The 72,089-nt window shown below is 39.7% G+C and overlaps 4 protein-coding genes, 2 long non-coding RNA genes and 1 other non-coding gene across 9 annotated transcripts in view; 5 read left to right on the top strand and 2 right to left on the bottom strand.

The window, feature by feature from the left end:
* LOC136668663 (globoside alpha-1,3-N-acetylgalactosaminyltransferase 1-like) overlaps positions 1-5,262 on the top strand; it is a 6,713-nt gene extending 1,451 nt beyond the window's left edge. The window contains exons 2-3 of one of the 2 annotated variants that reach the window (XM_066646324.1): positions 2,890-2,955; positions 3,196-5,262. In XM_066646324.1, the coding sequence (XP_066502421.1) occupies positions 2,890-2,955; positions 3,196-4,124 (995 nt within the window). In that variant the 3' untranslated portion in view covers positions 4,125-5,262. The remainder of the gene's footprint in view (positions 1-2,889; positions 2,956-3,195) is intronic. The other variant, XM_066646325.1, reaches the window with a different exon arrangement.
* Positions 5,263-10,725: 5,463 nt separating this feature from the next.
* On the top strand, positions 10,726-24,731 carry ell2 (elongation factor for RNA polymerase II 2). 2 transcript variants are annotated; one of them, XM_066645643.1, is made up of 12 exons: positions 10,726-10,891; positions 16,149-16,196; positions 16,817-16,938; positions 17,050-17,213; positions 19,073-19,332; positions 21,498-21,622; positions 21,762-21,828; positions 22,346-22,946; positions 23,125-23,185; positions 23,392-23,563; positions 23,716-23,760; positions 23,904-24,731. In XM_066645643.1, exons 1-12 carry the CDS (start codon positions 10,763-10,765, stop codon positions 24,018-24,020), a joined length of 1,911 nt encoding a protein of 636 aa, XP_066501740.1. In that variant the 5' UTR covers positions 10,726-10,762; the 3' UTR covers positions 24,021-24,731. The 2 variants fall into 2 exon arrangements, with proteins under 2 accessions (XP_066501740.1, XP_066501739.1); XM_066645642.1 differs by having other exon boundaries at positions 17,047-17,213.
* Positions 24,732-30,242: 5,511 nt separating this feature from the next.
* On the top strand, positions 30,243-30,438 carry LOC136668999 (small nucleolar RNA SNORA73 family). Its single transcript, XR_010795573.1, has one exon. It is a non-coding gene; the product is annotated as a small nucleolar RNA SNORA73 family (small nucleolar RNA).
* Positions 30,439-30,569: 131 nt separating this feature from the next.
* On the top strand, positions 30,570-33,677 carry glrx (glutaredoxin (thioltransferase)). The gene is made up of 3 exons (XM_066646382.1): positions 30,570-31,332; positions 32,084-32,208; positions 33,517-33,677. Exons 1-2 carry the CDS (start codon positions 31,126-31,128, stop codon positions 32,195-32,197), a joined length of 321 nt encoding a protein of 106 aa, XP_066502479.1. The 5' UTR covers positions 30,570-31,125; the 3' UTR covers positions 32,198-32,208; positions 33,517-33,677.
* Positions 32,758-60,050, bottom strand: rhobtb3 (Rho related BTB domain containing 3). The gene is made up of 13 exons (XM_066646381.1): positions 59,711-60,050; positions 59,267-59,403; positions 58,073-58,313; positions 55,435-55,627; positions 48,653-48,810; positions 47,503-47,611; positions 44,217-44,603; positions 40,470-40,579; positions 38,217-38,323; positions 37,630-37,799; positions 36,577-36,743; positions 34,586-34,682; positions 32,758-33,654 (listed from the first exon to the last, which is right to left on the bottom strand). Coding segments are annotated over exons 2-13 (1,860 nt in total). The 5' UTR covers positions 59,269-59,403; positions 59,711-60,050; the 3' UTR covers positions 32,758-33,535.
* A 2,816-nt stretch (positions 60,051-62,866) lies between these two features.
* LOC136668903 (uncharacterized) lies at positions 62,867-66,372 on the bottom strand. Its single transcript, XR_010795546.1, has 3 exons — positions 65,189-66,372; positions 64,214-64,558; positions 62,867-63,020 (listed from the first exon to the last, which is right to left on the bottom strand). It is a non-coding gene; the product is annotated as an uncharacterized lncRNA (long non-coding RNA).
* A 2,418-nt stretch (positions 66,373-68,790) lies between these two features.
* LOC136668902 (uncharacterized) lies at positions 68,791-71,505 on the top strand. The gene is made up of 4 exons (XR_010795545.1): positions 68,791-69,211; positions 69,357-69,577; positions 70,249-70,408; positions 71,238-71,505. It is a non-coding gene; the product is annotated as an uncharacterized lncRNA (long non-coding RNA).
* Positions 71,506-72,089: the final 584 nt, after the last annotated feature.

The raw sequence follows: 72,089 nt of genomic DNA, 5'->3' as shown, positions 1-72,089 counted from the left end.
CCAATCAGTAAGTAGATTGTCAGTTAAGCCAATCTATTTTCTGGACAAAAATCCATGCTCTCACATCGGACCTGAACATTAATTAGTTTGGGCATGCGCAGCTACATACATACATACATACATACATACTAGCACTGGAAAATGGCAGAGAAACAGACAACGGCATGCACTGATGAACAATTGTTTTATTAAATGCTATAATACAACAATATACAATATAATTTGGGACATATAACCTACGTAAAACCAATACACATTCAGATATAAATCATAAGAACACAAAGTACAACAGAGAGAAAAAAGAAAAAATACACTTATTCTGGGGGACTAACAAACATATACAAATTAATCGGAAGGAGCAATATGTACTTCAATTAAATATCTAAGAATTGTGACATTTTTAATTAACTTATAAATTATTTGGGCCCCCTCCAGGGTGTATTCCCCGCCTTGCGCCCAATGATTCCAGGTAGGCTCTGGACCCACCAATTGGATAAGGATAAGCGGTTACAGAGAATGAATGAATTAATCAATTAATTATTTGGGTTTGTTTTTTAAAAAGTTTTAATGAATTATAATAACCAACAAAGTAATTCTTAAAGTAGGTAGATAACACTGGTTATATCTAAAGCAGAGCTGTACTTCACAGTGTTTCAGCTCTGACCTGCTGCTCTCAGAGCTGCTGCAAAACAAACCGCTGTAGAAGGGATTGTGATTCCATTGGCTACACACTGAATGATGGACAGATAACTCTGGCTGCTGATTGGCTAAATAAAGGAAATATGTGTTCATTGTTCATTGTCATTATTCGCTCTGGCTGAGAGAGAACTTCGTGTTTCAGTGTCAAGCATAAAAGTATGACCTCAAAAATACATAACAAAATGCATCCCTTATCGGTTCAAACAAAAAACATCTTTTAGTGTCCGAATACGAGACGATTCCGTATTTTACAGATAAATCTCTAGAATATTTCCATATGTATATGTCTCTAGAAAAATCTCTGCATGCAAGAGACAAGCTCCAAAACCAGTAGTGGCTGGCTGTGGTCTTTGGGCTGTAAGAAGCGCTACATTAGAAAGACACATTTCTGCAGAGGAAATCACTGCAGGGGCTCAGAAACCCTCCCAAAAATAACTATGAATATAGTTCACAGTGTATTCCTGTAAAGAAGAAACAAGATAAACAGGATCCAGAAAGGCTGCTGCCTTCTCTGGGCCCAGGCTCATGTCAGAAGGGGAAAACAGTTCACTGTCAAAACTACAGCAACTGGTCTCCTCAATTCCCAAACATTTACAGAGTGTTTTAAAAAGTAGAGGTGAAGCAACACAGTGTTAAAAGTGATGCTGTCCAAACAGTTTTTGAACATGTTTGCATAAAATTAAAATGTGCAAATATTTTTTCAAAATACAGTGAACTTTCCTAGTGTCAAAACTTAAAAAGTTGTCTTTGTAATGTTCTGAACTAAATAGGGGGTTTAAACCGTTTGCACATCAATGCATTGTCTTTATTTACATTTTGCACAGTGTCAAACATTTTTGTAAATGGTGTTTGTAGGCAGTATTGCGAACAATCTCTTGTGGAGTAAAAATTTAAAAAAAGAAATTTATATATATATATATATATATATATATATATATATATATATATATATATATATATATATATATATATGTACTAAAACTGTCTGAGGTGCCTATTGATTCAACTTATACATATATGTTTTAAAATGTGAATTCCTCTTTAATAGAACTGCTTATGAACATTACTATATAAGTTATCGTAAGTGGTCATAAGCTGAAAAGGTACAGTACCATAAGCTAAGAAATGAATGTAGTAGTTCAGAAAAATCCAATTTACTGGACATACAAGGCCCTGACACATTATACTCACCAGTTATCATTATGCAAACGACCTCAGTTATTACAAACTTGCTTCAATTGTTAAGCAATATCTTGATTTTTTTATGTGGTTCCTGATACACAATGACATTTAACTTAAAAACTCAACATGGTTTAAGGCAAATGTGTGAGGATTTGGATGATAAGTCAGCACAGTGTTCATTTGTGGCTATGTTTCTATTAGCCTTGTAGCAAACATGCCCATGCCAATCTGGGCATTAAACATCTTTGTATATAAAAATATATAAGAATGTATATAAGAATAAAAATATCCAAACTATTAAAGGAACACTATGTAATTTTAACCACCAACAAATGCAAATAATAATTATAAAAATGATTATTTATTATTATTTCAAATATACAAGCTCACATGAGATAAGAATTAAACAACTTTGTGAGTCACAAACAGATAGTATCTACTGCATAGAGACACATCTGACAGACAGACCCTCTGACACATCCACACTTGTCAGGTGTCAGAATATTTACAGAGTTTTATATTTAATTTAGCATGTTATGTAATAATCTGTAGTGCATCATTTGTATTCCTCTGCCTTGTATTGAAGTCACCATATTGTATCCATTATATTGTTGTGCTGGTGACAAGCAGTGTTTTCTCACTACAGTACCCAGCATGCACTGCACCATCTTAGCTTGCTACCTCTTGCATTAGTCAGCTAGAATGTGGAATAAAACATTTCAATCTATAAATATCCACCCAAAGGAGTTTGTATTTTTCTTGTATGTTCCTTGTCTTACATCAGTAAACAGCTGTTTTCATAGACTTTTAACCAGAAAATCCATCTCTAGAGACTACAGTAACACTATGGAAAACAAGTAGCCATTGTTAAAACAGACGAAGCAATGGATAAATATTTAATTTTGGTACTGCATACAATTTTAACATGCAGAGTATTACAATGAAGCACACATGCATTGTAAAAGCTTTTCCGGCATCTACATTTTAATGCTATTTGACATTCCACAGGTGTTCACTGTGCAAATCGGAGGTGGCTGCTTATGCTTTGTGCTTGTGTTCTCACTGGATTGATCTGTAAGTGCATAATCTTGTTCATGTTTCAGCTTGCCTTTAACTCAAAGCCCTAAGTCACTACACAAGTTGTACTGCTGAGTACAGATGAGCTGAATCATTCCTAGGGCAACATTTTCACCTTTACATGAACTATGATAAGATCACAGTTACACATTAATTTTTCAGATGTTTTGAAGCCTACAATGCTTGTTAAAAGCTTTTGTTTTCTTCATTGTAATATGATCATTATTTTGCTCCTAGACTTTATGAAAGGAAAGAGATTGTCTGCAATTTCCATCCCTTCCATGTCCCTGTCTGAAGTAGAGAAAAGAGGACCAGCTGTGAGTGTCAAAGGACTCCCTATTAAGACCCCATGGGGTGCTCCTCTGGTGTGGGGGGACAGCGAGTCCTCAGCACGGCGCAGAGAGGAATTTGGCAATCACAATGTCCACATTGGTTTGGCCATCCTTGCAGTGGGTAAATATAACCACTTTCTTCATCGGCTCATATATACTGCGGAACTCCACTTCCTTCTCAACTTCTATGTCACCTACTACATCCTGACTGACCGTCCAAGAGAACTGGACCCTTCTCCGATGTTGGGGCCCACTAGAGAACTGAAGGTTGTCCCTGTGGCTGAAATGCCGGGCTGGGACAAGCTGGGTCTGCGGCGCATGGCACTGCTAGCGGCCATCATTGGGGATAGGATCCATTCAGAAATGGACTATGTCTTCTGCATTGATGCTGACCAGGAGTTCAGTAATGCAGTGGGTGCAGAAATACTGGGGAAACTGACGGCAACACTACATCCAGAATTTTATGGAAAGCCTCGCTATAATTATCCCTATGAGGAGGACCCAGATTCAATGGCTTTTGTAGCAGATGGGGAAGGAGATTATTATTACACTTCAGAGTTTTATGGGGGCTTGTGCTCCGAGGTGTTAGCCCTGACCCGAGCCTGCTCTCTGCTCATCCTACAGGACCAAGAGAGAAGTGTTATACCTGAGCTGCTAGAGGAGAGCTACCTGAATCGTTACCTGGTCAACTGCAGGCCCTCCACCGTCCTTTCACCAGAATACAGCTGGTGGGACTCACCCGAAACCCCTGAAGTACCCACACCAAGGATCCACTCTATAGGCAGGCAATGCTTATCAACAGGCAATGTGAAAGGAGACATATATGCTTGCTAAAAGAAGAGAAGAGAAGAGAAGAAAAGAGCAAACACATTTTACAGAATACTGGCAAACATTAGATTCAAAATGTGATCACGTTTCATTTTTGATGTACAAATCGTATGCAAACTGTTATTATGTAGAAGCACTGATTATAGCACAGTAATGATAATTGTTTATTTGCTAAACCAAAGAAAAACCAATGCTGCACACAGAGATGCAAACTATTGTTCAATTTCGATTTTTGTTTTATTTATACCACTCAAACTACAGAGGGCTCCTGTAAAGTCAGTGGAGCTGAAAGAATGAATAGTATGTGTAGAAGCAAAGTGGTGGTCATAATGTTTTGGCTGATTAGTGTATATACACAGATCCGTCCATTCTTTCAGCTTTGATCTTACAAGAGCCATCTGTAGTTCCAAATAAAAACCTTAGTGCATCTGTTGCTTTGCATACTTTGTTTACCCTCTTTCAGCTTGTTTTTCAATGACCAGGACCCTGCACACTTTGTGAAAGTCGTCTTCTAGTCCTTCATCAGTGGACACAGGACCCTGTCAGCTGGTTATTTTGGTTGGTGGATTATTCTCAGTCCAGCGATGAAATGGAGGGATTTAAAATATCTAGCAGCACTGCTTTGTCTGATCCACTTGTACCAGCGCAACACACACTAACACGTCACCACCACATCACCACCACATCAGTTTCATTGCAGCGTTATGATCCATTACCCAAATCATATATGCTCTGTGGTGGTCCTGTGGGGGTCCTCACCACTAAAATCCCTGCTCAGTTTTACACCATTTGTGATATAAAAGAATGTGCATAAGAACTTTTCCCACATGAGTAAAGGGATTGTTGCCAGCATTCTCTAAAGACTGCTTGATATTTATGCTATAAATGTGAATTATAGATCTATACATTAAAGTATGGAAAATGAATATTTTTCTGCATATTTGTCCAAATACAAAGTTTTAAAAAATTGATTCATTCCAAAATATCTGCTCAATGTCACTGCAGACACCATAACATGGATAGGTGTAATTAGTAGCATTGCTGCCCTTCACACAGCAGGCCAAGGCTCAGCTCCCAGCTTGGGCAGAAGCAGCACACAATGCCACAATGAGTTCTTGAGCAAGAATCCTAAATCTGCATTCGCCTTCCACTGTAAAGTGATTAAAAATTTAAGTCACTTTGGATAAGGGTGCCTGCCATTTGTAATAATTTACAATAAAGCAAGTGTTCTAAAATGGTTTGACTTGTAATTCAATAATTTTCCATTCAGGTGTTATCTGAATTAAATCCAGCCATGATCGTAGGGGTATCTCACTCTTTAAACATGAAAGAAATGACCTGACTCTCTCCCACTGGTTAAACAAGTGACCAGCTGCACCATCTGTGGCTGCTAAAGAGATATGGCTCAAACATTTGTGTTTTTGTGTGATAAGGGCTCAGTGCAGTTAGTACCTACTCTGTCTGGCTCTAGAGGTCAAACATTAACCAGGCTTGTTGTTTCAAGGCCCTTAAATCTGAGGAAAGGGCAGAGGAAGGACACAGAGAATCGCTGCACCACACGTGTGTCTGTTTAACCTAACTGTGTCCAGCTCATCTAGACTCAATTGAGAATCAGTCTAACATACAGCTCTGTGTGATGTGTTTCAAGTTGTTGTGCTCTCTATAAACAGCATTCAGAGTGTATTGACCATGTGGTGAATTAAAGTGGCAGGTTCATCTGCCTTCCATCCAAGAGATTTTATGCATGGCCACTATCACAGCACCAAAGGGCAGCAAGACAATGGTGTCATTTGTTTCACCGTCGTGTGTCACTTTTGCTATCTTGATTGAAAATTTTAATATTTTCCCTACTTCTCCTCCATCTGCTCTATCATTTTTCATACCAGGTGTTCCTTCTCACCTTCTTTAGCCCTCAGGGCCAAACAAACAACACATGTTTCTGTCCCAGACCTTACTAAAATTAACCAGTTTAGGCCTCACAGTGGTCCAGTGGTTTTTAAACAGGAATAGTTTCAAATGCATCATAGTAGCATGGCTCTAACACATGTACTCACCATTCTGCAAAACTATTCAGTCATTTAATTAGAAAGAACAGAATATTAACATTACATAGATAAATGTGGGTATTGTATTAAGTCAGTATAATATCTCCTAAAAAAGGTGACATTTTATTGTATTGTGTTATTGCAGGTAGTGTTGCAGTCACACAGCTCCAGGGACCTGGAGGTTGTGGGTTCGATTCCCGCTCCGGGTGACTGTCTGTGAGGAGTGTGGTGTGTTCTCCCTGTGTCTGCGTGGGTTTCCTCCGGGTGACTGTCTGTGAGGAGTGTGGTGTGTTCTCTCTGTGTCTGCGTGGGTTTCCTCCGGGTGACTGTCTGTAAGGAGTGTGGTGTGTTCTCCCTGTGTCTGCGTGGGTTTCCTCCGGGTGACTGTCTGTGAGGAGTGTGGTGTGTTCTCCCTGTGTCTGCGTGGGTTTCCTCCGGGTGACTGTCTGTGAGGAGTGTGGTGTGTTCTCCCTGTGTCTGCGTGGGTTTCCTCAGGGTGACTGTCTGTGAGGAGTGTGGTGTGTTACATATGTAATGGCAAAACAAATGATATGTTGTTTAATTGATCTTTTACAAGCTTCTATCTTAAATTTATTACAAAAATAAATTATTACAAAAATAAATATTCAATTATTTAAATGTTTTGAACAATATTTTTCCCAATTTATTATAAGACAAAACAGGTGTCTTAACTTTTAAATACTTATAGGTCCACTTTGGTTTACGAATAAATCACAAATTTAGCCTAAATACATTTTAACCAATGCTTTCTAGTCTGAAACTCTCACAGTTTTATATAAAAGCAATCTAATCTCTGAATGACTGCATTTCAGTTAGTTGTTCAAAATCCCTTTAAATCTTTCTAACAAAATGTTGTCTACTAAGCTTACTGGGCCATTGAAGCTCTTTTCAAACAATAGGCACTAAATGAATTGATGAGATCCCATCCATTCTGTATTGTGTTCCCAGCAGGCAGGCTTTGGGATGGGCAGAACAGCCGCACGAGTTTGCAGCACTCCTCTCCTCTATCCAACCACCACAATAAGCACTTGTGTCAACAAAGAGGAGGAGCTGAGGAGAGGAAATGTAATCAAATGTAATGGCTCAAACGTGTTTGGATCATTTCAGTCTTCAGTCATTGTTCTACAGGCAGGTATTTAAGGTGGATCTGCCATTAACATAAAAGGATTGACAAGAACCAATCAAGGTGGTTTCATACTTAGTTCACCAAAATGTAAGGGGCTAAATCTAATCCACAGACATTTTCAGGTTTTGCTACTGCAACAACAAAGGCCTAAGCAAAGCTAGCAACAGCTATTCTGCTGTGTTAGTCTTTGGTATTTCTGAAAAGGCTGAATTAAATAGCTCAGTTTTAGATATTTCTATTTAAAAACTTTCTTTTTGTTCACAAGCCAACTGTGGTAATAATACATTCATGCTTATAGGTTTGTAAGAAAAACTGCAAGTACCACCATCACTTTTTCAAAATGCTTTACGCTGCAGCAATGCTGTTGGCTGTGGGGCTCTTTTTGATCTATACTTTTAACTTTCTGATTAACCTAATCCTCTCATTCCTTCACTGTTTTGTCTCAGACAGTATATGTGCTTGCATTTGTTTTTGTATATCACCTTACATGTGTATTCACAGTATCATTAAACACTGAGTTTTAAGTTAAAGGTGTGGCATGTTTTTTTTAAGGCAGGGCCTAATCTAATGGATTCACACTGGCTTCCCCACACCCAGGATTTGACCATTTACTACACCGCACCAAAAACACTGCATAATCACACTGTCGCCAGGATTCAGTGTGTGAGATAGTGCAGGTGTGCATGAGTGCACAAAATGCCCCAAGGATCTTACAAATATTTCCATAGGCCAACAACCTGTAAAACAGCCCAACCTTCACTGTCCGAACAGCATGCTTCTGCATGTTGTGCCTGACTAGTAAAGTGGGTAAAAAATGTTGGAAATGATGCGTTATGTTTGCTTTAGATAATGACTCAGTGGGACGACTCACACATGGGTGTTTAATTTACTGATGTATATTACAAATAGCCTATTTCAGATCACCTCCCAGACATTCCCACACTTTAGGCTCTAATTGTGAAGTGCCACACAAACAAATGCAACATAAACTTCTCACAATCAGCATAAATTTCTTTAAAGTGCCCCTTATCATTTTTGGGACACAGTGATCATTTTTGGCCTTTATTCATCTGTTTTATTTGTACCCAAACAATCTTAATACTGTTACAATGCACACCTTTCAGTTGTAGTAAAGAGATTTATATTTGCTTTTCTTTAGTCTTACCATGCAGAAATTACAGCATTAGGCATCCCAATGGTGGAGTAAACAGGCCAAAATATAAAATATATTTTCAACTCAAAAGCCTTTTTGTTCAATGTATGCTACATCACAAAGGTTAAAGAATATTGAGTTTTAGACCCACGTACACCAGTGTATATCCAGTATGGATATGTACAAATGTTGCTGAATCGTGAGTTCCCATTGTTTCATATTGTCCATTGTTTTTGTTACAATTCATATGAGCTGGACTACGTAGGGAATAGAAAACCATTTAAGATTTAGCCATTGTCCCTGACATTATGGATGCCACTGTAAGGTCATGTTTAACTTGTATTTATCAGTAGTCATCATGACTAGGTTAACCATGTACTGCTAAATATGTAGTAACAACTAAGGTTGGAGCGGATAAAATTAAACATTTTTACACATGTATAATTTATTAATGAGGTTGTCAACTGATTATAAGTAATATGAAATTAAATTATGATGACCAAACTAATAATTATTGTCATACCAGCAAAACAGAGGTCTGAACATAATAATAACAATGGAATTTTTCCTCATTAGCAGCACATTTAAACACAAGCACATGTCTGTGAACTTTTTGATTAGCCAAAGAACTAGAAAAGCTGCTGTTGAACATAAGCAAGGAGCAGACAACCAGAACACACATGCCTAACATACTATCAGTGTTTACTCAAACAAAACAAAGATATTTAGTCCCAGACAGAAATAACATTCAGTCACTGTGTTGACTTTTATGCAAATAAGCAACACACTATGCGCACTCATAACTTGTCAACTATGACTAAAATCAGTGTCTGTTTGTGCACAGAAATAAACCATTTAATTGTTATTATCCCCATTATTAACTGTGAGCAAATGATGTAAGAATTATTAGGAAAATTAACAGCTGTTAAGTAGAACCATTATTAAACCACTGAACTCTAATTACAGGTAGCATCAGTGTTAACTGGCTATGTCTTTAAAACTGTGTAAAATTATGCAGACAAAATTCATACTGAAAATAAAGTTACAGTTATATAAGTATACAAAGGTTTCATGTGCCTATGCAAATTTTGTAAATGGGCAAAATGCATGTCATTTTAATAAATTTGAAGCTATTAACACATTAAAATATGATGACAACTTTTTTATTATTATTATTCAGTACAAATGGGGAGAGTTTAATCATTCATATAATGAGTTCATTGGAAGTGATGGGAAATTCAAATTGAATAGGGAGTAGCCAGTAACTATTTATCACTACACAGGAAGTTGACAGTGAAGGCTACCCATCAGTCATTACTACTTTAGAAAGCAATGAGCAGTCAGATTGCAGCACAACAGCTTTATAAGCTTCCAATGAATTCCTTATGCTGCATTCAAATCATGTCAGAAATATCCTATCTACAAGATGAGCACACATAAATGCCACTACAATGTTGTATTTATAAATGGAAAACGGATTTTTCTGAGGCCCAAGTTGTAGAGCGTGTCAAGAAAACGTCATGGCAGCAATAGCACTCCTACAGTAGACAGTAAACATTTTGAGCACATTAGTGGTAGTTCTGGATATTAACTATACATTTTAAGCTTGTTTACATTCTGTGTACAACTTGCACTTATGTTGATGACAACTAGAAACATATCAGCATGAAAATACCATGCTAATTGATGATTCAATTATTATTAGGTGATAAAAGCATTACTAAAATAATGGGTCTCATTCCCTTTTGTTTTCTTTTAGTAAGACTAAATAAACTTTCTGCATCTGATGTTACACAAAAGAAAAAAAACAATGGAATTTTCGCATGGCGTCCATTTCCCCAGATATCACATAATTAATGTGTAGGAAATATAAAGGGCACTGCTTAGGACCCTGTATCTGGATGTTGTTGACGTCAGTGAGCAGAACTGCAGGATTTATGAATTCCTTTGGGACAGACCAACACATATAAAATAATTTTGAGGTTTTGATATAATACATATCACTTGTATTTATTTATTTATTTATTTATTTGAATAATTATGTACATATATGGTGAAAATGTTTGAACTTTCTTGGCGTCATAAATTTGTCACAGTGACGTGGTCTATGACTTAATATTTTGATTAAAAACTTTAATTCATGATCACGTAAATCATTTGTATGACAACGATGATAAAGTAAAAAGTAAGCTAACTTTTGACTCTGAGGAAGGAGAAGAAACTCCTCCCTCAAAGAGAGAGAGAGAGAGAGAGACACTATATGCTCCCATAGAGGTAATATGTTGGCTGGCTGGTAAAGATGGCCGCGCTCTCTATAGAAGGGAGTTATGGACTGAATTGTGGCCGAAATAGAGACAGAATCACCGTTTTATCCGTAAAACTGACAGAGACGGCCATCCGAGCGATAGAGAACTACCAGAACTGTAAGGTAAGTGGAATGTGCTCCGAAAACCAAAATCTGCCAATGAGTAAACTTTGTTTTCCACACCTGAGAGCTATTCGGCGGTGCCACGCACTAAAACAGTGAAACCAGTGAAGTTTAATTGATAAGTAATGTTTGACTTAATGATCCTTCACATAGAAACAGGCTTCACTAGTTGTCATCGTAGCTTTTAAACGAAAATTACTGATGCCTGGATTTAAATGCGAAGGCAACAGTGAATTGCCAACTCTGCAATCCTAGCACAAAATCAACCAGCGGTTTTCCTAGGTTAATAACATTACTAGAACTCACAATTCATATTTGTCAAGCTAAATTTTCATTATGCTTGTATATCAGGCAGGTAACTTTGTTAGCTGTTTGTAACCAACTTGGTTTGCCAGCTATGCCCACAACCATAAAGATAGGGCCATGTCCCCACTGCCTACATGGCGCACTACACAGACTAAAACCTAACAGCTCCTGTCCATAAGCAGTGTGTCTAAAGTAGCCAGCGACATTTTATCTTACAAAACGTATCCCTATCTGGACCTATGGTGCACAGTGTTTTGTGGGAAAAAAAAGCCCAAATTTCACAACTCATTGTGCACTACCTAGGGCACAGTGAGCCATTAAGGACGCACCCATCTCTGCTTACACAGTCTGCTAAGGCTGAGCCACATACTATCTGCTAGCTAAAGTATAAGGCATTAAATTACATAATCTAAAGCCCCAGATGAGTGGAAGCAAGAGAGGGTGTCTTTTAAAGAGACATATTAATTCTAGTGTTATCTGTATGTGACGTTCTCACTCACCCACCCACCCCGAAATAAAATAAGGAAAGAACCCCCTGTGTTTTCTGATTTTTGTTTGTTTGTTTGTTTGTTTTACCTGATGGATTATTAATGGTGTCCAATAGGCGATATAGCAATTTCTGTCCTTTTAAAGGTTTATATCACAACGTAACCTAAGGATCCAAAAAGATTTAACAAATGACTTTAGATTGGTTATGGACGTATCTGATGGTTTCCTAAAGTGGCTTAAATGCCCTACACAAAACTAGAGGTCTAAAAACATGACGATTAGGGCAAAATCCTTCATGTTTTAATGGTGTTTTTTGTTAAGCGGTGAGGTGATGACCAGCTCGCCTTGGGGAAGAAAAGCGAATTAGCTAATGTTAGCTGGCTGTTTCTCCCGAACATGAGGCATTTAATCCAGTAATATAACCGTCAATAAACCACAGGTTTTATGGATTGTCTTTTGTCGATGGTTTGTACAGAGATGGCAGCGGTTCTAAATATAAAGGCGAAGCTGGAACTTGGCTTCTTTCCAACTTTATTTTCCCCAACCCTGCAGTTCATAGCTTAGCCACGTTAGCTTGCTTACCTCCTGGATTAAATACATTTTAACGTTCATGGAAATCGTGGTAGCATTTTACTGTAAATGGCTTTACCAGAGATATATTTCCATACACGATGTGAACTTATTCTGATGATTTCTGCCCTATAGTAAAACTTGAGGAAACTTTCTAGCTGTCATTTACTTAACTGTTATATGACAATTAAACTAAAACGGTTATATCAAAACATAATAACCAAACACGTAAAATACCCGACTTTAACGTGTTGTTAACAGTGGCGTTGTGACAGCGGTGTCCGTTATAACTGAGGTCGCTTGGGTAATCGTTAGCTGGCTGTTTAACTTTATTCGAAATTTCCGTTCCACCTTAAAAGGTAAAGCAGTAACCCTAGTCCTAGTGCCTGCACCATTTAAGGTGGAAAGGAAATTCAAAAAGGAAGCGCTTCAGGTTGGGGAGTTTTAAGCCCTGTCAAAGCCACGGAGTACTTTATTAATTTTAATGGGTGAACAAATGTCGAACATAAAGCATACGATAAAACAAAACGACTGTAAAAAATCTGAGAAAAAGACTTTATTTTCGGGAGAATAAGGGGGTAGCAGGTCTTAGCTTGGGAACATTACACTCAGACATGGGGAAAACGAAGTTTACACAAATCCTTTCTCGACATTTCTGTCCGTTCAATAGCGAACACAATGCGGGGACGTTAGTTTAAACCGGGGGAGAAATTAGGAGGCCTCAATGAAGAGTTGCATTGTCTGAATTTTAAAGCGCTACACTGGTCAAAGTGCTTACGAGGCACTGTTTGACTTAAAGCTGCAGCAGGCCTATTCTAAAACTGCACTGGAGTTGGGGAGAAATGTCATTCGAGCCTAAAACACCACAGCCCATCATTTCTATAGATCCAGTGGTGCGCACACGTTTTCTTCTAGGGGCCAAAGTGCAGTAATTGTTGTGGACCTGTGGCCTAAAATAAAGATACAGCAGTACAGAAGTAGGGGTTTGAGGGAATTGATGTTTCTTACTGCTTCAAAATAATATTTTAATAGGAAGGTAAGAAATAAAGATCTATGGTATAAAACTGTTCATTCACTGATTGGGCTGGGTTGAATTGGAGGAACTTTGTGGCATGCCAAATCCAGTGCTCAGACTGGCAACGCTTTGCGCAGCCCAGTTACCCAGTTTAGTCTGCCAAGTATATACAAGCTAAAAAAAACGATGACCTCTTGAATTACAATTTTTGTTTTGTTCTTAAACAGTAGTCACGCAAAGTAAAGTCCAGACCTTTTATCTCGGTTTGCATGCTCAAATATTAGTATTGTTAAATATTCAATAACCAATTTGGAAAACATGATGAACTTGAATAGATGGCAGCCTCATTATATCTAAAATAAATCTGCATTAGTTAATAACATCTTACTACCTTTCTTGCCATGAACATTGCCCTATGAGCAGATATAAAGCTAAATTTTAACTAACTAACTATAATCAACTTGGCCCAAGTACTTTGACTGTTGTTTCTTATATTTTTAGAAATTCTTTTCTCAAAAAAAAAAAAATATGTTGGCCCATCTATGCAATGCCAGTTGAACCAAGGCTTGGTTGTCTAAACACTCATCCCTCAGTTGGCTGCAGTTTGCTTACCTTTAAACCCTTTTGGAAGCAAGTTGGGTTTAAACACTAAATATGAGAGAGTTCACAAAAGGTTAAACATCTACTAAAGATACATTGGGTCTGTTGAAAATGATCTTGTGCTTGTGGTATAATTTCCAAGCCAACGTATACATATTCTGAGGTTTAAAGTTGGTGGCTGATCTCCAGCTGAATGTGTAGGTTTGCTCTGTCCTGTCTTATGGCATGGAAACAGTAGGTGTTTGATATGAATTTGGCAGGGTCATGTATTGAGTTGGCAGTCAGCTTAGTTTGTTGTGAATGTGCATTGGAATGTGTGGATTCCTTTGGGAAGGGAAATGTGGCACATACTCCCCAGACGCCTATGTTTAACTCATGACTAGATCTTGCAGTATGATATTTAGCAATGCATGCGTTTGCTGATTTTGTATTCGTGTTGGAAAATGGCTCTAAAAATGAAATTAGAAATAGGTTTTGAATTTGGATGGTATTTAGATTTGTCCACTAATTCACTTCAGTACTTGATAAAGTACTTAGTCTAAAACCTTCAGCTCTTCTAAAGTTGAATATGTGCCTCCTATTGATTTTGCTGCATTTAAAACCAATAAGTATTTTCTTTCTTTAGATTTTAAAGCTTCTAAATTTGTGCATCTTTCATAATATTGTAGTTTTCCTGATTGGAACTACGACACTACGATTCTTGGGATTATCTGTTGTTTTCTTGCTTCCTTCCAGTGTAGAGCATTTGTTAATCATTATTAATCTCTGTGTTAAGACAACCATGACTGCAGTGACAGCTTAAGCATACAACTGCTGAGTCAACCTTTCATATTTACATGAATACGTGGTGGACCAATATTATGGTTTGTTCCAAACATATGAGAGAGTGAGTGGAATATATTTTCGATACACACTAGGCTGCCTAGGTCCTTTTAGACCCGAGCTAGCCATCTATGTCATCTGTCTCTCAAATCGTCTTGGCTCTTATGTGGTGATTTAGCAGTCATGAGAGATCTGTCTGGGCCTGGTTCTCCCTGCAATGTAATGTGATCAGTGCTGTGTGGATGTGTGTGGAGTAAGAGAGTGTTTGGGGGTTGGGGAATGTGAAACTGATCGGTTGTACAAGCCTCTACAGAGAAAAAGACTCCATACTGTCATTTGAATATAACTGAAAACGCGTTTGAGTGCACTAATAAAGTGGGGCCAGGTGAAATAAATATTTGAAGTCTATGACACGCCTGTTTTGAGGCCTTTTATGCATTTCCCAAATTCCTTATCTTTTTAGTCAAAAATAATTACTAGTCTAGAGATGTGTGTTTTGTAGGTGTTTAAGCTTTGGCAGGTGAAAGCATTTAAATGCTCTTCTGGTGTTCCAATGCTGCAATCAAGTTAAAAATAGCCTCTGTTTATTTTGTTCCAGAGCAATGGAAATTTCACAGTTCAGTTTTGAGACTTTGCTCCAAACTTCAGCTTTTAGTTAAAAGTTCAAGTTGGGAATAAAAACTAAAGGCGGTTCAGTCGCTCATTCAGTCGAACAATTTGATCCCGGTTGTGGCTCGTTGCAGTTAGTTAATCAGACATGGCAGTGGTTGTTTCATCTAGACCTAGGGTTGGTGTTTTGCAACGATTGTCTTTGTACATGTAGATTGTTGAAAATGCAACCCCAAGTTCTAGGTCCTGTAATGAGCTGGTGGGAGTTTTTCAGAAGTCATTGTGTACACAACTCACATTTGTTTTTAACTAGGTGTATTTTGTGCATGTTTCTGTTGTTAGAATAAACAGGCTTGTGTTTTTTAAAAAGAAAATGTAAGTGACAATTCAATTAATCATTTTTGGTAAGGGGAGATTACAGTCTGCAGTGTGCAAATTAGCCATCTGTCAAGGTTTGGGTTTCAGGTGTTTTCTTGAATTCCTTTTTCCTTTTATGTTTTTTGGGGCAAAAATATGTCACTAAATATGTCAAAGTTTCAGGTCTGCTGTTTGAGTGCATTCTTTGTTAGTATAGTTTGGCCTCAATGACATACCTAATGAAAATCATTTTTCAGTTTCAGTGTGACATCATTCAGACATCTTCTTTCCTTTTTTAATAATAATAATAATAATTGTCTTTTATTTTGTTCAACTGCACATGTCTCCATTTGATCCAAAATGCCACTTATGCCCCTTTGGTTCTGAGCCCTCAATATGTAAAATCAGGTCTCTCTTTATTTGCTTAACTGTTCATTCATTATGTTTACTTTAACTTCTTCTTTTTTTTTTTTTTTCCTTTTCTTACAGAATGTACCGTCCTCGCGGCCAACAATACATTTCCAAGGACTTCAAGGGGTACGTTCATAATTCATGATGAAAAATGTGCCCCATACCAAGGAAAAAATTGAAAGTAGGGTTGAATAAGCAGTCCAATATGACCCAGTTTATTGCGAGGGCAAAACTGTACTTGTGTGTCATAGTGCTCTGGTGTTGAGTAGGATGCTGCTGACTTAAATAACTATTCTGAAGCTTGACGGCTCTCGCTGTTCGTCTGTAAAGATGGCCTTTGACCTAGTACACCGTGCAGGAGTTCAGCTCTTGTCAGCCTATTAATACTGCCCTGGGGTTATGTAGCTAAGCTCAGACTGATTCTTGCCCACAAAGTCTGAAAAGACCCACTTGCACTGAGCTACTGTGTCATAGTCTGCCTGTAATTGCCAGTGATGTAACTATCATTAACAAAGAGTGGGCATTGAGTTTGAACTCAGGCATTGCAGAATTTTGTTTTGTTTTGTTTTTTTGAGTAGAGTTTTACTAGTTAACCATGTCAATGTGCTCAGTTAGTGTTCATCCCCACTCCTGTCAGTGACCAGTTTTGTATACATGCGTTCGGTTTTTCAGTATTTCAAGGTTCTTGTTGGTTTTGTGAACACTGTCAGTCGGGTTTATCCTCTCCTCCTGTTGTGGCCCTACAGCTTATTAAAATTCCAAAGATGGATGTCTCTGATGGATCTCATACCTTTGATTTTTACCTTTCCAATATCGGCAAGGACAATCCTCAGGGAAGCTTTGAGTGCATCCAGCAGTATGTGTCTAGGTACAATGCAATATTTTACCTCTTTTGTCCAAATAGAATCGTATACTTTTATTAAACTGAAAAGCAGTGTGAGAATTCTGTCTCTCACACCACTCTCTTTCCTTACAGTAGTTCTGGGGTCTCCCACTTGTCATTTCTGGGGACCGTTGAAGAAAAAATCACAGTACGTGCAACCAATGACTCCTACCAGGTGACCAGAGACCGGATGACCCAGGTTGAAGAGGACACGCGCAAGAGGAGCACTAAAGTCATTAAACCTGGAGTGCCGTTCAGAGGCAGGTGGCTCTCTCTTGACCTAACACCCTGCGAGTCTGATTATCTCCACAGTGCATGCATAACCACAGATAAAAAACAACTGCCAATTAGCAATAATGTGGATTAGGGTCAGGGAAGGAAGAAAATAAGTTAATCTGAATAATCCAAACTAGCTTAGCCTGACACTGTTATGTTTTACGAATCGCCATTGGCTGATGTTTGCTAACACAGAAAGTGAAGTATTCAAATTTGTCTTTTTTTAATGTCAATTTAAGACTTATATAAGTCTTGCTTGGAATAAGCTGTCATCCAGACACCTGTTTTAAAAGCAGTTACAAGTGAAACCTGCAATTTTGCATTATATATTTTTCTGTTTTGTTTTCTGGTTTCTTTTTCCCTGTGCTCACTGTTGCAAAGCTACACAGCTTTTTTCTCATTGAAGTTTACAGAGTGTGGTACAGCAATAGATGCAAAATGCTGAATATGCTGAATAGTCTGCCTTTTCTATCTCTCTATTCCTTTCCTAATACTGAAGCAGTTTGCTTCTACCAGATTTTGTGACTGCCAAGTCCATGGTACAAGTTTTGTGTACAAATCAGAAGGGTCACTGAACTAATGTTTTCCAAGTGTCGCCTCAGAAGGAGCCCCTGCCCCCAAGGTGGGCTTCACTCTTCTCATCACAGCAGGGTACTGCTTTGTAAACTGGAAAAGTCTGTTTCACTGCCACTGTGCTTCCTGAAGTAGCCGAAGGAAGCATTTGAATGAAGTGGCAAAATAAGATGAAAGGATTGAGAAAAACATGTAGCAGCTGATCTGAGGCATCACTCTCAACCTGTTCTTCTAAAATAAAAAATAATAATATTTTAGTTTTTTAATTTTGTGCAATCTTTTAACGCTAACTCATGGATTAGATCTAAACCTATTTTTAAGATTGTGACACGGATGTGGCTAGATAACGTGTACTAACCTCAAATTTCAGGTGAAAATTGCATGGAGTATTTCAACCATTTCTGTTGAACCATCTGTGCTCTTGCAATATGGGTGTGGTCATAAAACAAGGGAGGGGTTTATGGGTTTTTTTGTGATTGTGTTGTTTTTTATTTTTTTCCTTTTAATGTGCACAATTAACATCTACATTCACATCTACCAGTTTCTAGATATCTAAAAGGGGTTAGAGTATATATTCATGCAAAGAAATGTGCCTTAGACCAAGAAAATAAAGCTATCTAATGTACATTTGCTCAATTAACTATGTTTATGGTAAACCTGCCTATTATTAAAATATGATTCTTTTGTTTTAAGGTAAATGAAATATTAAGTAATTAATAACTCTGTATTGATCAAATAGTTTCAGTTGTTTATCAAATGGGCTGTTGTCTGTTCACACCCCAAGTTATTATTGGATGTCTTTGTGGAACTGAGGGCTTTTTTAAAACTTTTTATTTGCTAATATAAGGAAATCCAGTGATTGACAGGCACTGAGACAAGAGATTTGCATGTGCATGTTTATGCATCTCTTTCAGGACTGCTCAGGCAGAAGGTAGATGGGGAAATGAAAGAGATACAGTTACAGTGAGATGGAGGACATGAGATGCTATTTATAATCTTTTAAAGAGCTTTTTGAGAATGTTGGGATCTCCTGAGGAAACGTTTTGGTGTCTTCTGTATTCGCACTTACCTGGCCCAGGGGACAGATTGTCTTAATGACTCTACATCATAACCCCCTCTGAATCGTATTCACACCACATTAACTTCAAAGGAAAGATGCGTGGCGTTCTCAGCATCCCTAATTATGATTACCCTACTCATGCAAAGCCGCTACTGGTTGTCTGCAGACGCTGTTCTCAGCCATTTCCCTGTTTGAACATCGTTTGTGCAGGTAAAATTGCCCAGATCCGAAAGCCAGCTCCTTCTGCCCCTGACCCAGTTCCAGAGAGGAAACGGTCCACCCCCATGAACCCAGCCAACACTATCCGCAAGTGCCTTACCAACAACCCTGTGTCCCAGCGGCCGTACCGTGATCGCATCATCCACTTGCTGGCATTGCGGTCTTACAAGAAGCTGGAGGTCCTGGCCAGGTTACAGCGAGATGGGGTTAACCAGAAGGATCGCAAGTCATTGGGAAGCACCTTACAACAGGTAAGAAAAGGACGGATGTGAGACTATAAGGCTTTGATGAGGGGGCCCAGTTGTTACAGATCTATAGACTAGTCTTTTATTAAATTGTCGTTTATTAAGAGTAATTGTCAATGCACCAATTTCAACAACCGCTCAGTCTTGTAGTAAAAGCGTTTTAGCTTTAGGAATATAGCCTGGTTTATATTAAAATATCTTCGTTTTAACCACCTCATCAACACCTCATCTGTGGAAGATGTCGTGGAGAATATTGGAAGTATATTAAAGTGGCGAGTGTATATGAAAGGTGGCAGCAGTAGGGCATTGAGGCAGTAAAGGGGATGGGTGTTGGAAATGTACAGAGAGTGGGGGCTTAGGCTATACTGTGGTGAGAGAGCAGGACCTTGTAGAAGGTGAGAACTGGAGAGATGTGACTGACTCTCAAACCGACTTCACTCTTTCTGAGAATGCTCCAGCTTTATTAAGGCAGGGTTGATGTTTGTCCAGCTTGGTGAGGTAAGGGCAAGTGGCTGGGGAGTCCTTGCCATGTGCACAGAACAGCTCTTAGATAAAATACCAGACCCCACACATTGCACATTGCTGCACGACAGACAAACTGTTGGCACATACACCTTTGTGCCTAGAAATGGCAATCATATTCAAAATATGTAGAACCTGGACCCAATTTATAACAGTTCAGTTGTACATGGCCAAACTATTGTATGCTTGACCACTGCTTATAAGTGAGGTTTAGGCAATAAAGCACATGCAGTATGCATTTTTTTTTCAAATTGGACTTTTTAATAATTTTATAGATTAGCTGGAATTTTCATGACAGATTATCTATTTCTTTCATTCATTTTCTGTAAGCGTTTTATCCAGTTTAGGTTTGCAATGGGTCCAGAGCCTGCTCTGTATCGCTGGGTACAAGGCACAATGGTTATCTCTGTACATGCAAATATAAAATAATTTTGGATAGAGTCAGGGGAAGCCCCAGTAAATATCTCTGATTTTCTTCCACTGGTTTCAGTAAAGAACTGTCAAGACTGACCCTCTGGGGAAATTTGTGCTATTTGCAAGTGACCAATATGTGATTTCTAAGGAAAGACAAATTGGGAAATTCTTACTTGTTTTGACAGAAGAGAGAAAGGGAATTTGAAACCGTCTTCCTCATGATTGGAAGGAAGATGCAGCTTTTGTTTTATTTGAATTACTCGTTCTGGGTTTCCCTGTTTGTTTTATGTGTTTGCTTTCTCAATCACAGACAGTCTCTTGACACCTTTTATTCAATATAGATTTTCTTAATTTTCCTTCACGTTGAGAGGCTTGAAAATGAACGGAAAAATGTGAGTGTTTATCGTGAAATAGGAAATCCCAAGGTCAGCAGTTTTATTTTTATAAAGGGAACAGTTTCTTTTTACAAAATGGTGAAACTACAGATATGTATTATGGGTTGTGTCTAACAGATTTAACAGAATTTGGATTTATACTGAAAACAAAACATTGTCAGCTGTTTATCCAATTGCCTGGGTTCCTTTGAACACAGATTTGTTTACTGTTATTAGTCTGTTTTCTTGTGTGCTTATGGCAAGTTAAAATGATAATATGCATTCATTGAGCTCTAGTTATGTTGTTGAATACATTGTTTTTCATAAGCCATGTTTGTTTAAAAGTCACAGTTACAATTATTCAGGTTGAATTGGCTTTGGACTGCCAGCTCTGAAATCGCTGAGCGGTAAAATAAATGTGCATGGCTTTTAAAATGCGGTTTAGAACAATTCTCAGACAATTGGCCAATTTAATTCATTTTATAAAACCAGTGGGCAATCCAACATTCGCTGTTCCAACGTTAAAAACCTTATCCAGGCTGGTTTTATGCCATTATTTCTGCCTGTTCTGCCTCATGTAACAAACCTAGTTACAAACATGGCTGATGGTTACAGAAGCACTGACCAGGGACTGAAAGCTAGCTGGTTCACTCCAATGACAGGGTTGTACAATGACAGAGAAATGTGTTCATCACTCTTAGTGAAAAACACCTACTGGATGGATGGATATATATATATATATATATAGGTCTGTTTGAAGGGAAGCTCCCAGTCAGATTCTGATAAGGTCAGCAAACAGCATTAAAAAGGGTAGTCAATGAAAATATTGTCATTGCACTGTCTTCTGCTACCTTCCCTCAGGTTGCAAATCTCGTCCCGAAGGATAACTCGTACACGCTAAAGGACTTCCTCTACCGTGAGGTCCAGAGGGACTGGCCAGGATACTCAGAGGATGAGCGGATTCAGGTGGACAGGATCTTGGCTCGGTAAGCACTTTTACAATGGCAGCATGCAGAGAAATGAAAACGACCCTTCAGAAGCAAATGAATGTAGAATTAGAGTGCCAGCTTGATGATCCAATGGCAGAATTCAGGCTGAATTTGATCCTCTTGTGTCTCTCTGCAGTAAACTTGGCCGGACAGCAGATTCACTCCCTTCCAGCAGTTCTCCTAAAGATCCCTCTTCACCACAGGTCAGAAAACACACTCAACAGCTTTTACACACATCTGAAGGCTTTAATAATTAAAAAAAATATATCTGTGCATTTATAGTTATATAGTTTATTGGTGTCAATGTAGTTCGGCTTAATAAATAAAATAGTTAATTATTTGTTCTGTTTTGGACAATTAACCGCTAAAGGCTGCCAGTGACTTGGACATTTTTGTACACACTGTAATGCACCTCTATGTCAAACACAATGAAATGGATATATTTTTGGATGACATTAATCCGATTCATATCTCCATCCGTACTGGAACACAACTGCTGTATTAATAAAGTAATGTTTCTGGTGAATGACTGCCTCCCTATTAATGACACATCTGTGGTAACTGGGTGACGCATGTTTTGTAGAAAGTGACAGTCTGGCAGAAGTAGGTTTGTTTCGTCTTGTTGTCAGGCATTACAACCTGTTCCTCATTATTCTGGTTTGAAATTCAATTTTGTATCTTCCTGTTCATCAATGTAGTACTTTTTCTGTCTTTGTTTAGAAGCACCAGCCTGAGGGTGACTTCATCGACCCTCTAATGCTCAAAAAGCCACGCATCTCCCACTTCAGTAACCGAGGATCTCCCAGTTCTTCAGAGTGCCGCACCCCTTCAGACGTGAAGAGAGCTGCGCCACGTGTCAATGCAGCCTGCCCAGGACCCTCGTCTCAGCCCCCTGTCTCTCATCCGCCCTCTGGCTCCAACACCAACTCCCCAAGCACGCCAGAGGGCCGTGGGACACAGGACCTTCCCGTGGACCAGAGCTCCACGTGTGGGGAGGAGTCCGAACACTATGCCCCTCACACACTCACTCCAAGTCCCCCCCGCCAGACCAACCCCACCTGCTCTTCTACATCAGTCTCCAGCTCCTCTGTCCTCCCAGCCTCTTCCATGTCCCCAGCAGCCAGCAGTAGCAAAAAACAAAAGAAGTCCATGAAGCACAAAGATAAAGAGAGGAAGAAGGAAAAGGATAGAGGGAGGCACAGAGAGCGCCAGGTGGAGGAGACGAAACGGCCCCGAAAGAGAATCCGCACTGAGGCAGAGGAGAGATATGTCCCAGCCACCGTCCACAGCCCTGCTTCAGACTCGGAGTCACACGGCAAACGTGGGTGTTTACTTTTTTTCAGTCCATCAAAAATAGGGCAGTACTCGTTAACACAAAGCTTCAGATTTGTGATGATTTGAGTGTTTTCTGTTCAGGAAAATATATTTTAATGCATTGCTTTTCATAACTTTTAATTTAATTTTTTTTTGTATTATTATTTTTTTTCTTCCCTCTACAGACAGAACAAGTCAATCTGACTTCACTGATATTTCCACACCAGTGATTCCTGATTACATTGCGTGAGTTTGCTTGCTTCCAGTCAAACAACCTATATCCTTCTCAGCAGATATTCTCTTATAATATTATTTAAGTAAAAAAATTTTGGACATTTGAAACCAGTTAACAGGTGCAAGTGTGTGTGTATGTGTGTTTATATATATATATATATATATATATATATATATATATATATATATAATTTTTTTATTTTTTAACTGTTCTACAGTAAGTACACTGCAGTGGTGTCTATGGATCAGAGACAGAGCTATAAAGATGATTTTAACTCTGAGTATGATGAGTATCTGGTGCTTCACGCTCATGTGGAGGGTATAATGCGACGATTCACTCAGCTGGACATGCAGTGCAAACGCCTCGTACCTGGAACCAAAGAATACCAGGTCAGAATCTTACCAGCTCTGATTAAAGTCAAACTGCACTGACAGCAGATGTTCACTTGTTTTCACTTAGAAAATCAACACTTTATTTGACCAGGGTTGAATTAAACACTTTGCATACAACTGGCTATAATTAATGATGTTTCCTTATGAAGGAGGTGCATGAAGAGGTGCTGCAGGAATACAAGAAAATGAAGCGGGTATGATATCAATAGTTACCTCCTGATTGAATATATAAACAAATGTGTTCGTTACATACAATATTATACAATACATCTATTAATACAATATTAATAGAATTTGATTGTGCTTTTTCCCATACGCTCTGTGCATCTTTCTACAGCACAACCCAAAGTACCATGAGGAAAAGCAACGCTGTGAATATCTGCACAACAAGCTAGCCCACATCAAGCGGCTCATTGCTGACTTTGACCAACGGAGGGCGCAGTCCTGGCTTTAGATATTGAGCCAAGCCAAAAAAAAAGAAAGAAAAAAAAAGTAAAAAGGCAACAAAAAATAAAAACAAACAAGAGAAATGAACATTTTTCAGAGCAAGGAAAATATTATATCTATAACTACCTGTATTTAAAAGAGAAAAAAGGAAGATCTATTTATTTTGAATGGAAGGAAGATATGAAAGATTGAGTCCACAGATATAAAGTTTAGATTTTTTTTTTTTAAACTGGATGCAATGCAATACCAGGGGCCTTACAATACAATATGTATTTGACTTCCTGAAGCCTTTTGCACAAGGGCAGCACTTGAGCCAGTACGTGTGAGGAGAGGAGAACCATGGCCATAGGGAAGCGAGCAGATCCTCGAGCCATGATCCTCACTTTGTTCCAGGACTCTGCTTTCAGCAGTATTTCTGCTCACTGTGCAAATGGTGCCTTAATGTGTTCGTTTACACATGCAGCAATGTGGAGCCCGGCAGGTTCCCAGGGGCCCGGGACAGTGGGAGAAAAAAAAAAACTGCAACTGGTGACTGCTCATGCGCACATCTGTGGAAGGTGTTGCTGTGTGTGGGCAGATATATGTGCATACATACTTATGTGAGATGAGAGAAAGCAATAGATTGAGGGGTTGTCAGTGTTTGTCTTTGAGATAAGAAGTGCGTGTGCAAGAGAGAGGGTCCTCTTGTGTGTTTGTGTGTGTGCACGTGTGTGAGAGTCTGTCCTGTTGGGTGGGTGGGTGGGGTCTTGTGGGAAGGATATGGATAGAAGAACCTAAATGAGGAAAACGAAGAAAAAAAAATGAAAATTGGGGTGAAAAAAACAAACAAAAAAAAGCTGCTATAGTCTTTGAACAGCCAGAGCGCTCATGATCAACCTGGCTAGTGTTACATGTTCTTAATTTAAAAGAGCAGAAGGATCGGAGGACAGCTAATGTGCTTTCTCTCCACAGAACCATACAAACTAAGGTACTGTTGGACACAATCACCAGACAGAGACCTATTATGATTTTCATGTGTCCTCTGTAATTATTCATTGAGTTTCAAGGCAGAGTTTTTTTTTTTTTTTTTATGACTTCTGAATACCAATATGTTTGTGGTTATTTTTCAAAATTTAAAGAGGAAGAAAAAACTCTGATTTACGTTTGAAATAAGTGGATGGAAAATATGGAAGTGATCAATTATACAAGTCTTTATTTTCACGATCTCAATATTAGAGATGCTAAATGTTTAAGGGAAACATTATGTTTACAAAATCCTGTGTGAATCTGTTAATCTTTTGCCAAGAGGAAATCAAGTCTGTGTTGATTATTTGAAATAAACTGCAGACCATTTCGTTTAACCTGTTTCTGTCAGACAGTTTTAGCCTTCCTCAATACTTGATCACTTTGTCCATTCTTATTGTTATCTGAAAACAAAACGATCCAGACTTGTGATTTATAGATGGCATTCTGCAGGTGCATGCACTGTTTTGGCTCCCTGTGCTGCAGCCAAGTCTCAGATCACTACAGCCATGTGCAAAGTCTTACTTGACGTGAGAGAGAATGTTTGCTGTCATTGGTTGCTCCTGTTCTCCTGTATTGTTTGAGTATTATCTCCTCAGATCTTACACTACTGTGTGGAGGAAGAAAAGGGGGTCGATGTGGTGGTGTTGTTTTTTTTTTTTGTTTTGTTTTTCCTTTAAATATTATAATATATAATTAAGCAAACTGTCTAACCACTGTGTACTCCATCTGTTGCCTACAGTGAGTTAATACAGACGATGTGACAAGATTTCCATGTACTTTTGTATACAAACAGAATTCAAAACCCATTTATAATACAAGTCACAAGGCTTCTTTGCAAATGTATTTCAGTGTTAAAGGCTACAGATTTAATAGAGAGATTAAGTTGAGGAAATGAAACACTATTCCTTTAAAACCCATAAAATATTCAGTTTGGTTAGAAGTCTAAGTTGGCCGCTTTGAAGTTACCCACAGAGAAATGGATAAATCCTGTTCTGCATTTGGGTCTGTGCCTGACTTTGGAAATCTGAGGCAGTGCTCAGCAGATGGGATGCAAGCCTTTCCTTAGGGACTGATGCTATCTGAGTAACTAAGCAGGGTCTGCTGGTGCCTAGGCAAAATGGTTTTAATTTTTCTTCCCTGTCCTCTCCCTGGATAATTACATTACTCTTGAGTCCCAGAGGTAGATCTAGCAGTGACAAATTACAAACCAAAAACACTTGATGGTTAATTAGCAGAGTTCAGCAGCACTTTATCTCTCTGCACTGTTGCCTGCTCTCCTTTTTTTTCCTGAGCTCAGTGCAGCTCATCTTGAGAGTTTCTGTAATTGTTGGGAGAGCTCTAGGATTGACTGTCCCTTCAGGAAACTGCATTATAGTTTGTTGGGTTTGTGGAGAGAGCAAATTGAGAGGACTTTTTTGTATTTTTGGATGTGTACTTCGCTTGCACAAAAGCTACATTTAAGCTTATACATTTTTGGGACTTCCATGTAATTCCATTGTCCTTTAGAAGAGACCATTAAATGTCTTTATTTTAAAAGTGTTAAGGCATGTGTCCGACAGAAAACAAGCAAAAGTGGGGGTGGGGGGAGGCATTCGATTAAACCTCAGAAAAATGTTTTGATTTAGCCATTGGGGTGGGGTTTATTCAAATTGTTCTCAAGCGCCCCAGCCTGCTCACCTGAGACATGCATTATATCAGTTCAATAAAATGTGAACTTGGAAAAACCTATTCATGTAGTTGAGCATCTTTCCTGACCTATTTTTTTTTCTTTGCATCAAACGCTGTAATGGTTTCATCAGCCTACTAGAATATTTAAGTATTCAGAGACATACTTTTATTCGTGCAGAATGTCTGGGATACCAGAAGCTGCTTTTTCCAGAAGGATTTGCATTTGTTATTCAGATCAAAGTCAAGCCCCACAAACATTAAGAAATTCTTTGAAAGGTGATAAATGAGAGACGCCTGGAATAGAGCAAGGGTGTGTTAGTGACAGTTTTAAACGGTGACACCAATATTCCACTTTCTTTTAAAAATCTGTCACATTTATGGCATTTAGAAACATTATAATCCATCATTTTAAATCATATTTCAAGTAAGCTAATATTATGTGTCTTGCCAAAGGACTCTTTATTTGTGTAGTTTTTGATGCTCATTATGCTTTTAGTCATCAAACCCTTTGGCAACATTAAATAATATCTATGCATCATTTTCACTGTGTGGGGAAATTCTGCCTAAATTTCAGCAGCACAGCAGCACATTTTACTCACACCCAAAGGTTTCATTAGGTTACTTTAACGATAAAAGAAAGTGGATAAAACATGAACCTGGACTAAACTGAGTTTTCAGATTAAAGAATGTTCCCAGAGTATATCACCACTAAGTTTTGCCTTAATTTAAGTTTGGATCGTCCTTAAGAGCTGTGCGTTTTTATGCAAAGCATCTGAAATTTAAAAAAGATTTGGGAAATTCATTTTACTGAAAATTGTATTCTTTCTAATCCTGTGAAAATTAAATCCTTAAGGGCCTCTATTTTTGCTCTAATACTCATCTTTTGTGTAAATATCCACTGTATCGCCTGCATTTAAAAAAAAAAAAAAAAAAGCAATATGGCTTTAAAAGCCCCTCAGCTGAGGTGAGAGGGGGTGTGTAAATCAATTTTCCAGTGGCAAACGTAAACATTTTATTCTGCACAGCGAAATCAGGAGTGTTATATGTCAGTTTTCCTGTTGTTCCCTTGTTTCAGATTTCATGTCATTACCTGTTCCCCGTCATATGTCTCTCCATAGACTTTAATCTGAGCTGTTTTCTAATTCTGTGTGAGGGAGCAAATGGGTGGTTTACATCCAGGATAAAAGAAATAAACAGATCAACCATAACATTATGACCAACTACTTGTTTCTAAACTCCCGGTCCATTCTACCAGCTCCACTAACCACAGGAGCACTTTGTAGTTCTACAATTAAAGACTGAAGTCTATTGCTCCGCATAAATTATTAGCCTCCTTCCACCCTGTTCTTCATTTACCAGGACCACCCCAGAGCAGGCATGATGTGTGTGGTGGATCTTTCTCGGCACTGCAGTGACAGTGAGGTGGTGGTGTTAGTGTATGTTGTACTGATACACGTGGATCAGACACAGCACGGCGGTGCCGAGTTTTTAAACCATTCAGAGTCAATGCTGGACTCAGAATAGTCCACAAAACAAAAAATATCCAGCCAACAGCATCCTTGTGCCCACTGATGGACTAGAAGACGGCCAACACAAACTCCACAGCAACAGATGAGCTACTGTCTTTTGACTTTACATCTAGAAGATGGACCAACAAGGTAGTGTCTAACAGAGTGGACAGTGAGTGAACACAACCCTAACCCTAGCACTGGGAATGATCCGCCACCCAAATCATACCTGCCCTGTGGGGGTTCTGACCATTGAAAAACAGGGTGAAAAGTAGCAATGTATGCAGAGCCAGAGATGGACAATAATCTGTAATCGTAGGACTACAAAGTGCTCTTGTCGTGGAAGTGGACCACCTGAGAGAATGGAGCGTAAGTGTATAAACAAGGAGGTGGCCACAAAGTAACATCTGATGGGTGTATAAAGAGGGATTGTAGTGGATATATTTAGTATTTCCCTAAAGGTAATGGTAAGATTATATATTTCGTCAATAGAGTGAAATGCAAGAGGCTTATTGCTGACTTTGACCAACAGAGGGCGCAGTCCTGACTTTAGATACCGGGCCAAGTGAAACCGAGAGACCTTGCATCCAGTCTGTCAAATCTTCTAAAGTCTAAAGACCACAACCCAGAGGGAGCAAGGGGATCTTTATTTTTCCTAGTCATCCTCTCTGCCTATTGTAATAAACATATTTCAAAGCAAGAAATATATACAGTGTCCTGTAGTTAAAAGAAGAAATAGAAAGATATATATATATTTTTTTACTGTATATAATATTAGGGGCCTTGCAATAAAGTATGTAGTGGACTTTCTGGGGCAGCACCTGTGAGAAAAGGGGAACCATGGCCATAGGGAGCAAGCGAATTCTGGAGCCGTGATTCTGAAACGACCCTGCTTTTAGCGGTATTCTTTCTCTCTGTGGTGCTTTAATGTGTTAATTTACATTGAAGCAATGTGAAGCCAGGCATGTTCCCAAAGGCCTCAGACACTGAGAGAAAATGCTAAAACTTGGTGAACACGCATGCGCACATCTGTGAAAGGTGTGTGTTTTATTTTTTTCACTATTTGAATTAGCTCATTTGAAACTGAAGCTGTTTTGTATTGAATTATGACCCCCCCCCCCCCCCCGAAATTTGAGGTTGTTTGACCTAAAGTAATGTAATGATTTGAGTTCAGCTGGCTGCAAGGAAGTGTCCCTTCCTCAATCGTGTGCATGAGCAGGATCGCCCCCTGCTGCTGATTGGATGGAGCAGCTTTTGCTGATTGGTCAGAGCCTCTTTGATTTCCCATTTACGAAGCCTGGCCTGCGTACAAACATCAGCCTTTTTCCTGCACACAAACAGACCTTACCTGGAGAATGAGGAAACAGTTTATTAAAATAGAAATAGCTTAGGTATTCAAATACCACCCCTCCCCACTAAAAAAAAAATAAAAATAAAGTATAAATAAATAAATAAATAAACATGATTTTCATATATTTGAATGTTCTAGCATCAATATTTTGATATATTGGCCTTAGCAATAACAGTAACAACATATTATTAACAACATTTTCCTTGTCCCGAACTTTATTGCAGTTGCTGCAACAGCCTTTGATTTCTGTAAAAGGTAATTGTTTATGTTGTAACAATGTAAACTATGACGTCAGCCTTGAGAGGAAAGTGATTTTTTGATGTAAATGTGATTAATTTAATCGTGTATTCCTCCTGATCATAGAGTAGGTATATAGCTTTACAGCAGTATTTTACAAAAATGAAAAAAAAAAATGGTAACATATTGTGATGGTATAGACACTTAGTGATTGTAATGACAGGTATTCGTTTTGCCATCAAATGTTTACAAATTGTTACGAAATTAAAGACAAATAAAAATAAATGTATTTCAAAGTGAGCTTTTCAAAGTTAAGACAGAAAAAACAAGCCTCCAGCTTGAAGAATCACCCATTTCCCCTAAAAGTCACATAGAGAATACAAAGTCTGTAGAGGAAAGGCTTGAGATGTGTGAACGTGGGTATATGTAAAAACATTTAAATTTCATTGTTTTCAGCCAACCAATGCGGACAGCCTGTGAGTCGGCTCTCATATGACTCAGTCCGTGTGTCGTTTGGGACCTTAACACAATAGTACCATGACGTACAGTCCATTTCCACGACCTTTTTACGTTCTTGGTGAGCGTCCTGTATAATACTAGATCTTCCCAGAGCCCCAAGGCTGTTACTGGGGAGGTAAACCATGCAGTACACGTTAGGGGAGGCACGGGGGCGTAGCAGGTAGTGCCGCAGTCACACAGCTACGTATGGCGACACAAATGTGTCCATAGGGTTGAGTGTGTGTCACTTCCTGTGAAGGACTGGCGCCCCCAGGCTGTCAGCCATGGCAGAGCATTCAGTAAGGACAGCTGTTGAGGTTGGACGCTTAGTTCTGGATCACAAACCCCACTCAGGCCCATCCCAAAGATACTGGATGGTGTTCCAAAAGACTGTGTTCAGTGCTTAAGCATTTATACCTTTCTAAATGGCGTTTGGCTTTGAGTATGGGGAACTTAAGCTCGTGTGCAGCTGCTCCAAATTACATTTAACCCCGTGTAAGAGTCGTCAGTGGAGGTACTGGAGTAGCTGAGTGCAGTCATTAGTAGGTCTGTCTGGGTACTTTGGGAAACGGTGTATTTTACATTCCAGAGAAGTGTCAGACTGAGTTCATTAGGAAATGAAACATTAAAATGGAGTCAGTGGGGTGCTGTGGTCCTACGAAACGACGCTGTCGTTATATGACGACGTAGAAAGGACTGGACTCCTCCTTCAACACAAACTAAAAGAGTTTTGTTGGTTAGTTTCTCTCTCGGCACTATCCAGTGCTCTTCTGAGACAAGCTGTAGTGATATACACTTGGGCGACGTAAGGAAAAGGGCAGGAGAAGAGTGTAAAGGGCAGCAGCATGGCTCAGGAATTCGTTACGTCGAAAATAAGAGGAGACAAAGTGGTGGTGTTTCTGAAGCCCTCTTGTCCCTACTGCGTCCTCGCTAAGGATGTGCTGTCCAAGTACAAATTTAAAGCTGGACATTTGGAGTTCGTCGATATCAGTGGACTGGACATCATGAGCGGCATACAGGACTATCTGAACAAGATAACTGGAGCACGAACTGTGAGTGTGTTCTTCCTGTTTTCGGTGTTTTCCTCGATTAAGATTCTTCATCTTATCCACACAGTGCCTCTGTAGAAAAATAGGCTCTGCTCTCCTTTTATTTTTTGAATATTTCTAGGAGGTCTACCTTCGGGCGTAACTTTTTCTTTGAAATGAAACGACGAGCCATTTTCCTTTGAATGGAAAATTGGACGCGCGCTTAAGGCACCGTCTTAAAAGTGCACACGATGTATGCAGCTGCTTATGATACTCTTTTTAATGGACATTAGGCTGATAATACTTTACAAAGCGACTGTGTGTGTGTGTTTACCAGGAATGTAACATCTTGTGGGAGTCAAACCCTGTTTTCACACATTGTAGGGTCTTCTCCTGAGAGCCAATCCATTTTTAAAGAAGACGGTGTGTTAGGATCATGGTTAATGATAGGGAGATATTACTTATGGATGATGTAAGGGCAAGTCTCCAAGAATGGAATGGATTCCTGGCACACACCCAAATTATTTACAAAATAAGTTGTGTGTGGTTGTGCCAGGAATATAAGACACTGGGGTCTAAACTCTTTTTACACACTCCCTTTTCTTCCTTGTGGGTTCAAAGCAACGAAAATGTTTAAATTTTATGGTGAAGTCGTGCTAGCTGTTCTTCTGGGCTCGCCACAAAATGAAATGAAGTAATTCTAATGTTTCACAATGCATTGAAAAAACAACAACAAAAACAAAAAAAATAAACATGCCCTTGTGTTTGTGTGTAGGTGCCCCGTGTGTTTATAGGTGAGAAGTGTATTGGAGGGGGCAGTGATGTGTCGAATCTGGACAGTACTGGCCAGCTGGAGGGAAGGCTGCAGGAAATAGGAGCTCTGCAGTGACGTTGCAGCAGGTAAACAAGCACGTCATAATACACAGCCCAGCAAAACAGGCCACCTGTGCGTGTCTCTGGTTTTCACCCCATCTTTCTGCATGCTTGTGTAGCAATTTACTACAATACACTCACTCCTCTATTCCCTCCTGTAATACCTCACTCAAACCTTTATTCGTTATCAAGTAAAATGTTTTAATTTTTATGTACTTTTCTACTTTTGTTCTTGTTCTTTGTTTTTCTTTTCAGTTTTCTCATCTATATATCGCTTTATGTTTCCTATACACACACACACACACACACTCAGTTTTATAAGCAAATACAAAAGCAGTCCTTGGTAGCACCTGCTGCTGCTGTGTTTTTTTTTAGATTCACAGTCAATCTTCGAAAACTCTCCACCAGAGGATCCTTCTAAAATGTCTTTATTCAGTGTGAGATGAAGATAAACAGGTGAAGATATACTAGACTAAAGACAGCCAGAACAGGCTCTAGGTCCGACACACTGACTGACTCCACTAAACAATCCACATGCTGGATGCATATACTGCATACATAGTTATTTTTCAAATAAAAACCTCAGATGTACATGTTACAAAAATAGTTGCATCACCGTAAAATTATCAGAACCTCATGGCAAAAAATAAACATTTGAGGTGTTATTCAAGTTGTTTCGCAAGAGTAATCACAATTTAAATAAATTCTCACCATGACAGACCATGGCAGACCATGAGAATGTGATAGAAATCTCTAGAGAGCATGAGATTGACCCTACCCTGTTTAACACTTTGGGGTTTATTCCAGCCTTTAATGAATTTATTCCCTCAAGCTCTCTGGCCAAGCTCCATCCATGACTTACCTTGCTACGGATATGCTGTTATTGTAGTCAGCAGTATCTGTTTTAAAGTCACAGTTTGTTTCCGTTTATTCAAATCAGGGCACCATGAGAAACACAGTAATGTCCGTAGCCACAGTGTCCACACCATGACGGTCTGCTGATGTCACGGGGTCGATGGTCAGAGTTCATACAGACAGGGTCCATCAGCAGTTCATCAGAAGTTCACATGAGAATTCCATTAGAGTTCTGTCATGATTCCATTAGAATTCCATCAGAGTTCCATCAGAATTCTACAAGAATTCTTTACGTTACAACCAAGTTCCCTCAGTGTTCCAATAGATTTCTGTCACAATTCTATGAGAATTCCATCAAAGTTCCATTCATATTTCCATCAGAATTCCACAGCCTCCTGTATGGAGAACAAAAGTAGGATTCCTGTCTGCCTGTGGTGTGTTTATGACTCCTGTTCCTTTCCCATCCCCTCTCATCTCCAGCTATTCCAAGTGAGAGAGGTCACATGATGCTGCAGCGGGATTTGCGCAGCTGTCTGCGGCGCTGCTGATACTCGCTCAACTCCTGCAGGTATCCTCTGGAAGGCCATCGCAGACGTTCCACCTGCTCTCTCTCCTCCTCTGTCCGACACAAACACAATAACTACACAGAAGCAATACACACCCTTCCACATACGTCCAGTTCCTATCAAACTTTTCTTTATTTATGTAAAAAAATATTTTTTACAATTTTGTCAGTAGTCACTGATATTAAAAAAAACTAAATATTGGAGATATTTGTCCTGACAACAGCAAACACTGAGTCTATTCTTCACTCAAGGAATGTTTGATACCCCGCATTTAGTTTTGCACTGAGGTGAAAAGGCTAATCTAGGTTAGACCTATTCAATAAGCAGTTATTTGATATAACATCTAGGTTTAAGATGGTTAAGACATGCATGATGCTAATGGGCATTCGATTAAATGCTTCCATTACTTATGTGCAACATTAACCTTGTGGTTCCAGTGCAAAACTAAGTGCCACAAGACATAATTTTCTCAATCAGTAATTTTTTTTTAAGTAATTAAATGATATACAGTGTATGTCATCTCTTTAATCCCAAAACCGTTATATACTTTTCCTTCTTGTAAGTGTTTGGAAGCCATCTATAAAAAACTCCAGATCCGTCCCACCATTTGAAACACACCTCTCTAGTTTTGTCAGTTAAAAGTTGCAAGTTACTCTTAAATAAACTAGAATGCATTCCATGCTTTTTGCTTTGTGTTTTTTAGTGTCTCTTAGTGTCTGACTTAAACAACACTCTACAAACAGAAAGGGTATAAAAGGCTTGAAAATCAGTGCACTCAGGACACAACACCCTAGAGCTATACCTTGATTAGCATTCTCTGGTTCCCAAGAAATGCCAGCAAGCCTGTAGTGATTTGTACGGGTTTAATGTACTGTAGCAGCTGTTTGGGGGTCAGGGCATTCGGTCGGGTTTTTCAAGTTGTAAACAATGACCCCGTGATTTCAGTAATGATTCTGAAGCAGATGGTGTCCTGGACAGCTCACCTGATAGCTCCAGGAAGTCAGGCTTGTGGCTAAAGATCAGGTAGTTGTTGGCGATGAAGTGGAGCAGCCAGACATACAGTTGGTCAGCATTGTGGCACTGTGTGTGGAGAAGGAAACAAAACAAGTCATTACACTCCAACAGAAAATGTACTGTCAATTACAAAGAGCAAATGTATATTGGCACTGGACCGATAACAGTGCGTACAACTGTAGCATTTGCACAGAGTCTATACCACCTCTCAGTGTTTAGCTGTAATTTTAATGCCTGGGACCCATCTCCTGTATGCTAGACTGCTGGTCTGATTGTTTTGGGAGGTTGGTTTAGTTCACACAAAATGTAGTCCAAGATGTACAACACTTCTTGTGTGTAAAGTTGTTTAAATATATTTATTTGTTTATAAATTGTGTTTTAGCCTGTTTAAAAAAATATATATATATATATATTAATTCATTCATTATCTGTAACCACTTATCCAAGTCAGGGTCACGGTGGGTCCAGAGCCTACCTGGAATCATTGGGCGCAAGGCGGGAATACACCCTGGAGGGGGCGCCAGTCCTTCACAGGGCGACAGACACTTTGGAGTCGCTAATCCACCTACCAACCTGTGGTTTTGGACCGTGGGAGGAAACCGGAGCACCCGGAGGAAACCCACACGGATACAGGGAGAACACACCAACTCCTCACAGACAGTCACCCGGAGCGGGAATCGAACCCACAACCTCCAGGTCCCTGGAGCTGTGTGACTGCGACACTACCTGCTGCACCACCGTGCCGCCCGTATATATATATAAGTGAACACAGTATAATGTATATACGGTGTATATACTGTTCTCTTCCTCCTTCCTCTTGTATTGATTTATACTATTTCTATATTGTAACTATCTATATTGTAATGCAACATTGAATATGATAAAAGCACTATATAAATTGAACATGCAGTTTTAGCCAGATTTAGACTACAAAAATTCCACTAGGTAAATAATGGTAAAACTAGGTAAAACATTCAGGTGTATTGGTGAATTGGCTTCTCTAATAACTGTCCTGGTGTGTGAATGAATGTCTGTATGTGTGAGCCCAGATATGGATTGGCACTCTGTCCTGGGTTAAACCCTAGTGCCCGATGCAGTCCTCCAGGTGGACGGTCGTTTCTGGTTGAGAGTACGCTGTGCGCGTTTGGCTGCCGCTTCTCGCCAGTGTGTGTGAATTGAGTGTTCTGAGCAGTGTAGATTGTAAAGCGTCCTTGGGTGTCTAGAAAGGCGCTATATAAGTGTAACAATAATAATAATAATAATAATAATTCAGAATGACTCCTTTTACATTTGACAAAGGCAGCCCACAGTAAACTGACTGGGATGTTTTATTTCAGTTTGTTGGTTGATAAGACCCCCAGAGTCCCAAATGAATATACAAAAGCAATGCCGTAGTATTTTTTTTTATAATATATCTAACCTTTAAAACCCTTTAACATTAAATAGTTCTTTGCTTGGTGAACAGTTAGAGGTTAGAGTAAATCCGGCCAAATCCAATGTCACCACAAGTCAAAGTCAGTCTTTGTTTCTTATTTTCTTTCTTTCATACGTTATTGATTCATTTATTTATATTTAATTTTTATATTTATTTTTATTAAATAATGTGAACAATATGTCAAAGATATGTGTAAATTAAAATATATAAGACGTTGCTCAGGTATGAATTGAACAAAATATTTTAATAGAAACATTATAACAAATAAATATGTAATAAGTTAAATATAAAATGTATGAAAACCAGCATTGTAAAAAGTTTTTTTTCTTTTGTGCAACAATAGCACTGTGGCTATATAATGTACACTGAGTGCTTTACAGGTTTAAATTGTTCTTTAATATGGTTGCACGTGACTGGACTTGAAGTGTCTGCCAGATTGGAGTTTTATGAACAGATCGGGTGACCGAGGAGGTGCAGCCCCGATGTAAAGTGTTTAAGGCTCTCCTGAGATTGCGCTGAACCCACCTTTGCTCTCCGCAGTAGGCGTATGACGCTGATGCTGGTGGAGGCCAGTTCTCGGCTGGGCATGCTCTGCAGGTACGCACACACACACACCTCACAGAGGTGCTGCAGACGCTTCACCTGATACATCTCCGCACAGACCAGCACAGCCATAGCCTGCAACACACTGGCTAAACACACACACACACACACATAAACACACCCGAACACACAGCTGTCAATCACTCCCACCTCCTCTGCTCTCCCCATCAATCAACCCATCACCCGTTAGCCCTCTGATACACTCTGCTGCTGTTCATATTCATTCACTGGCAAATCAACTCCAGCTCATTCTTCCAAAAGACAGTGCTCTCTGTCTGATGTATTCAGGACAAGTACAGCATTCATCAAATCAAGTCAAACAGCTCCAGGCATCGCCGTAAAAGTTGAAAAGTTGAAAAGCCCTTATTTAATTCAGTCTGATTTGTCAAAAACAAGTATGACCTATTACTTATTTGATATAAAAATATACATTAAACAAACAGTCCTTTAAAGTAAATAACAATGAGAATCTTGTAAAAGTAAATATCGATGAGACACATGGTAGAGACCCAGTAAGCAGGTAGGCAACACCTGTTTTCAAAGAGATCCGTCTTATTAGAACAGTTTAAATGATGTAGCAGTCTAGAAATAAAAAGCATAAAGGGGCAATAAAATTCCTAATGTTTACTTGCATTTTCATTCACTCATTCTCTCATCTTCTGCAACTGATTAATTCTGAGGCCAGAGCACCCAGAGGAAACTCCACACAGAGAGTGGCCCGAGGCAAAGGTCAAGCTCTCGAGCTGTGTTGCAGGGAGACTGGCCAGATCGCCTCTGTGCATCATCTTTTGTTGATTAATAATACATTTTCACTACTGCCAACGACTACCTCTAATTCTTAAGCTCATTAACAAGCCTCCAGTACCAGGGCTGGGTAAACATTATTCAGAAGGCAGGTTAAGCCTGTGTAATAATTATCACGCACAGTACAGTGGTCTTAAGGTAAAAGCCATGTCGTATGTGCAGTGTCCTCACCTGGGCAGCAGGTGTCAGTGTAGAGGTACTCCAGAAACGCGAGGAAAGTATCTGAGGAAACTCCATGGATTGGCACCACTCGACTCCGGGCCTCAGCATACTTCCCACTGAACATGGCCGCCATAACGTCACAACGGGCCACCAGCACAGCTCTGTGAGCTGGCAACACACTCCCTATAAGCAAAAATCCAGCAGACCACCTTAATATAAACAGACTCACCCACTCCTAGTGGAGCACCTTAGCATAAGCACTCTCATACACTTCCTTTAACTAGACCCCCTGCAGACCACCTTAACTTAAACCCACTCATACACTCCCTGTAAACACACAACTAGAAGACCGCCTTAACATAAAAACACTCACACACTCCCTGTCACAAAACACCCAGTGGACCATCTTAACATTAACACATTCTGTCATAACCACATACCCAGAGGACCATCTTAACGTAAACACTCACACTAAACATACTCACATAAAGCCACATCACATGTGAAGTGGGGCTCTTATAAAGAAGCACATGCTTCTACTGATGAGACCTTCTTCATATTAGATGATGAGTGTGTGTGCATGTTTCCATAAGCACTTGCCTTGCACCATGAAAATGACATCAGAGTAAAGAGGGGAATTGAAGAGGTTGCCCAGTGTCTGAGGACCTTGCTGGGAGCGAGGAGTGGGTGTGTCCCTGGGGACCTGTTTAGAGAAAATACATTCAAAAGTGACCTGAGGAGATCTAATTAAAATTAATTTGGTAAAAAATCTGATTTGCATAGTTGCATAATTTTCCCTTTGTCCCAAATGTGTCTGATTAGCCAAGGCATGTTCAGGATCTTAAGTTTAATTTCTCTGGAGATAGCGGGGCAATGTAACTAACAAGTATCCAAAGCCTATATCGGATGTTCAATCTGCACCAAAAGTAAGAAAAATAAAGCTTATTAATTCAAACAAATGGAAAGATTAAGAACTTTACTAAGAGTTTTACTTACTTTCAGATGGAAAATATATTGGAACTAGCTTGTAATTCACTCACTCACTGACTTTCTCACATTTAACAAAATGCTCTACAAGGGATGTTTTTTCACTACCTTGCATCACTGACACTGCATGTCCTTGCCCAGAATATAATTACTTTACAATCTCCCTTAGTTTATTCTATGATTTAATGGCCTGCAAAGAATATAAGGTACCAGACTCTTTGTAATTCTACAAAATCAGGCATCATAAGAACTCCATCCATTATCTGTAACCACTTATCCAATTTAGGGTCGCGGGTGGTCCAGAGCCTACCTGGAATCATTGGGCGCAAGGCGGGAATACACCCTGGAGGGGGCGCCAGTCCTTCACAGGGCAACACACACACACACACACTCACACATTCACACCTACGGACACTTTTGAGTCACCAATCCACCTACCAACGTGTGTTTTTGGACTGTGGGAGGAAACCGGAGCACCCAGAGGAAACCCACGCAGACACAGGGAGAACACACCAACTCCTCACAGACAGTCACCCGAAGGAAACCCACACAGACACAGGGAGAACACACCACACTCCTCACAGACAGTGACCCGGAGGAAACCCACACAGACACAGGGAGAACACACCACACTCCCCACAGACAGTCACCCGGAGGAAACCCACACAGACACAGGGAGAACACACCACACTCCTCACAGACAGTGACCCGGAGGAAACCCACACAGACACAGAGAGAACACACCACACTCCTCACAGACAGTCACCTGGAGGAAACCCACACAGAATACACCCTGGAGGGGGCGCCAGTCCTTCACAGGGCAACACACACACACACACACACACACTCACACATTCACACCTACGGACACTTTTGAGTCACCAATCCACCTACCAACGTGTGTTTTTGGACTTTGGGAGGAAACCGGAGCACCCGGAGGAAACCCACGCAGACACAGGGAGAACACACCAACTCCTCACAGACAGTCACCCGGAGGAAACCCACACAGACACAGGGAGAACACACCACACTCCCCACAGACAGTCACCCGGAGGAAACCCACACAGACACAGGGAGAACACACCACACTCCTCACAGACAGTGACCCGGAGGAAACCCACACAGACACAGAGAGAACACACCACACTCCTCACAGACAGTCACCCGGAGGAAACCCACACAGACACAGGGAGAACACACCACACTCCTCACAGACAGTCACCCGGAGGAAACCCACGCAGACACAGGGAGAACACACCACTCCTCACAGACAGTCACCCGGAGCGGGACTTGAACTCACAACCTCCAGGTCCCTGGAGCTGTGTGACTGCGACACTACCTGCTGCGCCACCGTGCCACCCATCATCATAAGATCTCACACAACAAAATTAATCCAAAGGACATGAAAATGTGAAATGGAAGGATGGCATGCCCCCACTTGCCTCATACAGTTTTGTATAGTCATTAAGTGTGCATGATGTTAATAAGCATATGCCTCCATTATTTGTTAGCTTTATTAGTCTCGCAGCTCCAGTGCAAGTCTAAAGCACTGAAGCTCTGCCATCAAACATGTCTTGGCTGACCAATAGCAGGTGGGGTAAGTTGATTACTTTTTTTTATATGACAAAGGTTCCACCTATAGTTGAGGGCATAGTTCAGTTTAGTTTATAAGGCAACTCCCAATCTGTTAATTAACACAGGTTTACAAGAGCACTGTGTGAGCACCAGGCTATTGACTTTATTTCGGAACTAGTTACACTGTAGGGCTTTTCCCTGTTCAGTCACCACAGAGCTCCTTTAAAGAGAACACTTCTCTAAAATGAGATCTCCATGTTTCACAGACAGAGTGACCCATGTCCTGCCTTTTCTCTCCCAACGAAGGAGCGTATTCTCTCCATCAGCTGGGCCACTGCTAAAGGGTTCTTCAGCTTCTCTGCTAAAGCCTCTTCAAGATACTCCCATTCCCATGCTCCTGTGATGGAAACACACACACACACACACACATACAGATCTGTGAGTTTATTATGCCAAGCCATCATGCATGACTTAGCTGTCTAGATGAATACAGAATAACTCTCTCCCTCACTGTGGCAGTTCAGAAGTCGATGCATATAAAATAACAGATCAATCCCTTGGGGAGAATACAGAGTGGTGTGTGCAGCAGTTTTAATGATACATGTAAAATGGCCCTGCACGAAAAACCTTCATCGTAATCTTCACAGTAGCTTTTAAGAGATGTACTGATCCTTCCCATTCATATCTGATACCTAATTTTGAGGTATTATCTGATATCCATTGCCGTTCATTTCCTCTTTCATTTAAAATGTATATAACTCACTGTGTCAGTTCTTTCATGTCTTTTCACTCTAATAAAGTGGTGCAGAATATCAGGTCAGTGTTTTGCCATTTTCAATATTCCATTAAAAAATGCGAACGGCATGTACTCTTACGGGTGGTAACGACCACTGCTAGGAAACGTGAGCTGATTCATTTCCTCTTCATATTTGTAGTTATCACAGGGGGCTCCTGAGTGGTGCAGTGGTCTTATGCACTGAAAATGGCTTAATCATCAGGAGCCCTTGAGTCTGATCCCTGGTGAGGCCTCAGCCATCCAAACCCAGGAGTCCTAGAGAGCACAATTGGCCTGGCTCTCTGAAGGGGTAGGATGGCCCCCTCTCTCCCCCATTCTCTCTGCACAGGCTGTTGGCCAGCATGGCTGTGTGTAAGCTAATGTGACAGACCTGGGCTGTTTGTCTTCTCCTGTGCATTAAGTGGATCAGTGTTCTTGCAATAGCAGCAGTTCAGAAATCATTGTTGGTTGTTTTCATGTGTCTGAAAGAAACATCTGTTCACCCTCAACCTCCCAAGGCTGGTGACACTGTTGGCAATCGGGAGAGACTCTGTGACGGGTGGAATGGGCTATGACTAATAATTAGGTTTAGAAAAGCTAAATAATTGAAGATGTCATTTGAGAGATACAAGGCTTTGACATGAGAATGATGCTACTTCGCCTTGACACCGACATTGCTCATAAAAACAAAAGGTATTTCAGCTGGCACTTTGTCATTTAGATGGAACAAGCAAGTGATCAGACATATTTCTGAAATCTCAGATTTGCCTGATAGACGTATCGGCTTATCTTCCTCATAAATCAAGGCTTCTGACATGTGAAGAACAGATATTCCTGTCGTTTTAAAGCTTCATTTTTTCTTAATGGGCTGCCTGCCCTTGGACTAAAGGATGGAGAGAGGTGTTCCACAACGCCCCGATATTTCAGGATAGAGTGATCTCATTGCTTTGTGGCTCACCTTCCTAGAGCCACACTCGCCCTAATCCTGATGAATGTGTCTATCACATCCAACCAATTCACCCCAGCCATAAAGTCCAGTCTCACTCTGCAATTGAGCTGCAATCAAATCAATCCATAATCTTTTCTTGCGTTTGAACTCTTGATTTACAGCGACAGCATTAAACTTTTTTTTTTTTTTATCTCAGTCCTGATCCTGAATACTTGGATTATTTATTTCCAGTCGCCCAAAGGCATTTTCACACACATACGCAGCTAATATAGGCACAGAATCACAATTATGCATTCAGCACCACACGTCTACAGATGCAGCACATCCTCACATACAGACACACATCCCTCTACCTACTCTCTTTCTCTCTCACTGTCTCTCTCTCTCCCTTTCTTCGTCTCCTCTTTCCTCATCTAATTCTTGCTTGCTTTTCTCCTTCCCTTGTCATTTTTGCTGTTTTTCTATTTTCCCTCTCCGTTTTTCTTTCTCATTTTCTTTCTTTATCATTTCCTCTCATTCTGTTTCACTCTGTCACTCCTGTTTCTCTCCCTCTCCTCATATTCCTCTTTTATACTCCTTCCCTCTCTTCAGCTTCATGTTTTCTCTCTGTGCTCCATTTCTGTTTCTCTCCCATTCCCCACCCTTATTTTTTCTAATATCTCAATACTTCTCTCTCTCTCTCTCTCTCTCTCTCTCTCTCTCTCTCTCTCTCACACTTCTGCCCCTTCTTCTCCCCCGCAATCCACTCTCTCCCTCTCTCTCTCTGTCTTACACACAGACACAGACATACACACACACCATTTCACTCACTTTGACCTTCCTTCTTTCTTTGTCTTTGTCAAGGATTCTTGTCATCACATTTCTTAACATCTCTCGTTCCATCTATTTCTCTCTTTCTCCTTCTTCACCTCATCCACTCTCCACCTCTTCCTCTTTCTTGTTTCACTTCTCCATTTACGTCTCCATTTTCTTAGCCTTTTTATCTTGACCTTCCTCTTCCCCACTCACTCCCCCACCCTCTCTCTCTCTCTCTCTCTCTCTCTCTCTCTCTCTCTCTCTCTCTCTCTCTGCTTCCCTCCCTTCACAATACGTTTATGTTTGTGTCTGTTCTGCTCTAAACCATGCTAATCAGCACACAGCCCTGAGGCTCTGTAAAGCAGCAGGCTGCAGGAGAACATGTATGTGCAGAGAGCTGTGAATCTCTCTCTCTCACACATACACACACACACACACACACACACACTCCCAATCTCACTCTATACAGAGCCAGCCACATAAAACATGCTTAATAACAGAGCATTCCCACAAAAAGTCCCTCAGTTTAAACACAAAAGCAAAGGAGATAAGGCAGAGACGCCACTGGGATTTTCACTGTCACATTAATGGATTAAAAGCCAGTGATTTAGCGCAGAAAGACTCCCCACTGAGAAAAGCTGAGGATGCATCTTTAAATAATGCATCTCTTAATAACGCTAATTTCCTCTTTCAGTCTACTGTACTGAATGTGGCAGTACAATCATTAACATCTGTGTAGACCACAACAATTAATGCTCAGTCAATTGTAAACAATGGAAAATGAAGTCAAAGCACAACAATAGTTTGATTTGCGGTAGTAATACCAATTTTCCTTTCAGTTGTCCTGAATAGATTATTTCTTTATGGAATAATTGCCATCTGTATGGGCCTCAACAATGATTGCTCAGTCAATTGAAAAAAAGAGAAAATGTTGTAGTGAAAGCGCAACAGTGTTTTTATGAAATAAAGGCCTGAGCTGTTAATACTTTACCAATTCAAAACTATAGAAGATTATTTCTTTTAAAATCAAAAATAGGTTGACTAATCCCCACATTGTACACAGTAAATAAAGTTCTATGTGAAAGGAAATAATAAACACGAGCTGCTACCAGTATGAAAAATGCCCTATAAATAAAATTGTTATTATTATTATTATTATTATTATTATTATTATGTAATCAGCACATAGCCGAAACCCATGTTCCTAGCCACGAAGATCTGAATATGGACAAAGCTGGGTCCAAAAAAAGGGGTTAATTATCATTGCATTAAAACTGTATAACTGTATACTGTCTAAAAAACATGTTCTATATTATCAACAAAATCAGCTGGGCCCTAATTTGCATTCATTAAATACAATAGAAAATGTAGTCAATTGCCAGCTACTTCCCCATGAACTCCGCAACACCAGTCAAGGTTTAAATCCCCTTTCAAAGCAGCATTTTAGCTCTGCATCAGATTTAAATAATCTTTCTGCACAGGAACGTCAGCGACTTTCTGCACCTGTGAGCTCACCTCTGTAGAGAAACATCAGCGTCTCCCACAGGCATAAACACAGCAGCTGGTCCTTCACCACCAGGCGGCTGAGGCGTCCAGGCAGGTGCCCGTCCGGCCGGGGCAGGTCATCCAATCCCCCGTCCCAGGTAGAGAGGAGCGAGTGAGGGCCGTCTCTCTCCCTGCAGGCACACCGTGAGACCGGACGCTCCCACGCCTGCCGGCCCACCAGCAGGTGCCGAAAATAAGGGCTGATCGCACAGAGCACGGCTGCATGAGCCCAGCCTAGCTCCTTCCCAGAATCCCCGGCATAGAAAACGACATCAGCAAATTGAACCCCCCTCTCAAGCAACCACTGCAGGTCCTGAGAGAAACTGGACTCCTCCACCCGCACCGGTGGCAAACGAGCTGTGAACACAACAACAGAGGTGAGTACATGCACTTATCTGAACATGAATGTGAAACAGTATATCAAAAGGGCTTTCATCTGTGGTTTTGCATGATAACAAACAGTGACAGCAATCAAAACTGTGCATCTAGCAGCAGCCTGTCAGGGTACAGTAGCCAGGGAATCGGGGTTTGATATGACGCTAAGTGCTTCATGGAACACACACACTCGCATATATACAATAAAACATACAATATATGCAACATAGTGGGCCCTATTTAGTGCTTTGCATAAAATACACTATGTTAGTGTCTCTGTAGTTGTTTATACACTTTAACTTTGAACAAAGATGACATTAAAATATCCGTATCTTACGGTTTAAAATAGCAATGAACCTAAAGCTATATATATATTACATTTTACTCAAAACAGAAACTTCACAAGAGAGGGAACAGGCATGGTAAAGGTTCACGCAAAGTAAAGGCAGGCTGTCGAAACACAGAAAACAGAGATGAGAGTGAGTGAGAGGCACAGGTTAATGCAAGTAGAAATATAGAACAATGACACAAGAGAGTGAGAGTGTGAAGAGAGAGATACGTAAAAACTAGTGGAAGTAATGAGCAAATGCATGACAGATGGGATGTGAATGAGTGAGGAAATAAGCATGTGAAAAAATGAAGAGTCAGGTACGAGGGAGGTGTGTGAATGAGCGACTGGGTGGGGGTGAGTTCACGGGGAAATCCACAGATTTTTCAGAAGACGCTGGGAGTGCTTTGATGTGAAGTGGTGCATTGTAGAGAAACTTACCAACTTGGGTTTCTTTACAGTAGTGGTGATAGAAACCGGGGGTCACGATGTCTACAATGCAAATATAGCCATTTTATTTACTATCCAAAAAACAGTCATTGAACCCATTCGTGTCTTCTGAGAGTTTAAATTTGATGCTCATATCAGTAAAATAATGAAGAACAGGGTTTGATTTGGGTGCTCTTGTCCCTTTCAACACCCTTCTTTTAACCTTCTGTCTTAAATGTTTTTAAAAATACATTTAAGGCCATAATTATATTTCCAAAAATACATTCAAGCAACAGACAACATATTTATAACAATTTCATAAAATAGCTTCCTGTAAGGTACATTTTAGAGACCTTGGAAGTCTGGTTCCTTTCCCCAACTGGGAACAGCTCTAATTCTGTAAATTTCTCTATACAAGAACTTTTCACATCAAACCACTCTGAATAAATCTGTCTATATCTTAATGACATAGTTAACGTTGAGAGGAAAGACAAAAGAAAATGGACTCAATGAGCACAAAGACATTCGAAAATGTGGAATGGTTGAATATGAGGTCGTCCATTAGACACATAAACTTCACTGAGTGTATGTATATGACAGCTTTCGCTTTTGTATAAAAGACACCACTTTAAAATATGAAAATCTCCCCTTAAAAGTCAGAGAAAATACATATTTGATTGACATAGAAAGATGATTAGATTAGAACAAGTGATGAGTTATTGCGAGTGGAAGCACAGAAAGCAAAAATGAGAGAGATGGGGAGAGAGGGACAAGTTAATGTAAGTGGAAGCAGGAAGAGGGAGAGGGAGAGAGAGAGAGAGAGAGAGAGAGAGAGAGAGAGAGAGAGAGAGAGAGAGAGAGAGAGAGGGAAACTAGGGATGGAAATGTCAAAGGAGAGGGAGCAAGATAAGGAAGGACAGGGGAAGGTATAGCAAATGTAATAGAGTGTGGAAGATGAGTAAGAAGTCTGAAGGAAGAAAGTGGGGGAAGGGTGTAGAGGGATGTTGGGAAGTTGGACTGAAGGGAAAATCTAAGGACAGCGCCAAAATAGAAGGTAAAACACAGAATCTGACGAAGCCTTAAACTTTTGCACATCATAGACATATTATAAACAAATGTTTTTGATAAATCCCTGCTGCAACCGGTGCATCATTTTTATGTCCACCCATTCCAGTTCTTGCCAACAGGGCTTTCCAGGATTCAGTGGCCTTCATATTTAATGGCCTGTGCTCTATAAAAAGAGCTAAGTGGTGCTGGACCCTTGTCAACAAACTATGGAAAAGCTTTTGGCTCCATTCTCTTGTATTAGTCCCTACAGGAAGGATTATCTAGTACTACAACATTTAAAACTTTTATTAGCACAATGCACAAGTTGTTCTTGTTCTGTCTGAACGTCAAATATTAAACGTCAAGTATTAAAATTCTTAGTGTTCCACTGGCTCTACACGGCTCGACTCGGCTCGGCTTGCTTAAAGCTTGTCGCTTTTTCACTGACACGGCTTCCCCGCAAAATGGAGCGGTGGATTTGTGCTGGATTTGAATGAGCTCTGCATTTCTTGGTGATTGATATGGCTCTGGCCAATCAGCGCTCTGCAGGGTTAACACGTCACCATTTACTACCTACTTGGCACAGTTGGAACCCAGAGTGTGCTGGGACTAAAAACTAACCTGGTGCCTGGTGCCTGTAGAAAATCCAAAAGTGTCGTGCCAAGTCGATTAGAGTCGTGTAGGTTCCATTCAGTGGAAAAGTGCTATTATTGACTCTTTCTGATCTATTAAAGGAACACTGTGTAATTTTGATCTTAAAGCTTACAGCTTCAAAATCACTGTGATGCCTCACTGACCTGTAATAGGGCGAATAAAGCCTCTGTCTTTGTGCTATGCTGGGCGCAGCACTCCAGAAACTGAACTACATAGCTTTTCAAGGAGGGTAGGAAACCACCTCCTCCCTTCCCCTTCCCACTGATTTCTGTACAGTGCTGTAAAAATCAGTTACACTAGGGGGATAACCCAAATCTTACCTAGTGTTCTTTTAATGAAAACCATCCATAAGATTTGTAATGTTTGAGTTTAAGATACTTGCATAATGTATCTGCATAATGTAATGCTAATTTGTATTCTTACCTGGCTGATCCAAGTGTGGAGGGCGGGGCTCATTAAACCTGTGGCCCCGCCTCTTGTCTGGTCTCTCTTTAGCTTTCTGCTTCAGACATTGAATCATGAAGTATTCAAGCTAAAGAAACACACACATGAAATGTTAGCATGAAGGTCAGTACAAATTGTCCATATGTCTATATCAATGAGGGACGCATTATCTATTAAAAACTTTAACAATACAACACTTTAAATATTGTTTGGCTTTAATGCTAATAACCTGAAAATAAACATTAGAGTGTAGTAATATGTTGACACATAAGTCACAGTTTTACAGACTTCTTATTATTAGTAATGCATAATAAAATACAGTTCATTTTTACATGGGCTCCTTGCCTGAAAGTGATGTTTTGGGATGGAAGGTGATGGAGATGTGGAAAAACTGTATTTAAAAATATATAAATATATTTAAAACAATTTCTTGCTGCAGTTAATGAGCATCCGCAACTGAACTCAGCCAGTGTTTACTTCTTACATGCACCGGCAAGAAAAAGTACTGTATATTGCTGCTTATTTCAGCTAAAGCCTAACATTACGCTGTCAGAAACTGTCACTGTGGTAGTGCCTTTTGCTGTCACTGTATTCTGTACCTTTAATTAGGGAACATAACTGTACCTCATTCTATTATAATTGCACATTTTAAAATTGAGTTTATTTCAACTCCAGGACTTTTATTATGTTAATTTTAGACCGTTCTTTAATAAAATATTATAAATATTCACCTCTATAATGTACTTTTAGGAAACACAACTTTAAAACCATTGTTGCAACTTTAAATATGCACTTCCACTGTTTGTACCTTTAGTGACAATAATGTAACACTACCATATCTGAGAATGTATCATTTCTGAGAATGTATCTTCAATAATAATAATAATATAATAGTAATAAATTATATTAATGAATCTCTTTTCAAGAACTCAAAGACTCTTACAATAGTTAATACAAGGAAACACTGAAAGACATACAAAACATTTGTATACAGATACAATATAAAAAACATTAACAAAATGTACAGTCTCCATTGAGCAGTTTGACTGTAAAGAAACTAGCCTTAACCAATCAAAAATGATGCAAATCTAATCATTTATTACTAAACAGTAAGATCAAAGATGCCCACCACGCTGCCAAAGTAACGACCCACGAAGAAGTTGTTGAGTGAGGGTAGCTCCAGGTAAGTGGCCCCTAGGTCCCGGGACAGCTGCAGCCCTTCGCCGTGAGGCACACAGCTGCTCCAGTCAGATGCACACAGGGGACACGTGCACGGAGGGCCTTCATCTGTAGACCATCACAAAGAGTGACAGCTCAGCCAAGAATGGGGGGAAGGCAGAATGTGACACACATACGCGGAAACTCATCCGCAAGGAGCTCAGATGATACAGCATTGTTCTCGTGACGCACGGGTCAACTGCCATTTGCTGAGCAAAGGCCCAAATATAGCTCACATCTTTACTCACGAAGACACATGACGTTCTGGGGGCTGTCCACTTTCAAACATAAGGCACAAGGAAATCAGTGCAGTTGTTACTACATACTGTCAAAATGAATATCAGTCAACGGATACAAGCATGGGCACATTGTGTATTCGTTTTCTATATATTCCAGACAAAACATATAATGCCTTTAGGAAAACCATAGACAAACAAGCCTGAGAGAATGTGAAGCTGTCAAGTGGCTGTTACTGGAAAAACGAAATAGACAAAAAAGGACAATTTGCACTAGAACGAGACAGGAGGCCTGAAATGTGAGATCTTTGAAAGTAACAGAAGGAAGCACAGCTGAAGAAATAAAAGACTCTTTGAACCATGTGTACAATCATCAGTTAAGCATCAGTGCAAGTTGGGAGATGTATAACAACATCTCGATATAGCCATCATGAACATTTATCATGAATATCCTTTTGAAAACGCTTAACTGAGGGAAAAATAATACAACCAAACAACACCCCAGATTCAAGACCTCAGTAATGCATTTAGGAATACTTGGATAATGATGGCCAGACAAACCAACCAACTTCTAAGACTGTGAAAGTATGGAAGCATGTCTCCTGAAAAGTGATAAAGTTAAATACTGAACAGAGTGAATAATATTTTTACCCTATTTAGTTGTAAACATTAGTGTAACCCTCATTTCTTGCCTAATGCTTAAAATAAATAACAGAATGAAAGGAAAATAGATAAATACATAAATACATTTATGACCCCAAATACTGACACTGCATAAAACAAATGTGTCAGTGTGAGAAAGAAAGAGAGAAGATCTGAGAGAAGAGAACTGAAATGGCAAAGACCATCAGGAGGGAATTACAAATTGGAGGGCGAGCCCAGGGGGATGAAAGCAGGCAACATGGAGATAGGGGAAACTAAGAAAAGAGACAGATAGATAGTGAAGGAGAGAGGGATAGAGAAAGGGAGAGAGAGAGAGGGAGTAAGAGGGGGGTGGTTGGCCAGTTCACTGGCAGGGTGAAGGATGAATCATGTAGCCAATAAAGGCAAAGGCCTGGAGAGGAGGATAGACGTGTCATGTGTATGTGTGTGAGTGTGCACTTGTCTTCATACATTTTCAGGATGAAAATGCCCCGATTTCAGTAATATCCAATGTCAGGACCGATAAAGTGCCGTTTGCTCTTTTTGTTAGCTGCATGTTTCATATTTTAAAAACTTCTGAAAAGCCACTTCCTTCAGTAACTGATATTAAGGTTTGAGGGATGTTTAATATTAAGCGACATGTTTTACTAAACTCAGCTGCAGGCTGTTGTTTAAGACAAAAACATTTCAGACAAAAGATTCATCCATCCATTATCTGTAACCGCTTATCCAATTTAGGGTCGCGGGGGGTCCAGAGCCTACCTGGAATCATTGGGCGCAAGGCAGGAATACACCCTGGAGGGGGCACCAGTCCTTCACAGGGCAACACAGACACACACACATTCGGACACTTTCGAGTCGCCAATCCACCTACCAACGTGTGTTTTTGGACTGTGGGAGGAAACCGGAGCACCTGGAGAAAACCCACGCGGACACAGAGAGAACACACCAACTCCTCACAGACAGTCACCCGGAGGAAACCCACACAGACATAGGGAGAACACACCAACTCCTCACAGACAGTCACCCGGAGCGGGAATCGAACCCACAACCTCCAGCCCCCTGGAGCGGTGTGACTGCGACACCACCTGCTGCGCCACCATGCCGCCCACAAAAGATTCTGGTTCAGATATTGTACTGTTTGAAGCTGAAAGGTTTAATAGTCTGAACATGGAAACATTAACATATCAGTGTTAGGCACATATTAAATCAACAGCTTTTTGCTATATTTAAAAAAAGGAAGAACATCGTTTTTTTTTTTTGCATCATTTTATGTTTGTGGTTAGGGAGTTAGACTGGGACACTACAATAATCTTTTGGTTTAAAATCTTGAATGCTCTAATAAAACAAAACAATCTGTCAAAATTGAATTTTTTTTTGAGCCATTAAACCCCTAGTACTCACGTGTAATGCATTTGTATTGTTATAATTAATGAAATGTTTGTGTTTATATGAATATAAATACACCAAGCAACAGCATTATATTAATTCCTTGTTTCTACACTCATTTTCAATTTTATCAGTTCCACTGAACTTATAGGGTTAACATGGTGCTTACAAAGTGCTCATGCACGAGTCACACACGTCCTATATACATGTACGTGTGTATGTGCGCTTGTGTGCCTGTGTCTGGGTATGACTACTCTGCTGTAAGACTGCGGAGGGTCCCTGCATGGTCATTCGTCTAGCTTCAGTGTTCATTAAGATGGTCAGTAACAGTACAGTTTCTTTGCTCAAAAGCAGCCCAGCTTCAGCATTCAGTACATGTCCAGCTTCAATAATTGTAATAACCCAGTTTCAGCATTCAGCAAGGGTTTGGCTTCACTATTCATTAGAAATCCAGCTTCAGCATTCAGTCCTGTTTCAGTATTCAGTAACAGTCTGACCTCAATATTCAGTAAGAGTCTAGCTTCAGTATTCAGTAAAAGTCTGGCTTCAGTATTCAGCAACAGTCTGGTTTCAGTACAGGTTCAGTATTCAGTAACACTCCTGTTTCAGTATTAGATAAAAGTCCAGCTTTTAGCATTCAGTAACAGTCTGATTTCAGTATTCAGTAACAGTCTGACTTTAGTATTCAGCAACAGTCCAGCTTCAACATTCAGTAAGAGTCTGGCTTCAGCATTAAGTAACAGTCCGGTTTCAGCATTAAGTAGCAGTCCGGTTTCAGTATTCAGTAATAGTCTGGCTTCAGTATTCAGTAACAGTCTGACTTTAATATTCAGCAACAGTCTGACTTTAATATTCAGCAACAGTCCAGCTACAACATTCAGTAAGAGTCTGGCTTCAGCATTAAGTAACAGTCCGGTTTCAGTTTTCAGTAACAGTCCAGGTTCATTATTCAGTAACAGTCTGGCTTCAGCATTCAGTAACAGTCTGGCTTCAGTATTCAGTAACAGTCTGACTTCAGTATTCAGTAACAGTCTGACTTCAGTATTCAGTAACAGTCTGGCTTCAGCATTCAGTAACAGTCTGACTTCAGTATTCAGTAACAGTCTGACTTCAGTATTCAGTAACAGTCTGACTTCAGTATTCAGTAACAGTCTGACTTCAGTATTCAGTAACAGTCTGACTTCAGTATTCAGTAACAGTCTGACTTCAGTATTCAGTAACAGTCTGGCTTCAGCATTCAGTAACAGTCTGACTTCAGCATTCAGTAACAGTCCGGCTTCATTATTCAGTAACAGTCTGGCTTCAGCATTTAGTAACAGTCCCGCTTCAGCATTAAGTAACAGTCCGGTTTCAGTTTTCAGTAACAGTCCAGGTTCATTATTCAGTAACAGTCTGGCTTCAGCATTCAGTAACAGTCTGGCTTCAGTATTCAGTAACAGTCTGACTTCAGTATTCAGTAACAGTCTGACTTCAGTATTCAGTAACAGTCTGGCTTCAGCATTCAGTAACAGTCTGACTTCAGTATTCAGTAACAGTCTGACTTCAGTATTCAGTAACAGTCTGACTTCAGTATTCAGTAACAGTCTGACTTCAGTATTCAGTAACAGTCTGACTTCAGTATTCAGTAACAGTCTGACTTCAGTATTCAGTAACAGTCTGACTTCAGTATTCAGTAACAGTCTGGCTTCAGCATTCAGTAACAGTCTGGCTTCAGCATTCAGTAACAGTCCGGCTTCAGCATTCAGTAACAGTCCGGCTTCATTATTCAGTAACAGTCTGGCTTCAGCATTTAGTAACAGTCCGGTTTCAGTATTCATTAACAGTCTGACTTCTGTATTCAGTAACAGTCTGGCTTCGGTATTCATTAACAGTCTGGCTTCAGCATTTAGTAACAGTCCAGCTTCATTATTCAGTAACAGTCTGGCTTCAGCATTTAGTAACAGTCTGACTTCAGTATTCAGTAACAGTCTGGCTTCGGTATTCATTAACAGTCTGACTTCAGTATTCAGTAACAGTTCTGTTTCAGTATTAGGTAAAAGTCCTGTTTCAGTATTCAGTAACAGTTCAGTTCTGGATTCAGTAAAATTCCAGCTTCAGGGTTCACTAAGGGTGCAGGTTCAGTATTCTGTAACAGTCCAGTTCCAAGCATTCATTAATCATGCAGCTTCAGTGTTCAAAAGCATTGCAGTTTTGTATTAAGTAACAGCCCAGCTTCAACTTACAGTAATAGTCCAGTTTCAGTGTTCAGTAACAGACCAGCTTCAGCATTTAATGCTTCAATATACATTAAGAGCCTTATTTCAGTATTCAGCAGCAATCTAGCCTCACAGAGAGCAGAGCACACGGCTGCGACCTTCCACAGGTCCAGTACCAACCCTGCAGCTCATTAGAGCCAGTCTATTAGCCTTTAGGGGTAAACAGCGCTCCAGCAGGATTTTAGCATCCAATCTTTATTAATTATATATTTAAAGGTCAGACAGAGAACACAGGGCAGTGCTGCTGCTGTTCCGCAAAATACAAGCTAAATCCTCAGGCTGATGGCCGTGTGTCGGCTCAGAATAAATGTTTACATCTGAGTGTGTGCAAATGAGCCCACTGTACATTGTGCAAAAACTACAGACTATTTTCCTGAATTTATTTAGGAAACCTTTGTGATATTTCTGGGCTGTTGTAAAGGAGTGTCCCGACTGAGAAAGGCAGCAGTACATGAATAATTTGTTCACATTTAGACAAGTAGCATGCCTACTTAAATATAACTGCTGAATAGTTCTGTTGTTTTTGCTGAGCAATTGAAAGTGACAGTACTTAAATACTGACTGCTGAAGTGCCTGTGTCTTCAATTTTTCAATCCACATACGTGCCATTTTCCCTTTGTCTCTGTGTTTATTCTGCCCGTGTTTTATTTTTATGTCTTTTGTCCTGGTCCATATCTCTCATTGTCTTTCTCAGTCATTGTGTTATTGTAATGGTGGTTCTGAGTCTTGCATACCTTTTAGTATTTTTGTTATTCTTGAGTTTTTCCTGTGTGCAAAATAATCCACATTTGTACCCGCATCCGTTTCACTATCCTCAGCAGATTACATTATTTTATTTATGTGGTTTTCTGAACCAAAGCAGTGAGTCCATGAACAGCTCTTGGAATTTTACAGACTGGTTTTTGTTTTTGCTGTATATTTAAATGGGACGTACTATGCAAAAATCACTTGTTTAGTGCGTTATCCTATTATTTGGAGACCTGAAGCCCACAAACTCTCAAACCATGAAATAAAACCACTCACTCAGTTTTATGTGGTTTGACCGTCATGGGATAAAATGAGTCGTTCTGAATTTATGCTGCATCTTATGTAGAGCAGAGGCTTTTGAATTGCCCTGACTCCTCGTCTGAGTCTCTCCAAGCACAGCACTGGAATCACATTTAAGTGAGAAAACAAGAATGAGAAGAAAGAGAATCAAGCAAAACGGCTAAAAACCAGAGATTTGCTCCTCGCTCTTCACTCCTTGGCTCTTGTGAGGAACTGAGCTGTGGATCATTTTTATTTAAAGGATCAGGTGCTGAAACGGGTCATTCTAAACAGGGCTGTTGAGACGGGGAGAATGCTGTTGTGTTGTTTGACAAAGCATGTCACGGAATTGTGGTCGCTTATGGAAAAGGGGTATAATGCACTGAAATATAAAATGAATTCTGATCTCAATGGAGTCCAGACTGGAGCACACAATGAGTTACAGTGATATAGGCTGAGTAAGCAGATGTATGTTCATTTCAAATTTATTCGAACCAGGTCATTTTTGGACTCTACTGCATCCCATTCCAGTAAGAGACCAGACGACTGACAACAGAAAAAAAGACAGGCTGTTAGCCTGTTTTTAAGCTAGGCTTTGGATACTTTTTAATGGAAATCCATAAAGCCCTGTTTTTAATGTATAACTAGTTTTAACAGCACAACACCAATGCTACGTGTCTTCGTGCTCTTGAACTTTATCCCATTCAGCTGTTTGAACTGTAGTGAACACTATGATCTATTGTTACTCTGTCCTTTTGTGGGCTGCATTGGAGAAATGTGAAGGACACATTTAGGCCAAAGCAGTGAAGCATATTTGAGTAATAATCTTTGAAAGAAAGCAGAACTACCACCCCAGTGTGACATTAATACCAAACAGGCTCGAAATATGTATAGCAGCTCTTTCATCTCTAATCCACAACAGATTACCATATGACACAAATGCACAATTTATGCACAAACACTCCAGCTGAAACTCCATGTTTAACCAATCAATGTTTAACCTAAAGATAACGCGTTAAACTGCAGGGTCATCATAGCGGCCTCCACTCTGTTTGTAGGTAGCACCGTGCCTTGTTTACGACACAGAAGTACTCATCAAAGCTCACAAATTCCGCAGTACTTATGAGCAGTCAGCCATATCTCACCGTTAAGCCGAGCTCCCACGGCTACAAGGATGACAGGTACACCCCAGTGGCGCAGAAGGGGGCGGAGTCTCGGGGCGTAGACATTTCGCACCTGCTGAAATGCCAGCTTGTCGTTGACTGAATACTTAATGACCACGATATCAGCCTGCTCCAGAACGCTCCGCACACTGGCCCAGTCACTGTCCAGCAAGTCCTGAGGAGAAAGTGGAGGCAATGATACAGGAGATGAAGGAAAACAGGCGAGAACAAATGTGTTCATCTTTAGAACTACTTTCCAGGTCTAAAACGAGCAGAGAGCCAGCAAACATACATCTCAGGAAGAGTTTAATAGCTTTCAGTGCTCTGCTGAAGCAGGAGCCATCAAAACCACCCCTCCACCACCTCCCTTCAAAACCCTCCGGAAAACCCCTAACCCCTTCTAATCCTGCTTTTGTAGCCCACCAGCCCACTTACTCAAGCAGAACTATACACGCAAGATCGTAAAAACTAAAAAGAGCTCTCTGCAGTATCTCCCAGACAACAACGAGGCCAGATGGAGACATGGTGGAGACTTTAGCTGAAGTCTGCTGCTGCTGCTCAGATATTTCTCTTGAGGAAAAGAGTCACAGACTTTCCATTTTTTCCTCTTTAGTAGAATTCTCATTCATTCATTCATTCATCCATTCATTCATCCATCCATTCATCAATTCATTCATCCATTCACCCACCAATCCTTCCATTAATTAATTAATTCATTCATTCATTCATTCGTTCATTTTCTGTAATGGCCACGTCCTGTCATGGTTGGTAGAGAGCACAAGACCATCATGGGACATGACACACGCAATTATACACACTCCCATCTATGGGCAATTTCAAACACTCACCAAGTCACTCACACACTCCCACTTATGGGCTATTTCAAATACTCATCCAGTCACTCACACACTCCCACCTATAGGCTATTTTAAACACTCACCCAGTCACTCACACACTCCCACCTATGGGCTATTTCAAACACTCACACAGTCACTCACACACTCACACCTTTGGGCTATTTCAAACACTCACACAGTCACTCACACATATGGGCTATTTCAAACACTCACACAGTTACTCACACACTCCCACCTATGAACTATTTCAAACACTCACCCAGTCACTCGTATATTCCCACCTTTGGGCTATTTCAAACACTCACCCAGTCACTCACACACTCCCACTTATGGGCTATTTCAAATACCCACACAGTCACTCACACACTCACACCTATAGGCTATTTTAAACACTCACCCAGTCACTCACACACTCCCACATATGGGCTATTTCAAACACTCACACAGTCACTGAGTCACTCCCACCTATGGGCTATTTCAAACACTCACCCAGTGACTCACACACTCCCATCTTTGGGCTATTTCAAACACCCACCCAGTCACTCAGTCACTCCCACCTTTGGGCTATTTCAAACACTCACCCAGTCATTCATACACAGATACTTGTGGCTGTTTCACACAGCCAGTGGACCTACCAACATGTGTTTTTGGAATATGGGAAGAAACTGGAACACCTGGAAGAAACCTACAGAGATACAGGAAGAACAAACCAAATTCCTCATAGACCATAACACAACGAGGGTGTGTACTGGAATTGTGTGACAGCAACATGACCTACAGTAACACCTGAAACCTCAATAAAATCATTTGTCTGCATTTCAACCATTTCTCTGTTTTGAGTTGAATCAATGAGCAAATTTTGAGCAAAACACTTTTGAGCTGGGTAGTCACTCCTCTGATGTTCTCTCCCACTAGACCACACACTCCAACCAGCCTCTTTTCCACAGTAGAAACAAAAATGTCTGAGCACGTCCCAATGGCATTGCCACCTGGAAATGATTCAGCATTGGACAATTCCCTCAGCACAGTCATTAAGGTGGAATAACTCCTTGTTAAAGTGAATAATTGCTGTTAGCTTTCTAGTTGTGTTTTTCTGCAAAATCTTCAGCTTTATTTTAAACCCAAAACAAACCAACAGCTAGTAAGGTTTAAAATTCTCCATGTTGTGAGTGGACAGAACTCAGAGATGACAAAAGCTCTGTTAGTCCCATGGGACACTATCATGGACCCACTCTCATTTCTGTACTCCTGATTTAGCAACACATCAGACTGAAAACGCTCAACATGGAAATAACCATTCACATGACTTTAGGATCACAGAGAACAGCACAGAGCAGCCATGGCAAAGAGTTTCCACTGAACATCTTCCTCATCCAATCACACAACAGAATAATTCACCTATTCATTCTTCAATCCATACTCCCTCGCTCCATCACTCACATTCACTCCACTTCTTCACATCATACTCTCACTCCCTCACTCATTCCCTACACTGTAAACCCTAATGTTCAAAGTAATTAACACTTAAGTAGTCAAGTAATTACATCATACTCCACCCTCACTTAGTCATTCATCCCCACAAAATGCTCACCCACTCACAAGCAGCATTCTCACTCACTCATTCACCCTTTCACCCACACTCATTCAATTTTTATTAATCACTCACTTGCCACTACACAGTGCTCACTCACAATTTTACCACAAAGTGTTCACTCAGTAACTCACTCAGTAACTTATCCACCTCTCCAACGACCCTTGCTTACCCAGCTGGGGCAGTCCCGCACCATCACCCTCACATCTCCGAACACTCTGGACTGGTATTCCATGAAAGCTGGGTTTAGTGGGTGTCTAGACGGAGTGACAGAGGTTGGGTCGAGCTCCCTTGCTCCATGGCCCAGGTAACTCCACAACAGCCCCCCCTGCACCTGCCCCGGCCCAGAGGCATCCTCCCCGGCACCCACGCCCCCTGGGCACTCACTTCCCAGAGCCACAATGTGGATAGACCTGCAGGATGACACAGGGCAGTCAGTATGGCTGAAGATTAATCATGGTTTAAAAAGCTCAATTATATATACTTCACTTGTTTAAGCAATGGCTCTATCACTAGGAGCTGTCTCTGGGTGAGTACATTACATAATGCCAATGTGTTCACATATACACAGCAAATTCTCCAGTGATAAATCAACACTATTAGAGTTAACTACTTAACTCTGTTAAATTATTGCATTAACAGTGTTGATTTAACACTGGTGAATTTGCTGTGTAAGTAGACCTGACAGGTTGGGGAGTTAGTGTTCTCCTCCAAGTGTGTTCAGCTGTCCTATAATGCTGTGTTAGTGGCAGATAGAAAAGAAAATCAATCTGGACAAAAATGTATAAAAAACAATAATTGTTTTTATGGTAGAAACATATTTAAAGACTTGAAACAACATTCCTCAGGTAAGTAATTCTCCATTGGTTTAACTGAAGTGTCCTCTAAATGTATTAATGTTCTCAATATGATCAGTGTTTTCCAATCTTGACACGGTATAGGGGTCTACGAAAACTCACAGTATTTGACAGAAAACCCCCCATTTTCTTTGTCCCAAATTGTTCAGCACTCACCCAGGAGCTCTAACACTGAGCACCACATTAGTATGAGGAGCAGAGTACAGACCCATCAAAAGAGCCATATGCTTCACAAGAGCTCAGACACATGCCCTCGTGTTTTGGGAGCCTCATTAGTTTTGTTGTTACGACTGCAGCTGCATCACATTCTGTCATTGAACGAAAAACACAGACAGTCTGGCTCTGGAACATCATCCCTTTTGCTCTGACTGACGATAAAAACTGTGAGATCCAGTGTTATTATTATCGCACAGTGCTATCACACAATGGAATAATCAATTCTCACGCCCTTATTCATTTACTGAAAAATGTAAGAAGGTGAGGTTTTAAAAAATACTGTCCCAACTCACATGGTGCCCTCAGCCCGTCCAGTCCTCAAACAGCAGCGCGTTTCTCCCTCGTTTTCCGCAGTGGAGCCATCGAAACCCCGAATCGACTTTCGCCCTCCACCGCTGTTCGTTCATTCATTCATTCATTCAAAAACGCACTGAGATCAGTGGAGTGAAAGAGAGAAAAAGAGAGAGACATAGAATGAGAGAGAGAGAGAATCCCGTGCAGCAAGTTGGTTAACGTTAAAAAAGACAAGACAACGTGTTGTGATGAGAATCAGAAAATAAATCAAATAAACAACGGAAAAAACAACCTCCAGAGCCGGAACTCTAAAAACAGAAATTCTGACGTCACTCCAGACCTTGGTCGGTTTAAAAGCTTAAAAATCTGTGCAGAAAAACGGAGGATAAAGTGAACGACTCGACTCTCTGGGTGAACGGTGTTGGGTTGTTTTTGTTTCCCACCTGTATTCAGTAAACCACGCCCACCGTCCACTTGGATTGGTTGCCAGTTCACAATCGTGTAGAGCTCGTATACCCAATCAGACTGCGGGAGTTGGAAGATCGTTGGCCAATCCTGGCGCAGACTAGAACAAGTGGGCGTGGCTTGCCGGAAAACGGGTGAGGATGAAACAAGGCTGTGTGCAGGCGCTCCTGACTCAGCAGGACGTGGCCGCTCTCAGGGTGTCTGCATGAATTCCTGTGAGTTCCGCAGATTTCAGTCTGTTGTTTTTCCTGCCTTTGAATCCGTCCTGTACTCAATAGTAGCTCCAATACCAACCACGAGCAATGAGGGTGAGGAGGATGAGGACGATGATGAAGATGATGATGACGTAGAAAAGATGTGCTGACGCTGAGACGCCTGAGACGCAACAGCACAGCTGGAGAAAGGCATGCAGCATCCACAGGCAAGACCCTGTGAGAAAGCAAGGTCACTCAGATAAACAGGACCGTGCAAACAAAAAACACAGAGACAGAGACAGGACTACACACACATGTAAACATGGACATACACAGTGCATGAAGATTTTTGAATTGTGCACAATTCAGAGACCACACCTCTATTGGTTTAATTTCGAGTCTAGACCATAATTTCCTTCGGTCTCGATCTTGTCTTGTCATATGTCATTTTATCTTCATTCATTCATTCTTTCATTATCTGTAACCCTTATCCAATTCAGGGTCGCGGTGGGTCCAGAGCCTACCTGGAATCATTGGGCGCAAGGCAGGAATACACCCTGGAGGGGGCGCCAGCCCTTTACAGTGTAACTCAGACACACACACATTCACTCACACTTTTGAGTCGCCAATCCACCTACCAACGTGTGTTTTTGGACTGTGGGAGGAAACCGGAGCACCCGGAGGAAACACACGTGGACACGGGGAGAACACACCAACTCCTCACAGACATTCACCCGGAACTGGAATCAAACCCACAACCTCCAGGCCCCTGGAGCTGTGTGACTGCGACACCACCTGCTGCGCCACCATGCCGCCCTCATTTTATCTTATATGTCTCTCCATGGTCACGTCATATGTGAAAAAATGCACAGGTGTTTCTGGCCAACTTCTCACTGTGAGAAAACTACTGAAAGCTATGGGTCTGAAAGGACGTGGACCTGTTAAGAAGCAGATAATTATTAACAGGAAAGAAAAATATAAAAAAAATTGCAAATTAATAAATAATCTGCTGGAGTTCCCAGAACAAGGGTCTGAACGCCAAAGGACCACACCTCCACGTCACTGAAGGTATATGGGTTAAATTGGATTGTGAAAATCTGGTCTTATCATTCTCAGCACTCCAGTGACACTGATGTGGTGGTGGTGGGTTAGTGTGTGTTGCGCTGGTACAAGTGGATCAGACACAGCAGTGCTACTGGAGATTTAAACTGTGTGTCCACTCATTGACCACTCCATTAGACAGACCTACTTTATTATTTTTCACTTTGTGATGTAAAATCAGAGACAGTATCTCATCTGTTGCTGCACAGTTTGTGTTGGTCATCCTCTAGTCCTTCATCAGTGGTGACTAGATGCTGCCCACATTTTTCACCTGAGAGCGTGGTCCCTACCCAGACAGCACAGGTACGTCCATGAGACGTCGAATTTATATCATTATATTGCCAAAACATCGCGTTCCAATTTCGAACGTCGTGTGTGTATCACCGGTACATCGGTGGTGCGATATAAAACCGGAGCGTGATATTCATCGCCGTTGCATCGCGGCGACGCCAGAAAAGAAACAGTGAGCTCTGAATATGAATACCACCAAACCCAGCGCTCAATACCAAGTCCATACTGACACGAGCGATAAAGATAGGAGAAAATCCGAAGTGTTCAAACAAAGGATTTTCACCTTGACAAGTTTCGACTCTACATACAGTAGTTTTTAAAGTGGAGTGGTGGACATTCCAGTGTTTCAAGAGGGACAAATTACTTTCTATATATTTGGAAAACCTGCATTACAGAGATTAATAAAATGAAACTGGACAGATGAATAACATCAAGCAACTTTTTTTAAAAGGTATATTCATGTTATTATTTGCTCCATCCACAGCTTGTCAGTTTATAAACTCAGAAAAACTGTCACTAGGGGTACCCTCAAGGATTTCTTTAGGGAACATAATTGTGCTTTATTCTATTATAATGGTAGATTTTAAAATTGTGTTGAATATTCATATTATATATTTTATTATATAATCCCTACACCCCATTTTATCTCCAGGACATTTTCTTTACACGGGTTTATATTTAAATATTGTAATGAAAGAATTTAATGTACCTTTAGTGAACAATACTGGACTTTAAATCCATTGCTGTAACGTTTAAAGGCACATTTACACTGTACCTTTAGTGACAATAATGTACCTCTACCATTTTTATTTTTTTTACTGTGTGTAATTTGTGAGCAGGATGGAACTATTCTATTAAACATACCAAATTGCTGCTACTAAATATCTATGAATCAGCTCTTGGCTAAGAGCAGAAATAGTTATGAGTCACCAGCACAATTTCTCATGTTATGGTACTTAACCACACATCACTTACAATTTTTGACCAGGTCTCATGGACATATTCTTCTTCTACAAGGTGTATACACATGTTTGAAGGTCTATACTGTGTTGGCCACTTTTCATCCTGTTCTTAAATGATTACGACACCTACAGAGCAGATATAATTTTATACTCCAGCAGCACTGCTGCATCTTATCAACTTATACCACACTAACACACCACCATATCAGTGTCACAACAATGCTGAGAACGATGCACACCCAAATCATACCTGCTCTGTGGGGGTGCTGTGAAGGTATGAAGGTATACAAACAATATAGTCATTAAATACAGTACTTGTGTACAATGAGTTTGAGGTGTGGTAGAATCAAGGATGCAAGGCAAGATTAGTCATTAATCACAACCAAAATAGTCAAAGCCAAATTACTTCTTTGAAATATGTCTTCATTTGCTTGATTTGTATATTTCCTGTTATGAGGCAATGGTACATATGAACACATGAACAAATTCCATAAGAATGAATTATTATTTTTTTAATCATGGAGATACTAGTCATGAAAAATAACTATTCCCAATTATTAAAATAAAGTTTATTGTTCCTCCTTTTTAGTTTCGTGCACACAGAAAATACTGCTGGTATGAGGCAACCGACTTGTCTCGTTAGACAGCAAATCTTATATTGTTCGATGTGAAGTTTCATATTTGTTTGGAGGTTCACTTCACTCGAAATGTCCAAGCATAAAAGGAGTCTTCAAATGGTTCTACAAAGAAGAAAGAAAGAGATTGATTTTTTTAACTTTAACTTTTCTAAATAACATTTGAATACTTGACTAAACTGACCTTAAGAATAGACAAAGTTGTGGGACTCTTTGTAAAAGCCAGCGATAAAAAGCTTGATAAATATCAATACAAATAAGGAGCTGGCTGCCATAAGTGAAGAATTAATGTAAATATAAGTGTCTTCATTCTATCTAATGCTTACAGGCAGTGATGAAATCCACTAAACAAAAAGGAAATATATATATATAAACAAAATGTTAAAACCTTTATAATTACCAAATGTAAATACAAGTGTATGGACTAGGGTCAATAGTGCAGCAGAATCTGTCAACACCAAGTGGCAAATAGGACTGTCACAATCATGAAAATTTAGATGATGGTTATAGAAATAATTGTGAATAACTTTTCTTGCTGTGTGGTCCATGTTCATGAAGTTCATCAGAGCAGGAGTGTTGACTTAAGATCAGATCCATCTCTTATTTACTTTGACTTGCATCAAGAAATCCTGAAACTCACTTATATTAAGAAGCTTGACGAATACTGACCAATGTTGCCAGCATTAAAATACCAGCCCAGTTTGGCTCACTATTATCATCATCATCATTAAGTTATACTGTTAAAAAAATTAAGAGCCTACCTGGAATCATTGGGCGCAAGGCAGGAATACACCCTGGAGGGGGTGCCAGTCCTTCACAGGGCAACACAGACACACACACATTCACTCACACACTCACACCTATGGACACTTTTGAGTCGCCAATCCACCTACCAACGTGTGTTTTTGGACTGTGGGAGGAAACCAGAGCACCCGGAGGAAACCTACGCGGACACGGGGGAACACACCAACTCCTCACAGACAGTCACCCGGAGCGGGAATCGAACCCACAACCTCCAGGTCCCTGGAGCTGTGTAACTGTGCCACCGTGCCGCCATATATATATATATATATATATATAATAATAAAAAAAAAAAAAACATATGTACTGTACATGTACTAGGGATCTGCAAAATAATCTTCTGGTATTTTGTTGATAAGGTATAAATTGACTATATTTTTGCATTATTCAAATATGTGAAAAGTCTTATATGTTACTAGCTTGCATTTCTAAAAAGAAATGAAATGGACTAGAAGTCATTTATCCAAAATGTCATATTAATAATGCATGCTTCTTACCGTAAATAAATAAGTGAATCAAGGTTGTGTCTGGAATGAAGAGTTTATAGGAAGATTCTGTAAGAGGTCTGCCTGGGGCTGGGGCGAGGCTGCCTGCTAAGGCACCCCCAGTCACTAGACGGAGACAGAGGCACTCTTAATTTGGGGCAATTGGTTCCACCTGGGCTACTCCTACTTAAGGGAAGCCAACACATGCCTCAGTGCTCAGTCTTGGGTTTCTCTTTTCAGAGTGCCGTGCAAGTCTGGCCGGTATTTTGGTAAAGGCTCCTGAGTTTTCTCCTGGGTCACTCTATCTTCTTCTTCTCCACCAGAGCTTTCCCTCTGGTTTTTCTCTTGGGGAAAAACCTGTAAAATTTATTTTTAAAAGTTAAAAAGTTATCAGAGGAACAGTGTCAGGATCACGAATTACTGTTTCTGCATGAAAATTGCAACGGGTGGAGCTGGGGAATTAATGGAAAATTAAATCAATTTCCACATTCAGAATCTAATTAATGCAAATCTTGCAAATATTTATTATTTTGATGTTTCTTTTAATTCTGGTCATTCCATTTTAATTTTGTTAATGTCCTGGTGCGTGTGGGTGTAGTGTCCCTTTTAAACTAACGATACTGAGCTGTAGTCATGTGATTCTGACCCATCCAATCTGCCACATGGAGGCAACAGAACCTAAACACCGAGAAAAGTGCTGCGTCAAAAATATAGCACATCCTGTGTCTGTCAGTTAGTTCACAATTCCAATGTAAACACTGACAAAAACAGTTTAACACAGACATAATTCATTAAACACTCAATTCACCTGAGATGAATGTAGACTAAACACACACAAATGTTAGTTGAGTGCTACAGTGACTTGAGTGCAGCATGATTTGGTGGAATTATTGGTCATTGTACGTGTTATAAAATGTGCCTTCCACATTTAACTCATCCGTGACAGTGAACAGAAACACACGCACACACTAGGGTCAATGAACACACCTGGAGCAGTTATGTGCCTTGCTCATGGGCACTGCACATGTGGATGGTGATGTTGGAGGGCAGTGCGGTTCCTTCACTCTCCCCATCCGCAATTTTCCTATTGGTCATGGGAATTGAACCAGCAACCTTCTAGTCCCAAGTCTGCTGCTTTTTCTGTAAACATAACCATTCACAGTAGAAAAAATCTTCTCTGGTTACTGTTCTACTGACTGTGTCTAGCAAAACTAAAATGGGTAAAAAGATGGCTATGATCATGGAACCATAGTTTGAACAGCATCCTGACATCAAATATAACCACAGAGGGCTGCATGGTTTTCATTCCAAGCAGGGGCACAGGCGATTCCAGGTCTTTTAATAAACTGGTTTCCAACAACTGATTAGGTGATGCTTCTACCTTAACATAATAAAAACCTGCAAGACCTTTGCAATAAGGACTAAACACCTCTGATCTATAATATGCTGAGAGTAAAAAATATAACTTAACTGTCCTTCTTTAACACATTTGACCTGTAAAATCAGTACATTCACCACGACATTCTAGAATGTTGACTGAGCCAATGGACTGTGAGTAGACTATAAGAAAGGACCAATAAGCATCCAACAGAAGTATTATAAGACCTGGATGAGTAACTGAAGGATTTCTTCAGAGGAATGCATGTAAGTAGCAGCACAGCGGTAAAAATAAATAAATTAATTAATTAACAGGCTGTTCAAAGAAACTAATATCTCTGAATGAGAAATCAAATAGATAAGGGTAAGTTAGATAATCAGAACTCCTGGTAACCTGCAATTTATACCAACCCCAAAGCGCCCCCCCCCCCACACACACACACACACCGGTTTTCATTTCAACAGCGAAATTGAACAGCTTATTACCATTAACAATCAATATATTCTTTAACAAATTTTTCTTTAACAATTTTACTGAGTACATGATTGCGTTAGGTATAATTTTCTAATTGTCATTTTACTGTAACTGGAAAAAGTGCCGTTAAACGGCTCTGACAGGACACTCGCGCGAGACCACAGCGCGAATATTGCTGGCCCGTTAGCTTCTTGGCTAACATTAGAATTTTCCGTTCCACCTTAAATGAAGCAATAGTTCCTATTTGCCGTTTAAGGTGGAACAGAAAATTCACCTTAAGAAATTTTCCAAGTTCACTTCCGAAGCGCTTGTTTCACAGTACAACCACATCTGTGCCATATATGGCTAAAATAAGCCACTAGATGGCAAAATAACAACACAACTTCCATACAGTGGAAAAACTACACGTTTAGCTTCATTCCGCGAAAATTATCTCTTTATTTTCAAAGTGTCTCAAAAATATGGAAGGCTCACTGAAGACAGACTATTAATATCCTGAAGATAAAGAAATTTTACTGTGGAATTTTTTTGTAATTGCCCTGTGAACATAGCACTGGACATGATAGAATGTGTGGAGAAATTGCACATTTGGCTTAATTCATCTGATATGATCTCTTTATATTCAAAGTGTCTCAAATCTGAAAGGCTCATTGAAAACATAATATAACAGACTATTAATATCCTGAATATGATGAAGTTTTACTGTGGAATATTTATATAGCCAACTTCAGCATCGTATGTTGCACTCGATGAATTTCCCGTTCAAATTCACATTCATTTCAGAAAAGTCTGATTTTTTTTAAACAATTTTTATTATTTCTAAAATAATACATTCAATAGTATCATTTCACACTTATCTCTGTCGTGAAATATAGATCCTATATAGATCTGTTTCTCAGGCCAATTACAACCAAGAGAAATGCACCTTACATTAAATATTAATCATAATAATCAAAGATCTTCTAGCATTTGTTAATAAGCATGAAGGTCAATAAAGACAATATTTATAGACAGTTAAAAAGCCCTGTCCAAATCTGTTCCTCCATAATCGGACACAATAAATGTGGATAAAAGTTCTAGCTAGGAATACAAATACTACATTGTAATTATTATTTAGGCACTACGGGGGATCAGTGTAAGTTCGAGGAATATTTATAGACTTGGTTCCTTAAAGCATCAAGTAGGAAAAGATTTCAACTATACAGCGCTTTTAACCCAAGTGGTGCACCTGTGTTACTAGCATACTTTGTGGCAACTTACCAAAATTTGTGAGTTTATTACCTCAAGTAACATTTATATCTGCAATAGGGTAGGCAACTATAAGGCCTCACTTTATTTTGCACTTGTTTGGTGGTCCGCTCCCACCCTAGCAGTGACAGTTTGTGTAAAAAAAAACAAAACTCCAGCAACACTGATGTGTCTGAGACACTCATAATAGCACCACCCACAATACACTGAGTGTCACCTCTGAGCTGAGAATGATCCACCACCCAGACATCTGGACAACAGCAATCCTGTGGTCAGAAACTGAACAATGGTCAATGTGACAGAGGGTACAGTGGCAGAGAAAGCCCAAAAGCACTGCAAAAATACAAGCTTCAAAACACATCCATCAAAACAACAACACCTGGGCTTCATTTCACAAAAATGATACATATTCAGAAAACAAATGCAAGTTCTTAAACATGATCCAGGTTCAGAAAAGCTGCAAATCCAGTTACAACACAACCAAAGTTTTCTGGAGGACCCTGAAAGGTGTTGCACCTACAAAGATATGTGATGTGTGTACACAAAACAACAAAGCCCCACCAGAATCTGACTCTCACACACGTCACGAAGCAGCACTGGCACAAGAGTTTGCACTCTACATTCTTGTTGTTTCTGTATGAAAGGTACTATACAAATAAATATATTACATTCAATTGTATTTAATTGGTTAGTAGCATAATTTTTGTATTGTATAAAATCTAGTAGTTAAAACAAAAAGCAAAATGTTTCCCTTTAACCAACATTCAATGGTCATTTCAGCCAACATTCCTAGATGTTTCAGGTGCTGTTCTAGTGTTTGATGTAAAGGACAGACATTCATTCACACCAGGGTATCACACAATTTACCTGACCTCCATGTTTTTGAATGTGGGAGGAAACCAGAGTCCCTGGAGGAAACCCACGCAGACACGAGGAGAACATGTAAACTCCACCCAGATCGAGTCTTAAACCCAAGACCCCAGTGCTGTAAGGCAATCTTGCTAACCACCAAGCAAGCTTGAAATTGTTAAAGATAATAATATGTTTTGTTAGTTAATGACAACGCTTTACACTCAAACACTCAGAACTACCAAACACGAGTTTACAGATACACCAAAGATTAAATTGATGGACAACAAAATTATCAATGAATTTGTGCTTGCTCATTTCATGAGCAGATGTGACCATATTCAACTTTGATATAGTATAAACAAATATACTTAATAATAAACTAATTAGTAGTATATTTACTAAATATTAATGGTTCATTATAATAATTAGCAGCATTAAGGCATAAGTAACAGTAAGTTACTATGTTAATTCTTTACATGAATTACTTAATAATTTATTAACAATGGAGTAAGTAGCAGTTAGTACACATAATGAGTAATTAAGATATAAACTAACCTATTAATTAGTTCACTTAATTACTAATGCCTAGTAAATGAATCAATCGCTAGGTAACAGTTAATGCTTAGTAACAGCTAGTGTAGTATTAACTACTGAGCAAATAATGGGAAATTGTTCATTATTCATTCTATAAATAATGATTAATTAGCGAATATTAATGTAAGGTGTTACCAAAAAATATGGTGCAATATAATACTTCCACTGGGTCTTCACATTACATGGATGTTGAGGGGCACCATTTAAGTCTTAAAGAGAAATATCTAAGTATTAATTTATACCCAGCTTGAGGATGCCAATATTACAACACTGCTTGCCAGTCAAAGTACCATCCAATTACAAGAAAATGATGTTGAAATGGCTGTGATATAGTACATATAAATCATACCTAAGATCATTTACACAAATGCCATTGCCTTAACTTTGATTACTGCATATATGTTTTTCTAATTTTGCATCAAGAGTTTGCACTTCAGGACGTCTCATACCCTCCCAGTGTACATGTATGTCTTCAGCTTGTTCATTCTTTACTAATTAAATATATATATATATATATGTGTGTGTGTGTGTGTAAACTGATATGTTTATATGCAGACCTTTCTGTAAATATTTATTTCATGGATGTGAATATTCATATAAATGTCATAGCTACCGAACGGTGCATCCTTGAGGCCATTGGGGAGGTGCAGCTGCAACTTCAGCATTTAACTGCTGTTGTGCAGTCAATGGCAGGGGATAGGTGCAGAGGACTTCTGCAACAAACACAACTGGAAGAGGATTCTGAAGAAAATCTACTTCCCCTCCAGTCTGCACAGGATTTTGAAGAGCTGGAAAATGGCCTATCCAACACCGCCACAAGAAAAAAAACGGTCAGTACGAAAATATACCATTTTAACAAGCTCATAAAAGTGAACTTTTTGTGAAGATTAGCAAAGAACATTAAGGAAAAAAGTAATTCTGTTTTCTTAGTTTTTTCTTACAGCAACCTCATACACATCTTAAAGTGTTTACAGTATAACTATCTAAAAACGTAATTTATAATGAGTTTCATAAAACAAAGTACGATAAAAAAACAAAATCCCCACTGTTTTTTTACTCGAACATGACCCCCCACCCCAAAAATGTAGTTTCAGTTTTGTATGCCACTATTTCACTATCCACAGGCACTAAAAAAAAATCAAAGCTATAACAACGTTAATTCAAATGTCATCACATATTACAGGTAAGCTATGAAATATAATATCAATAGGCTAAAATGAAAACAGGAGCCATCAACCGACACAATTTCTTTAAAAAAAAAAAAAAAAAAGAAAATATTGAAGTACTTATTTGTTTGTCTGAATGTTGCAATAAAAAACTATCCATGACTCTGATTCTGACTCTGAACAGACTCTGTTGTCTGTGCTTAAAATTTGTAATTTTAGTTTTCATTAAGTCAGTCCCAGGTTACCGCGACCCTGAACTAGATAAGCGGTTACAGATAATGAATGAATGAATAAATTAAGTCCCAGGTTACATTCCTCTGTCTGTCTCTCTGCAGGTGTCAAAACTGTCATTGGGTGGGGGGCAAACAATGAAAAAAACTATATGGAGGATTTGTGAAAAAGTTTTTTCCCCCCACCTGGCAGTCTCTTTGAACTGGTGTGGCAGAGGAGATAAAAGAGGAATTGGACTCACTCGAATCAAGGATGTCATAGTCTGTAAGTATCAAAATAAGTATACCAAACAGGACAAAGATGACACCACATCTTTACAACAACTGTGAACAATTTTATTCACAATGTCCCAGTGTTGTTTCATGTATTCATGCCATACTCCAGGAGCACACATTCTTCTTTAATCAGAAGAGTCTTCAACAAACGATCATGTGTGCTTCTGCAACCAAAGTGGTTCTCTGTGGCTAAGACTGGACACTACTGAGTAAATAACTCCAACTTTGCGAGGAAGGAAGACAGCTTATCTTGGAAATAATCTGCACCATTTATTACATGAAACAATTGTGTGTCACTTATATTTTTAGATGCACATACATTTAATCAGAAATGCTGCCTTCTAAGCACAACTTGCTGGTGTATATTTGACTGTAGCTTAATATTATCCCCTGATAAGATGTTTTAGGCTCTTAAAATACCCTACTCTGTATATAGAATGGTATGTTAATGTTGTATAGATTATGTAAATATCCTTGTTGTAATGCTGTTCAATATATTTTCAGTTAATAAAAAGGGTACACGTATTAAGCAGTCAACCATGTCGACTAGGCCCTTGTTATATTTGGACCATAATTTAACTGTGCTACGTGTTCAACAAATCAGACTCACTGTGTGTTATGTGTTAAATGTCCTTAAAGTATTTTCACGATTTGTCTAATGATGTTCAATAGCATCTAAATTTAATATTAGCAATATAGCAATAGCGCCTTAAACGAAGTATTAGCAACAGGCTCGACATCAACACAATGGAAAATAAAATAATCTAGAAACCAAAATATACAAGTTATTTTACATTTAATAAATGTCTTACTTACAGTGTCTGCGATGAGGAATCCTCGGCTGTCCCATCCAAATGAAGCCGAAGCGGAGAAGGCAATCAAAGACTGGCTTAGACTGGCGCCTGACAGAGTGAATCGAAGAAGACCACGCGCTCACCATGCATTAACCCCTTCATGTCCACAAACGTGAACAGTCGTTTTTTATTGTTTTGTTACAGAAATAATAATTTAATATTTTTAAAAATTAATTTGTTGTTAAGTTTGTTCGTGTAAAAAAAGTTTTAAAATACAACTTTTCAACATTGTGTATTGGCCATCTCTTTATATAAATTCTTATATTATATATTTTAAACTCATACTCAAACAAAATAAAATTAAGATTGGCTGAAACTCTGTAACTCTATGAAGGACTTCTACACCCTGTTATGTGAGCTCCTCTTGCCAGTTTTTTTTTTTTTCAAAAACTGAACACCATATATTACTTATTACAAAACGCACAGTTAAAATTAACGAAAAAATCCAACTCAGTTTCAAAATTAAAAATTTAAAATTGAGTTAAAAGCACCATTCTTGGCACTCTGGCATATTAATCAAAATAAAAACAATATTTTGCATTATATAAAAGTAAAAAAAAAATTAAAAATCAGCAAAGAGACAATAAGAGGCATGGTGACTGGCGCCAAACGGCGTATGAACATCCTTTAGAGATCTCAGAAGCATCGTCCAGGAAGCATCAGTTAACGAGGTCTCAACGACGCACTGCCAATGAGCAAACGATTTGCCATAGACGCTATAACAATGGCGCCGTGAGCATCACATGAACGCCGTAAAGATTGCTCAAAAACATCATGCGAGGTACGTCGTCTGGAAAGCAGATAGACGTCGTTTTA

The sequence above is a fragment of the Hoplias malabaricus genome, chromosome 15, assembly GCF_029633855.1.
Source record: "Hoplias malabaricus isolate fHopMal1 chromosome 15, fHopMal1.hap1, whole genome shotgun sequence".
Classification (NCBI taxonomy): domain Eukaryota; kingdom Metazoa; phylum Chordata; class Actinopteri; order Characiformes; family Erythrinidae; genus Hoplias; species Hoplias malabaricus.
This window is presented reverse-complemented; position numbering and strand designations above follow the sequence as displayed.

Bases quoted from the DNA above. Each gene is read 5' to 3' on its own strand.
- ell2 (XM_066645642.1), top strand. From the start codon at position 10,763: ATGGCCGCGCTCTCTATAGAAGGGAGTTATGGACTGAATTGTGGCCGA. The intron at 19,333-21,497 runs GTAAGAAAAGGA...ACCTTCCCTCAG, and splicing joins TGGGAAGCACCTTACAACAG to GTTGCAAATCTCGTCCCGAA. The intron at 23,761-23,903 runs GTATGATATCAA...ATCTTTCTACAG, and splicing joins AATACAAGAAAATGAAGCGG to CACAACCCAAAGTACCATGA.
- glrx (XM_066646382.1), top strand. From the start codon at position 31,126: ATGGCTCAGGAATTCGTTACGTCGAAAATAAGAGGAGACAAAGTGGTG. The intron at 31,333-32,083 runs GTGAGTGTGTTC...GTTTGTGTGTAG, and splicing joins AGATAACTGGAGCACGAACT to GTGCCCCGTGTGTTTATAGG.
- rhobtb3 (XM_066646381.1), bottom strand. The intron at 38,324-40,469 runs GCAGGACATGGG...TTCTCTAAACAG, and splicing joins CCTTCGTTGGGAGAGAAAAG to GTCCCCAGGGACACACCCAC. The intron at 34,683-36,576 runs GTGGGTTCAGCG...CTCCACACACAG, and splicing joins GCCTACTGCGGAGAGCAAAG to TGCCACAATGCTGACCAACT.